Here is a 72089-nt window from a genome sequence, read left to right on the forward strand (position 1 = left end):
CATTCAAGACCTCCTTTGCAGTCAGAGAGAATATTCCCAACTTTCGAGACTTGGTATCTATACTGATCATTAGAAGAAAAGTCTCTAGGTGAGGACTCTTCTTCACAAAGTAAGAACACATCAGAATAGGCCTTCTACTCTAATTTAGGTAGAGGCAGAGATAGAGGTTGTGGTCAATGCCAAGGTGGTGGTGGGGCCGACAAGGAAACCAAAATTTTGGACAACAACAGTCCAATGATTCGCACGGCAAAAATCATACACGTGGAAAAGGCTAGTCTAGAGGCAAGGGGAGCCAGAGAAGCCGAGGTGGTTAGCAAAGAAATTAGAGTGCAAATAGCATAGAGTGTTATTATCGTAAAAAACAAGGGCACATGGCAAAGGACTGCTATAAAAATCAGAATAGCATTAAAAGTGAAAAGTTACAGCAAAGGCAACTATGCATCATCTAGTAAATAGGGTCACGATGACATAAGTGAGCAGTTGTTTGTGATGCAGCACATGCTCAGTTCCACCAAGGTATATGGTATATAGCGCCTCTAACCACATGACCAATCATGATGAGTGATTTAGAGACATGCAAAAAATGAAAGAAAGAGGTTATGTAGAAACAGGCGATGATACTGTGTATTCCATTGTGCATGTTGGTAAAGTGCCATTGTCTGTGCAGGATAGCAAAATGAAGTACTTGGTAGATGTACGTCTTGTTCCAAATTTTACTAAGAGCCCAGTTTCTGTTGGGGACAGATGGTTAAGCAGGGTCTGCAACAAGTGAGGTTTAATCCTCAAGGATGTTTTATTGAAGACTTCAAAAATCAGTGTCACTTGGTTGTAAAGGGTAACAGAAATGGCAAGATATTTACTATGGATGTGAACATGCCTCAGGTAAAGGTAGCCATGTTTGCGCATGGAACAGGTGTCATTGCAGATATTGACATATGGCACAAGCACATTGGTCATGCGAATATACAGCGCAGTTGAAGTTTATGCAGGCCCAAAATATTGTTGCAGGTTTGCCAAAGTTTAAGGTTGATGGTATGTATAAAGTATGTGAAGCAAGCCAGCTTGGTAAAAGTAGGCCAAACATGTTTTCCCACGTGAAAAGCATGTCAGTGCAAGGCCATTAGATGTTATACATTCAAATGTATAGGGACTGGCCACGACTACAACAATTGTTGTGGGTTGCAGATATTATGTTACATTCATTGACACCCACACTAGGAAAGTGTGGGTTTACTTCATGAAGGAGAAAAGTGAGGTGTTTGCTCACTTTCAGAGATTTAGAGCCTTGGTCAAGAAGGAAAAAGGCATGCAAATAAAATACCTGAGATCAGATGGTGGGGGAGAATATTTCTCCAATGATTTCAGTGATTTCTTGAGAAAGCAGGGAATCAAGAGACAGTTTACATATAGGTACAGTCCGCACAACAAAATGGTGTTGCAAAAAGAAAAAACATGCACATTGCAGAAGTGTTATGTGTCTTGATGGGCTAAAAAGAATAGGCCACATTATTTTTGGGCTAAAAAGAATAGGCCACATTATTTTTGGGTAGAAGTAGTAACAACCTGCTGTGTACATTATGAATAGGACACCTATTGCATCTGTCCACGGTATGACACCTGAATAGAAGTTTACAAGCATAAGACCGAATGTGTCTCACTTGAAAGTGTTTGGGTGTATTGCATATGTGCATGTTCCTAATGAAATAAGAAAAAAATTGGATCCAAAGGTAGAGAAATGCATCTCTATTGGTTATGCTATGGAGTAGAAAGGTTATAGATGTTATAACCCTAGCACTCGCAAGATGTGAGTAAGCTGATACTGCACCACATGTAGATTAGGAATAGGTGCTTACTGGACCTAGAGATTCCTCTAGCAATGGCTCCAATGTTAGTCCATGGTCATGCAAGATGAGGACAGATGTAGGTACACATGTATCATGCAAAGGGAAGGAAATGGTAGATCAACCTTTTGTGCATGATCTGTCAGCATGTCACTCATATGTAGATGGTGACTCTAGTAGCTCAGAGCAGAGCCTTGATGAGAAGCTTGGCATTCCGTCTGTGGTTACTCTTGGTATAAGGAGAACCAGGGTTGTTTTTAAGGACAGCTAGCAGTAATCCAGGTACACACAGGTCTACGAGAGTTAGGTACCTTCGTAACAAGTTAAGATATGATGGATATATAGCCCATCATTATGCTTACATGGTTAAAGACATACAGGATTTGGAGCCCACTTGTTTTGAGCAAGCACTTGGAAATAAGAAATAGAAAGATGCCATGAATGACGAGATGGTAGCATTGGATGCAAATGCAACATGGGAGTTATTTCCTTTGCCTAAGGAAAAGAAGGTGATCGAATGTACGTGGGTGTATAAATTCAAGCATAATGATGATGATTCAGTGAGTAGGTATAAGGCAAGATTGGTTGCCAAGGGCTATGCGTAGACTTATGGCATTGACTATGAGGAGATATTCAACCCGGCAACCGTGAGACCTATCATTGGTATGGCTATAGAATTATGGCATTGACTATGAGGAGACATTCAGCCCGATTGCAAGAATGGCAACTGTGAGAGTTGTCATTGCTATGGCCGTAGCAAAGTGTTGTTCTTTATGGATGTAAAGAATGCCTTCTTGCATGGTGATTTTCAAGATGAAGTATACATAATGCAGCCACCAGGTTATGAGAGTGATGCACACCCAGATTTTGTGTGCAAGTTACGCAAAGTCTTGTATGGCTTAAAGTAGGCACCCAAAGCATGGGGAGTATCTTGTTACCATTGGACTTCAGATATCCGATGCAGATTTTTCACTTTATGTGAAAAAGACAGATAGAGGGATCATGCTATTAGTCATCTATGTGGATGACTTGATTATCACTGGTGATAGTGATGCTGACATACATAATGTCAGGGCGCTTTTGAAGCAAAAGTTTGAGATGAAGGATTTGGGTGAGTTGTGGTATTTCTTGGGCATAGAGGTGGTGAGATCATCTCATGGCATTTTGTTATTTGCAGAGGCATTATGCCTTGGACATGTTGTCTAAGTATGGTATGATAGGCTGTAAACCTATTTCAGTGCCATTGGAGCAAAACACAAAGCTTTCCGCCGCAGATATAGGTGAGCTTTTGGAGGATCCCAGTACATACAGGCGCATAGTGGGTAGCTTGATCCACATGACCATTACTAGGCTAGACTTGAGCTACGTTGTTAGATTTGTGAGTCAGTTTATGCAAGCCCTTAGGAAGCCACACTTGGATGCGGCTAGACGGGTTCTCAGGTACATAAAGTCCATAGTTAATTATGGAGTTTTCTATGAGGCTAGTATAGAGATACAGCTACATGGGTACACAGATGCTGATTGGGCTGGTAGTTTTGTAGACAGAAGATCTATCAGTGGTTTTATATTCTCATTTGGGAATGTTGCTGTGAGTTGGAGCAATAAGAAGCAGCCAACAGTTGCCTTGTCGAGTACATAGGCAAAGTACATGGATGCTACTACTATGGTAGCTTGTGAGGTAGCTTGGTTTAAGAAGCTACTTGGTGATATGGGTGAGTCTGTGGATAGGGCACTTGTCATTTATTTGTGACAACATGAGTAGCATACAGTTAGCCAAACAATAACCCAGTATACCATGCTACATTGAGGTGCACTATCACTTTGTGAGGGAGAAGGTTCTAGAAGGTGACATAGATCTGGTATATGCCAACACAGAGGATTAGGTGGCTGACATCTTCACGAAGGCATTGGGCATAGAGTGTAATGTGTGGAGTTGAGCTCGAGGGAGAGTGTTGATATATCGAGCTCAACCAGTGCTACGGGCGGACATTGATGACCCACCTGGGTGATAGCTTTTGCACTTATGCCACTGGCATAGTTGGTGAGATTATGATTGATATGCCACCAATGGATGGCAAGTTGTGTGGTAGCCACTTTGGAGTACTAGAGTTATGGCATAGTTATAGCACCAACTCATATAGTTGGGTTCACACTATGGACAGCGACCATTTGTATGTTATTGTAGGAGATTACTTTCCTTTTATGTATGTACTCTTATCTTTTAGTTATATGGTTGTAGAGAAAAAAAAAAGATAGAGAAAAATTCAACCATCCACCTCTCTCTTATGACTTGCTCTCTCTCTCTCTCTCTCGTGTGTGTGTGTGTGTGTGTGTGTGTGTGTGTGTGTGTGTGTGTGTGTGCTTGCAAGGAACTCAAGCTTTCTCTCTCCCCCGCATTCTCTTTAGTCATGGCATGTCAAATTTCATCTTTAATGGTGGTAAAGGGCTCTCATAAACACCTGATGGAGCTTATGGGTTCTCCTTTATACATGAGCAATGGAGTTAACACTTGTGGCAAGGCAGTTTGTACTTGTGTGGTGGATCGCTCTAGGGAAATCAATGGGGTTGGGACTTGGATAGCCAACAATGGTTTTGAAACATTTTGTGATGTAGAAGCTTCACCATCCAATCACCATGTCTCATGTGATAGGGTTTCTCTTTGGGATCCATACTTGTTTGGGAGTTGGTGGTGAAGGTTCTTTTACAATAGTTTTCTCTGTAACTCGTCATATCTGGTCGTCCTTTTGACATGCAAGGGTTTGTCTTATGGGAGCAAAATAATCGGGAGTTCCTTACACAATGGACGCCAAAGTGGAGGGGGTTTCCTTAGATTTTGTGGATGTTGAAGCTCCCTTCTCATTACAACAAGCAATAATAGTGAGAGGTGGCACGGGTTTACGAGTAGAATGTTCAACCGTGGCTTTACCCACCACAGAGACACATCCTGCCGACTAGTCAATCATACATCTAGTAGCCTTCTTCATTCATCTACAACCAAGTATTACCAATTCAGGTAGTGTTTTGATAGGCATAACTAGGAAGTCTCCCATCAGGTACAGTATATCTATTTGAAGTAGCCCAAGAACCTTGGTATTTCTACCATGGATACCTTTCACTTTTAATAAGGTATCCTACAAGGTGAGGTTTTCCCAACTGGTTCGATGCATTGAAGGAAATTAGATTATGATTAGCCCCCATATCAAGTAATGCATTATAAAATCATTTTACCACCATAAGGGCTAGGCAATTAAATGAATGCTTGTAGAGGTGCTATGTGTTCCTATGTATCTCCTTCAACTTCTCCCACGAATGCTTGTGTGGATCCCAGAACAGCTTCTCATCATTGCTTTTATTTAGCCTCTTTTTCTACTTTCTTTTCCATAACAGGTGTGTTTTGAGCCATGAGTCTCGTTATTGCATTCATAGATGGGTTAGGATTTGTCAGAATTGATCTCTAAGTTTGACAACCCACCCCAATCCTGTTGAGAGGTGTGATGGTAGGACCATTCTACTGATTTGCAACCACCACTTTCATTGGGGAATTTTTGATTCAATGATCTATGCCACAATGATTACAGGTTGTAGGTGGCATGCTAGAAGATGCAACTTGGGTGATTGGTTGGTTTCTGATGGTACATTCAAAGACACAGTGTGGTCCCTGACAATGATAGCATTAAAGAGGCATTCTCTTGATAGTAAAGTTGTTGATGTCTCGACCTCTTCCTATTGCGGCTAGCCAGTATATTGGTTTGACTCTGCCTCTTGCATCAACTACATAGTAGTCCGAATAAAGCTTTATGGAGTCCTCAGCGACATGTGAGACACTGTCGAAGTCAACCTCATCTTCTGGACACTCAAAAGGTTACTTGAAAGCTATTTGATTCAATGGTGTGATCCTCAAGGGTGGAGGTTGAGGTCCCAAATCTGGTGGAGGTAAAAACGACACATTTTGTGCATTATAAATCCCCCTTGTAATAGGTTGTGGTGTCATTATCTCAACATTGGAAAAAATTACAAAACTCACTAAAAATGCAAAAATTATAGAAATTAAAAAAAAAAGATGGCAAAATTTGAAAAAACATGTAAGAATTACAAAACATGTAGAAATTACAGAAATTAAGCATAAATTTCTTAAGATTTCAACAATAATGCAACGAAATGGACAAATTTTCATAATTTTGTTTCTACCATTCTTTAAAAAACAGAAAACGAAAATCAACCATATGCACACACGCATTCAAAATGCATTGTAGTTATGTAGTGGGGCTATTCCCCGACAAGGGCGCCACTTGTGGAAGGCCCTTGCACCATATAAAGAGTGTAGGAACAAACCAATGTCGTGGGACTTTGCCCAACCAAACTCACGAGCATAAAACAGCTCAACCAAGAAGCCAATATCCCATGACCTAGCTCACAATCGCATGGGCAAGACGTGTCACTCACCTCGTGAATACTTGTGCTCAGGATTTATGTTTTCGCGCAGCCGCAGTCCAAAGCTCCGCTCCGCCACCACTGTCGCACTTCAAAGGAAGCTCGACCTCACTCTCTCACATGCAAGCACGCAAGCACACATAAGAGCTCACAAGTAAGCAATAGCATAAGATAGTAGATAGAAAGGAAGAGCACTATATTGAATAAGCATAAAAGAATGAGTCATGAGAATTACATTTTAGGTTTTGTGGTTGACCTCTAGGGTTCACACTCTTGGGCAGCCAAAGTTAAAAGTCTAGTCCTCGAGCGTATTTGGCCACTCTAGGTAGTGTAAACACCTATTCTAAAGCTAGCATTCTCCACCTAAAATCTCGTGGTGCGCCTTTAACACGACAAGCACACACGTAAAATATATAAAACATAGTTTTCAAGGGAATTCCGCACATTTCAACACTTGTGGCCCAAAGGTGGTGAAAATGATGTGGTGGCCAGCATCGACACACGCCATAGAGGTCTCCAACAAGGGTTAACAATGACTACTTCATTTGTGCTTGAAAAGTTCAAAGGGGAGTCCTTCCACACATGGCAAGTTAAATCAAATTTATATTAATGAAGGATGGGCTATGGATGTTAAAAAGCATAACACTTGAGGAGTATGGCCCCTTGGTGGCTACCTTGAAGAATCTCCCAGATCCAACCATTACAGGAGTGGAATCAGCACTCATAGAAGAGGAGCAGTAGATTTGAGGGAAGACAGCTCAAGCTACGTCAAGTGAGAAGAAAGCACTCTTCTCAAGAGGACCAGGACCGAAGACTAGAGAAGGACCAAGGACAAAGATAACTTGTCATCATTGTGGCAAAATTGATCACATAGCAAAGGATTGCTCACATAAAAAGAGAGCCGAAGAAACCAATGTAACGTCAAGACAGTGATGAGGCCTCCCAGAATGGAGACAACACTGATCATCTCTCCCATATGACAGGAGGAGCATGGCTTCTAACCCCTAGTTGTAGCCCCACTCTCCTGGTGTGTAAAGTGTTAAGACAAAGCCAACATTGAGCTCTTAGAGCAACCTAGACGGACCGTTCCAACCATATGAGTATACAGTGTAGGTCAAGTCAACACATGTTAGGTGTTAGAGCAATGTGTGAGATTGCAACATGTGTAGAGCAAGGGGAGGAGCATGCACATTGGAAAAGGAGTACTCTAAGGGTACATTGGCAAAGATTGATTTGTATGTTCATTTGTATGTAGTGTGAGCGTTATGGACACATGGTTGGTACTAGGACGCACACATCTTGTGAGTTGGGAGCTCCATGAGAACTATAAAAGGATGTACTTGTATCAACTCTAATGCAATGAGATTATGGTATTGTAAATCTTAAACCTTGATTATTGATTAGCATTAAGATTAATCTCTTTTACTATTGATTATTGTAAATCTTAAACCTTGATTATTGATTAGTATTAAGATTAATCTCTTTTACTATTGCTATCTCTCTACAATGAAGGCCATCGTCATCTTCAATTTAGCCATCTGATTTCTCAACATCTTGCTCCTCTTGTGATATCTTGCTCTTATCTCACACATCTGTCTGCAACGGAATGTCCAGATTGAGCCCGCTCAGAGACTACTCAGTGGATTGAAGCCTTTGATGCCATTGAGAAAAGGCATGCGATCATCCAAGTGTCGCAAGAAGTTGTAAGTTGTAAGGAGGCGACGGTTGATAAGAGAGTTTTTACAAAAGCATTTAATTTTCCAACTCGCACCTCTTTTAGCAAGGATTGTTGGCAATAGGAGCCTACAATGAGTGAATAATGTAAATCATTAGTGAACAAGCCTCGCCTATGTACTCTCCATAATTTTCTGAAGAGAGTTCACCTTACCTAGAACCATAGCTTTCAAACTGCTTGGTAACATTTAATTGAACATTTTCTTTCATGATCTTCATCCATCAATGATTTCCTGTTTGTGGGTGTGTTTTGCAGTTACAATAACTAACTCCACGAAGATATAGCCCTTGAGGATGTACCCCTTGGTTCCAGTAGAGTATCGACTGTTGAATGCCTGCAAATTTATGGAACGTGCTGGTTTATGAGAGAATCTCTCTTATGCGGGCACTCCAATTAATGAGCATGTATGTATGTAGTGTCCATGGTTTGGTACATGGTATTCCTATTGCTCTGGATAGACATAGTTGGGATTATCCTAGTAGGTAGGCACAAGTGGATACATTCTATAAGCAACCTCACTGCTTTATTAGCTAGCAGTCCTCATGAATGAAAATTTTGGGTTTGGATTCAGAGACAAACAAGAGAGGCATCATCTCCATAGGAATCACTCTGCAGTTCGTGATCGAGCCCTCAAGCAACTTTGCTCCTTCTTGCAAACACAGGTTTTCTACTCATGTGGGAAAATTGGTGGGATCTCTCTGCATTTCAAATTTTAAAAAAAAAACATATTTTTCATAGTATTCAAATGTATATCTAGAAACGTAAAATAAAATACTTTGAAGTAAATAAATGCAATTATTTAGTAAACTTTTTAGCTTAGTTTTTTAGTAACTAAGCTTAACTCTATAAATGTGTGTGTGTGTGTGTGTGTGTTTATTTATTTATTTAGAAAAGTCTTGAATCTAATTGGGAATCTAAATGGCATATCTATGTAATAGGAAATGGTTAGTTTTTTTTTGTAAAGAACTAATGTGGGTCTAGCTTACAGGCAAACCGACTATAAAATATTGTCATTAGAACGTGGTGACAACTCACCTGCATAAATTAAACAAGAAAAGAGATTTCTCCTTAAAGCTAATGCTCACCGCATAAGTTCCATATCGCACACTCATTATCCTCCACTTTCATCACTGAAAGTGCCCTATTAAACAGGAACATGGCGTGTTTGCCTAAAATTATAGTTATAAGGGGAGACTTGTGCCACCTCCTTCCATACCTTATGTATGGTCTTTTTCTTCTTCTTCTTTTCTCAATCTCTCTCTCACATGCACATAATAAGGATAAGAACAATCAAAGCAATTTACTTCACCAATGACTTATGTTAGTTAACATGTTCATGTGCAAGCAATGTATGAGAGGATTCTTATTTATTCAACAATCGAAGCATCTACCTGATTTTCAATAATTCCTCTCCAAATTTTGACAAGTATACTTTTGATACCATTTTTGCTATTACTTTGTTGCTGAGCAATGGCAATCACATTCTTCTTAGTTCTGTCTCATTTCAATATATCATCTATATTTCTTTGTGGCAATATATCGAGAGCAAATCATTGACCACAAAAGGTCGAAAACCAATCATCTACTTCAAAGACAATGAAGCTTTTAGAAATGATCAAGGTTAGTAAGATAAATTGTCAACAAGTTACAAAAAGTCGCCAAAGTTTATACTAACTAAGAAACCATAATCACAACCAAGATAATTGGCTAATTGTTGGAAGGGGAAATCGGCTCCACCCACTTGAGTGGGCCCCAGGTGTGTACGAAAAAAAAAACCATCCGAGCATTCTCATTAAATATATATGAATTAAACAAAATGGAATTATGTGGCGAATTTGTGTAGGTCTAAACCTTGTTGTAGCAAGCAATCGAGCTTGAGGCAAAACATGAGTGTATGGTAAGCGTGGACATAGCAATTATTAAGGTGCAATTAATGTATAGACGCTAATTTTTATACATGTATGTGTATGTATATATATATAGAGAGAGAGAGAGAGCACACTTCTCCCAAGTTAAATACTTCCATAATAGTTCCCACTTTTTTGGGAATTTAATTATTACCATGAAGGTCTCATGTATAAAAAACCATGTTTCAAATGACCCCATATAAATTAAATCAAGTTTTTAAAAAAAAACTAGCTATGAGGGAATTTAATTATTACCATGAAGGTCTCATGTATAAAAAACCATGTTTCAAATGACCCCATATAAATTAAATCAAGTTTTTTAAAAAAAACTAGCTCATATCCACTAATCCTCTGTGACCAAGACATGCAGTCAACTCAGGAGTGGCTTTGAACTCAAAAAAAGAATAACAAGAAGAAACACCCTTCAATGCTTTTTATATTGTGCCCAATAGAGGTTGTTCCTTAAATCCCTTTGATGGATCATACTTTCATTTTTTAACCTTTCATATTCATGAAACTCCTCTTCATCCTGCTTTGATTGTTAGGAGACATATAATCGACTCTATTCGTGTCCTCCACAAATCCCATGAAAAGGTCAAGTTGTGAGTCACCCATTTCCATCATTCATATTATTATTGCCAAAAGGAAACATCATAACATTTAGGTGTGTATAGCAATGCATCCTTGAAGTCCCGATGGCATTTCTCCTTAGTGATAGAAGTATCCAGGGAAACGATTTCTTGTTGAAATGTGTACGTGCCCACAAAATCATAGTGAACGGGTATGTGGTCCACTGGATAAAGAGAACATATTCAAAAGGCTTGACTAAAGACCTCACATCCCCCACCCCCAGCCACCTCTCATGTATAGATACATATCTATACACCCGCATGTGCAGAAGGTATATAGTCGAGTCGCATACTATGACACCTGAAATGAGCACTACAGGTTCCCACATCCATGATTCCATGGATGGTTCAACTTTCTCGCCCCATGTTGATGGACGCAGTGCTCATATAAGGGTATTGCCTGCTGTTATTGAAACATCTCTTTCTACACAATCTTAGCTAGAACTGATGGTCATCAGCCTTAACCATGGCTAGTCAATGATTGTGTAGTATACATTGTCCAACTTTACAGGGGGACGCTGTTGAACTGAGTTATTGCATAACCCAGCACATCAGACTATTAAGATGTAATTTTTTTTTATCTCAAGATTGTACCTTCTAGCTTCAACACATCAGAATGCCACAATCATCACTCACCTGCTTGCATTTTGTCCTTGTACCCAAATGGTAGGTTTATCAATGAGCTGAGGCTTCTTCCATTGATGCTGCCACATTTGGAAATGCTTATGGGTTGGCCACAAGCCAGTTTACGTTGATGACTTGCACAAGAAATACAAGTTAACTGAGAACTTTGTGGTGTGATGCACTAACAGATGCTATGAAAGGTAAGAATGTGTGAAAACCAAATAATGCCGAAACCACTTATACCTGTACCCAACGGCTGCTTCGGGCCTTTTCAGGGAATGGGACATTGAAAACTTGCATGTCTCCACTGTAGATGAACCACAGAGAATTCCCTCACTCCAAGACCCAGCCTGGAAGATGGAAAATATCCATAAAGATAATCCCAAAGAAATCCTTGAGGCAAAGCCAACTGTGATCTCAGCCCTCCTCGTATTTCTTTAGACCAATAGAACATATAAATTACCCTTCAAATACAGGACCCCAAAGGTGATTTTAGCTATGGATGCCTTCTAAAATGTTGTTTTCACATGTGTCCTCCAGTTTTGAGTCAGTTCAGCTCAATGTTTATCTACAAGTGAGAGGATCTATAAAGGGGAGAAATTTATCTTCTTTTTTAATCCATGAAAGTGATTTCAGAAGAGTCACATACTGTACGGAAAGCAAGAGGAACAAAATTGGCATTTTTGGGGTGTATTTACTTCATAAATATAATGAGATACATCTTCAATATAAACTTGAGAGCTGTCCAGGCAGCAGTGGCCAAACTACTTTCTTTGCCAGTTACAAGGAAATTCATGGTGTACACTAGCTCCACAGAGGCCAAAATGTTCAAAATTACGAGACATCAATACCCGCCATTCAAAAGCTCTCAAGTTTATTTGCTCAGTATCTCTGATGCAAACCGCCTGGATACATCCATAGCCTCCTCAACTCCGGCTGCATTACTCCCCTGCAATTTGTATCAACAAAAAAAAATAAAATCTAACAAAGTATATAAAAGACTTTTTTGAATGGAAGGACACCAGTATCTTGATAAAAATTACCTGTCCCTGAGCAAGACCACCTTTTCCACCACCGCCTTTCCCATTGATAGGTTCCAAAGCTTTTCGTAGCCAATCCATAAGCACAAGTCCTCTTTTTGCCACCCCGTCAGGAACTCCGGCATACACTAGAACTTTATTGGTATCCTGATCCACACTGAACATCATCACTGCCAAGTCCTGAAAAATGCAACAGCAGGGAGGCCGGAAAGATCTCAGTGATTCTCTCTCTCTCTCTCTCTCTCTCTCTCTCTCTCTCTCTCTCTCTCTCTAAGGTGTGAACTGTATTGAGGGCTGGAAGAAAATCGGGCTCTTTCGGAAGGCTTCCCACCCACCTGGACAGCCCATATCATCACACCCATCCATAAAGCCAGAGATCCCATGGACCCCAACAACTATAGGACTATTAAGATTGGCCACACACTGGCCAAACTTTATGGGTCAGTGCTTGAACTTGAGCTCAACACACTAGCAGAGAGACATGGGCACAGAGCATCAGGGCAGGCAGGCTTCCGCAGGTCATTCTCTACTTTGGATCACATCTTCACCATCCGAGCCATCATAGAGGAGGGTACCAATTGATTTACTGTTGCTTTATTGATTTCCGCAAAGCATTTGATACAGTGCTCTGAGCCAGACTACTGCGAAGACTCCAGGATTTGGGGGTACCATCAGACATGATTTGGGAGATCATGGCATTATATGAGTCGGTCATAGGGCGGGTGAGATGCGCGGGTGAGATATCAGAGGAGATCTCTAGTACCATTGGAGTGAAGCAAGGAAGCCCACTCTCTTTAGCCCCTACATCGACGAGATTTCGGCCTTCATTGATAGAGGAGGGGGAGGAAGCGTATCACTAGAAGGCATCCTTGTTTCCATACTACTTTATGCTAATGACATTGTGCTTATTGCAGATTCTCTAGAGGCTCTCCAAAGGCATCTTGACAAGTTACAGGACTTTCTCGTGCAGAGCGGGATCTCACAGTAAACCTTGGGAAAACCAAGGTTATGGTCTTCAACACATCCCCTCTTTTCACATCTCGACTGAGTTTCACCTACATGGGCAGCCCATGTGGAGATTGTACTCCTGTGTACTTGGGAGTCACTTTTACAGGACCGGTCTTCTCGATGAACCATGCTGCAAAGGCTAGACTGATGCGAGGGTATGTTTCTCTTACTCTCATGGAGAGAAAGTGCTTCCAGGCCCACTTCCAGAAGCCGAGGACCAAGATGTGGCTATTTGACACCTTGGCCACTCCAGCATTGATGTATGGAGCACCCTTCTGGGCACCTGATCTTACAGCAACCAAATGGCCGAGGATAGAAGGTCGTGATGCTCTCCCACGTAAACCATCGATCCCACATGATAATATCCTGGCAGAGTTTGCTGCAGCACCAATGGTAGTAGAGGCACTCTTCCATACAGTAACATACATTCACAGGATCAGTGCCATGCCCCCCCTCTAGAGACTCCCGAGGCTAGCCCTACAGTCCTCCCAGCAGCTAGCAGCAGATGGGCACAAGCCACTCTCACACAAACGGCAGTACTACATGGATACTTTCATGAGGCTTACAAAGGATGGTTTCGTGCTGAGGGCCAAATATCTTGACATATACATGTCACATGCCATGCAGATTGCAGTGGACCAGTTGCGGGTGTCATCACACTCCCTAAGGATAGAGACACGGAGAGCCATGCAGATACCTCGTGAGGAGAGGAGAGGCTATGCACTATGTGCCCGCTGGAGGTCAAGTTAGAGGAGCAATTCATATGCAAATGCACCATATATTATGAGATTCGAGGGAGGTTCCACCATCTCTTCAGAGAGGGGTTTGGACCCTTATCTAAGATCCTGGATTACCCATATCAACGGTGCCTGGGACTACTAGAGCTTCACCGCCATAGAGACTCACTTGATTAGGGAGTCGAGACCCCATGGGAGACACCCACCCCAGCCCCAGGCGACCGTCACTCAGTTCTTCTGACCACAAGATGGCATACCCACAGCCTCATCGAGCCACACATTCTTGAGTGCCCAACCTCCCACCAGACCCCACTCTAGCATGACTCTAGACCGGCCCACGGCACTACAACGAGCCCGACGCCCCAGACTCCCTGGACCTCGCCAGCAACACAGACATCAGCCCCAGCTTGAGGAGATCTTGGAGAGGCATAGAGCCACCTTCCCATGCCCAGCTGATCTGCAAAGCCTTCTACAGGCTAAACCCATGCTCGATATCCTTGACGGCCCCCTCCCTCTACCGGGGGGTTAGCTTGTATGATGATGGTCCCACTTTGTATCATATGGCTCGGATTTGGCATTCTCAGCTCATAGCTCTAGTCTTTGTTTTCTTTTGTACCATGATGAGATTACATGGACACAAATGTATTATTTTTGGTCTCATAGACCCAGTGGGTCTTTTGAAGACGTCTAATATAACTCTCTCTCTCTCTCTCTCTCTCTCATGGTATCATTGTTTTACTCATGGTCCCATAGACCCTTGGGGTCTTTTTCAGATGTTAATATTGTTTTCTTTCTTTGTTTCTCATTTCACCCTATGCGGGATATTTTAGGGTGATATGAGAGCTGGACACTTTTTGTTTTGGGATCAGATCTGACATTTCAACTCTTATTACTTTCTTTGATATTTATTTTTAGTACCCATGATGATGTATTTCATGGACATGATGTAACCTTTTTGGTCTAATATGTCATTTTGGCCTTTTGTAGACATTAATACAACTTTCTTTCTTTCTTTCTCAAACATGCACATGCATCTCCATCCATCCATCCACACACACACACACAGTAAGTAGATGTATTAATATCGATCGCGTGTGCGCGCGGTTGTGTGCATTGGGAAAGGGGTGGGGGGGGGCACGTGTGCGCATACACATATATAATTAATGAGCGCATACAACGGTCAGAATTCTACTCTCCCACATGAAATCACCTTCTGTTTCTCTAAAACTTTAGTTATTGCTTCTCGAATAGCATTTGTGTCCAGGCCAACATCAATCCTTAAAACGCAGAAAGTATCCCCATTTAGAGCAGATCTTTCTGCAGTTTCAGTGGCAAGTTTAATAGCTGCTTGTAGGTTAGACTCTGCTGCAGCCTTCTGAGCCTTCTTAATCCGATCCTGTTTTGACAAGGCAATGGAGCATTGAAGTGGACATGAGTCACTGCTAACCAAGGCTTTATCAGAGGAAACTGCTACCAGGTTGATATCCAAGAAAAATTTAGCATAAAGAGATGCCATGTTCTATACCTGCAGTAGTGCAAGCTGGCCCCTGAACTGCGTTTTCCTAACTGCCGGGATGACAGCAGCATCTACAAGACTTTTCAATGATGCTACTTCCTGTAAATAAGGCAAATTATCTGGTCAAAACACAATTCCAAAAAAAATACTGCTGCTCATCATAGTTCTCTCATACCGCATTACCTTCTCAAGTGAAACACCTTCAAGCTTTGATGCAGCTGCAATCCGCTCCGCACATGCATCAGCTTCACATATCGCTTCATCTGCTTTGTCAGTCGTAAAGGCAGTAATACGGCGTATTCCCTTTGCGATTCCCTCCTCCGCGATCAATGCAAAAGCCTTGGCTTCTTTTGTGTTTGAGAGATGGGTACCTAAGCATAGAGAGCCGCCAAAAATTACTCTCACCCCACAAACTTCAATAAGATTCCATTCCATAGAGCACAACTAAGCTTTGGTACCATAACCATAAGAATTCACAAGTTTTTTCCTTAATAATAATGAGACCGTCTACGCTTACCTCCACAGAACTCTGTAGAGAGAGAGGCCCACATGGGGTTTTCTGGATCCTCAAGCAAATCCTCAACTGGCCGTCCAACGGTGATTACTCTAACTGGGTCAGGATAAACCTGTCCTAATCACCAAAAATGAGGCCCATGTGTACGACCAGACTCTGTTTGTGCTATCTTTGAGCTCAAAATACAATAAAAACAGGCAAAATGAAAATTGTCGGTAATACTAACTAAAACAGCTCATTAGCTCCCAGGTAGTTCATGCAAAACAAGCTCACACAAACCAACACAGAGAAGTGGCCAGCACCCCCACCTCCCAACCATAGGTCCATCCAGAGCACCCCTGAGACCAAACATCAAGCAGTGCTTCTTGCCCAAACTCCAGCGTCCGATACTACCGAAACCCAGTGTATGACTTAAACATGACCTAGGCCTTGCTGGGGTCACGATCACTAGGGAATCCTCCCTGTGAGGGATGCCACTTATGAGCTTATAGCTCAATCATATAGGCTTGGGTTATAGATTATAAAAGCACACCTATTGATAAATAAGTCCTCTCACACTAGCCTGTACCGTAAGTAACCCACAAGTCATTCATAACATTTAGTGTCCCTATCTAGGGCCACCCATACGTACAACTCTGACCTCAAATATATCGCCATCCCCATTATGCTCGTTGGGGCCATAACATGCACACATCAGAAACCATTCAGCATTGTGTTTGGGGATGTATAGATGGCTCAAGAGGATGGCATAAATTGTGTTGCTTACAGTTCATATCGGGAGAGGACCATACTTTATTATCCTAAAAGCAATTGCGTGGCTCACTACCCTATATGCTATTTGCGGAATGGCCATACCACCTTGGTAGAGATTTTCAATTCTCCCTTCAAAGCACCTCACTTAGCTGACTCAGGTTGGGAGATTATTGCGAGCTTGACAGTTCCGCATATTTGGAGGGCTACATGCATAGGGCACTGTGTAATACTACCCACACCCTCTCCTCTATGTTGAACAGTATCCAAGGCAGGTCGAGGTCAGTAGAGATCAGACGAAATGCTTTTATGAGTATCTCAGGCAACATCAATTCCGTATATTTTGTTATGACTAATAGATGTTACCTCGCCAAAGACAGCACGCAGGCCCATGATCCGCTTGGCTTCGACCAAGCTTGCCTCTTTTGCATATACGGGTAGCTCGTCCTTGATCTGCTGGACCACTATGGATTCGATTTTCTGGAGGTCCTTTGGATCAATCGGCTTTCCTGCATCATAATGTTTGTAAAATGTAAGTGTACTCATAGAGCTCAAGTATGCTCCATACAGCTGATGGTGACAACACAGCTGATAAAACCCCAATTAACACCGGGAAATAAAACTTTATGTACACATTGGCATGCAGGTTCACATTCATGCTAGTACATGCATGTACCATGAGAGAAGTCGAATCGCAATTTATCATCAGCTACCAACGAACCCTTTTGATCGACATGGTCTCCCAGCACAGCCTACAAAGTCCAAGCTTTCCGTCAAATGCCTCCAAATAAGTGAAGTGACTTTTATTGCATGCACAGAAAAATCCTTCATAAAAAGCAGCAGACCTTCAGAGCATAGTTGAGCAAATGTGTGCATGTGTGGTTTGGCGCGATATGAGCACGGCGCTCATAGTCAACCTTTCCAACAATTTTCTCACCGACAGATACCTTGCAGCCGGAGTCCTTGAAAGAACCCACATGAAGCACATATCCACCATATACTTGAACAGTTCTCACCTCAAATGTCCCACTGCTACCTTCTAAAGTTCCTGTATCATATATCTGCAAGAAGATTAACCACCATAAGTTTTATAAGGATGGAATGAACATACTAATAAAAAGGCTTATTTGATAAAGTACCTGGCCTCCCTGCTCTGCATAGAAGCTTGTACTTTCAAGCACAATCCCGACATCTTCAGTTGTCACACTACTTTCCACAAAGCCTGAATCTGTGAAGATAGCCTTAACAACACTCGGGTGACCCTGTTAAACAAATATATATATATAAGCTCGTCCACTTAACATTAGCTAGTCTAAGTATGTACTTTTGTATGTGTATATATATGTATATATGTACGTCCGTGCATGCGTATAGATGTAAATCATGTGCGTGTGTCCATGGACATGCGTGAACGTGTGTCCATGCATACATACGTGCATGTACGTGTAGGAGATACACACATTTGTAGTGGAATTGTATGTAGGAGCTAGGAGGTGATAGTGCTAGGCACACTAGGCCTTCTAGCATTCTTTTTTTCCTTTACTTTTTCTTTTTTGTTCCCCGGAAAAAGATCAGGCTGAAATACAAACACATAGCCTCTAAAAGAGGACAAAACACAGGGGAGGATAGTCCCCTCCATGGCTGGCCACTCTCAGAGGGAACTACCTCATATAAGGGGAAGAACGGGGCGGGAGGGCAGGGCGGAGGGGGGGGGGGGGGGGGCGCGCTGGTGGAGGGGTGTGAAGAGGCCATCATCGGTGGCCTGTAGTGCCAAGTGGGGTCTCCAACAATGTCCAAGAAGAAGGGACCCTGCTGCCATATGCGTAGGAGGGCCTCTCGACGTTTCCGCATGAGGTCCGAACCTCCCTATAACTCCCCCCACCGGCTGCGGAGGATATGAATGATATCTGTCTATATGGCACAGATGGAGTCCACTTGGGGGGGGGGGGGTGCCCTCAATGGTCTCGTTGCATCGTGCCTGCCAAATGTGCTATGCCACTATGCTGCTGATGATCTCCCATCTCTGACAAGTGCCAGGGACCAGACCTCTACTAGAGAGTCGCGGGTGGGGATAGCCTGAGGGCCTGGCCATCAGTTGTCCCCTCACACACGGACCAAGCACATAGAGGTGCATTATCATTATGTGCAGGAGAGGTTCATGCATGTGATATTAGCCTCATATCCATCACAAGACAACCTGGCAGATCTCTTCACCAAGGCGCTTCCTCGTAAGTTTAAAGCTTTTCGCAAAGCTTTGGGCTTGATTCCTTTTGGGGATTGATCTACTCTGTACATATGCATTTCAATAGTGCTAGGCACACTAGACCTTATAGCATTTAGTTTGAATGGGTTTTTTAAACCTTACAGTCACTTGCACTTTTATAGGGACACATGGCACATTATGCTTGAACCCTTTGGGCCTTTGATTTAGGGGCTTTTACTTTAGCTAATGAAACTCCTCACTGACACTTACGTGAGGTTTCCACTGCCAACTCTCCTTCTCTCTGTGTACTCGTCAAGTTCTGCTCTACCTGTGTGTGTGGGGTAGCTACCAGCAGCAAGCATCAAAGCTCTAAAGCCCTAACAGTAAGTATATACGTATGTATGTATCTTATACTAGCTAGTTCACTCAACATAGCTCATTTGATAGTGCTAAACTAAGGCACTACTTGATATATACTCAAAAAAGGATAGTGATAGGTTAGTTCATCTAGCACGTTTCCACAAAAATGCTTAGATAAGGCACAAGAAGAAGCAATATACTGTGAATCAAGAGGATAGAAACTGAACCTTGTGCCATACATATTTGAACTTGTCTTCTGTTGGTAGGACATGCAACTTTTGTAACTCAGCCGTTGCTTCCGCTTCCATTACCAATGCTTTTTCTCCAGCCTGCAAGATTTCCACGAGATCAAACAGAGATAAGCCACTTCACCAGTAAGGCGCAAAGAATTCATAACTCCATAAGTTTTCTAACTTTGCTATGCTTGTTTTATTGATTGCTAGGCAAAAGGAAAGCATCAGTTCAGCTTGTACACAACACTTAGAAATCTTTTTGTTGAAAAAAAAAGACGATGTTACCCTTAAGCCATTGGCTGCTTAAGATAGAACGCAGAGTCATAGCTGTAGATATTTGATACCTCCAGCTCCAATGCATAGGTAAAGACCTCAAATAGCTTGTACAAGGGTCAAAGCTAATGTGTACCCCCCATTTTATTTCAAGAATCATTAACATGGAGTGTGAATTAAAGCCCTTGAAGAGTGCTTAAGGTAAGGTAGAACCTTACCTTGTAGGTAGCTTGATTTTTTTCCTAATTTAGATATAGAGGAACCAAGCTAGATGTCAAGAGTCTTTCTCTTCTCATCCTTCCAGGCCACAAGGTGTGCATGCTTGGAAGGTGGAGAGAGAGAGAGAGAGAGAGAGAGAGAGATTTGTAATATTAACTTCTACAAAAGATCCAAAGGGTCTATAAAATCAAAAGATGTGTTACAATAGTTATATACCTAGATGAATCCAAGAACATGCCCAAATTCACCTTTTAGGAATGTGCATGTTATATACTCATGGTAGTCAACCCACAAGACTATATAATTATCAACTCCATTATGCATAGTATGGACTAGATACTACGACATCCCCACTAACGTCATCAGTGTCCAATAGTGGGTGTAGAACTCTGTATCAAGATATGCTCTCACACACGCACTCTTGACACGCGCGCACACACACACACACACACACACACACACACACACAAGACAATATATTCACACAAAGCCCTTCGTACTGAGTTTCTATCAAACCTCCGGAGTTCCATGAAGTAACTAAGTTAGGGAACAAACTAGCCACACAATGGTAATTATGTGAGAGTACAAGATAATCATGTAAATACAAGGTGATCCTCTGTGTCTCTGTGTGTGTGTGTGTGAGAGAGAGAGAGGATAGAGAGAGATTTTATTGATGTCTACCAGACCCAAACAGCAGGCATTTGAACTGACCTTTCCCCTGGCAGTTCTTGCCCTCTCTCTCGCCTCCTCCATGGCCTGGTTGAAACCGTTCACATCCACTACCAAGCCAATTTCCTCAGCCATCAGCTGCAGTGATAATACACCCCCCCAAAAAAAAAAAAAAAAAAAACTTGAGTGAAGAAAACCCAGAAAATTGAGTACATTTAGGCCATTCAACTCATTTTAGAGTTAGCAGATTAATCAACCTGCAATTTCCTACTCAAAAAAACTGCACACAAGAAATTGAGCATATCCACCAGCAAGATTTAGAATGAAAGCTACCATACCTGAGTCAAATCCATCGGAAAACCATACGTATCCCACAACACAAATGCATCCTGCAACCATAAGCATGCCCATGAGCAACCAGACGTCTAGATCCATTTCCATTTTAGTTCATAAAGAGAGATGTGAAACAAAAAAATCACCTTAACACACGCCAGCAATTTCTGCCCCTGTATTATATTACTCTCCCATTTTCAAAACCACAACCAAGTTTTTTAATTAAAGCCGCTAATATGCACACAGGCTGGCTATATTAGTACGGATCGAATCCTAGCTGTCCATCTCAAATGCATTCTAACAAGGAAAATCACCCTGACACGTTTTGACCAATCAATTAGCCGAAATCCAACGCCTCCCACTTCATCCAATCGAATCATGGGAATTTTGTGGCCTCTACGCGCCAGCGAAAACTGACTGACCGTTTGTTTTTCAAATGTATGATGGGCAAGAGTGGCAGCCTGCTCTCCATTTTCCAATTCGGAGTGCGCCCAGCTCACCACCTCATCCATTCCAATGATGATGTTCTTGTTCGATGTCCACAGTACCTTTTACCACTACACAAGCAAGTGTATTGCATAGATCACATGGATAGGTTTTGAGCAGTCATCCGTACAGTATCTGAACCATGACTGACACACTCCAACTTGTGATAACATCTAACCAACACAGATGAAAGAAGCAAGGCAATCAATACCAGCAGATAATAGCTGCAATTCTGGTAGAGTAGAACTTGTTGCACTTCATGGCTGAGTGTTGTGTTGGAAAAGTGTCATGACCCTGTGAAAATGGGTGCAGCATAAGTGTGAGCATGGTGGTCGGTGAGCAAGATAAAAATTTAACTGTTCATACTTGGGTGCCCGGACAAATGGTAGCATGTGTGGACATCCCCAAGTGTGAAGGGGGACCAAGGGATTTAATAAACTTAAAAGGGCCTTAGGATTTTTATGGAGAGAAGGGCCTATCCATTTTTGGAAGTACATGCCTCTCTCCCTTTTTTCTCTCTCTTGCTTTTAGAAAGAGCAAGGCGGCAGGCAGCGTGGACTGAAGGCGTGAGAGCTTTTCTGAAAACACACGGGCAGCGCTGATTGCAGGCGTGGGAGAAAAAGCATACACACAGACAAGCTGCAGGACTGCGTGGGAGTTCTTCTCTTGCTTTTGGAGAGGGTTGCAGGCGGGCAGAGCTGTTGTATGTGCAGGCGCATCTGATTTCAGGTCTTGTTCTAGCTCTTGGAGAGGGAAAGTATTGGCTGCTGTGTTGCGCATCAGAACAGAAACACAGGTCCCCTCTCTATTCCCTCTCTTTGGCTTTTTGGAGGACAAGCTGGCTGCTGTGCTGCAGAGAACATAGGCGGCTGCAGATTCTTTCTCTCTCTCTCTCTCTCCTTTGCTTTTGGCAAGAAGATGGTTATCAGTTGGGAAGTGTGAGTTGTGAGAAGGGAACACAAGGCTGGACAGCAGGTTCTCTCACAAGTTTTCTCCCTCTTCCAGCTACAAGACAAGAGGACAAGACAGTTTGGGGCTTTTCCTCAAGTCTTTTCTTCATTGTGGAAACCGACATCAAGACTGTAAGTTTGTGAGCAAGTCGGACTGCAGGTGATGTCTTTTGAAGTCTCTCTTTTCACTGGCTCAAGACTGCTCTAGAGTGGTTCTCTCTAGCCCTTTGTGAGAGGAAGGGTTTGGCAGTTCAGAGGGTGGAAACAGGACGAGTTTGTGGGTTGTTTTGGACGAGTTTGTGGACTGGTTTTCATGGCTGAGATTATGGTTATGTGCATGGTTCAGTCAGATGCTTATTCAAAGCCTCATGGATGTACAGACTTAGCAAATTAGAGGTGATACAGTGTGGTGTTCTTGGGACACAAGGCTGTGTAACTTCTATGCTAAGAGGTACTGAGGATTGGCAAATTGGACTTGCAGACATAAAAGCCATGGATGGCCATGTTGTAATCATCTAGATATTTCCATTGAAATTGAATAAAGAAGTACCGAAAGGGGGCGCCAAGCTTTGGGGCCACTAGGTGTCTTTCTCTGTTTTTTATTTTGGAGCACTCTAGCTCCTGTTTATTTGATTAATTATCTGGACTACAATTGGATTGGGTGACTCCTAGTCTACCGCACTTTGGTTTCTACCAGAGGCCGGTTTCAAAAAGCATTTTCTCAATGCTCCACCTTCATGTTGTTTCTATGGCATGGTCACCATGAAACTCGTTTCGGTGGCTTTGAAACTCGTTTCACGTTTCAATGTTGAAACATTTCATGTGCATATTGAAACCATATCGTTTCATGTGGGAAAAAAGGTGGTGATTTTGTGTACTTTTTATCTTTATAATTTCTCTCTTTCCTTCTTTCATCCTATTTGTTCTTTTCTCTTCTCTTTTGTATGTCTTATTTATTTACTGATGATAAATATGCTAGTATCATCTTAAAACTATTGGCCAGTACCTTCACAGTTTATGTATATTATCATTTCGGTCCAACGTTTCACTGTCCACCTACCTGGTGTTGAAACGTTTTGTTCCAAAATAAATCGTTTTAGCATCGTTTCGTTTCAATAGTGAAACGTTTCACGGTGACCTTGTTCTACGGCTAAAGAATGTACTCTATTTTGTAAGGCCTCCTTTATGAGGAGTAGCCGTTGTGGTGAGCACCTGGGCACCTAGCAATTCCTAGTTTAGACACTGGATGGTGGCCAAGTGTGGCCACATGGTTAGGAGATGGCTTATGTAGACTTGGCACTCTGCCAAGTAGGATGCATGCTTGTGTGGACAAAATCACCACATTAGTGAGTGTTGGACTGTGGACAGTAAACCAAGGACAAGTTGCTAGGCCAATTTGAGGGTCCACACGGTCTACGATTGATGTGGAAGCTGCGCAAAGTCCCTTTGGAATCATGTTGTAGTCTAATATGGTCATCGTCGGATGATATGGTCGGTTTCATTTTGGACCAAGTCATGGGTTGGCCGACGTGGCCCACCTCCGTCTTGGGCACTATATATAGACTAGTTTGGCAACCTTAGATTATCATCGAGTCCACTGTGTCCAAGCACTCTCGTAAGCAAGACATCCTCCGTCCAAAGTCTGTCTAGATCGTATCAAAGCTCCTTACCCAAAGCACACGGATGGACAAACAACCATCAGTTTGTAATCAAAGTTTGCAAGCAGTAATATTGTTTATTCTCCACTTCTTTTTGCAATTGGGGGCTTTGTATTGTGTTGATCCTACTTGCATTATTGTGTTTCAAGCCATGGATTCAAGTACCATTTCTTTTGTTTCTAGCAATAGTGATGCTAAGAAATTGTCCGATGTTCTTTATATGCCAAACATCAAGAGGAATCTGTTGTCTATTGTAGTCATAGCTAACTGTGACTTAAAGGTTCTCTTCGATAAGGCTGGTGCAATCATCACCAATGCCAACGGCAATGCTGCTGGGAGAGGAATCCGACGCAACAACTCGTATATGAGCTGCCCGCTTTTACAGCCCGAGCCGATGTTGGGACAAGCAAGCTATGGCATGAGAGATTTGTGCACCTAAGCTTTGTAGTCTTAAAAGAGATGCAAAGGTCTGGGATTGTGGCACATCTACCAACATTTTTAGAGATGTCAGATGTGTGTGAAGCTTGTACGATGGGCAAGCAGCATCGATATGCATTTCCACAAGAAAGCAAGAATCATACAAGGGCTCCTCTAGAGCTTGCACACGCAAATCTTTGTGGTAAAATGCCAACCACTTCATTGGGTAGTTCTTTCTACTTCTTGTTATTGATCAATGACTTTAGTAGGAAGATGTGGGTGTATTTTCTTTGGGATAAGGCTGAAGTTTGTACATGCAGATCTTGTTAAATAATAGTGATTAATGTGGAAATAAACAAGTGCTAGGTTGTTTGAGTAAAGTAGCACTGAATGTAGACCTTAAATAAAGAGGTTCCAATGTGTGTGAACAACCACTAGTATGTATAAGTCTCTTCTGTGGAAACACACTCTTAAAAGGCATATGTGGTGGCATCATATTTGGAATATGTGGTGGCATCATACCGTGGAATCATATTTAGCATATGTGGTGGCATCATATCTAGCATATGCTTTAGAATATGTAATGAGTCTCTCCTATAAAAAGGACCTCCTATAATGAATTCATGCTTTCCACTACATCTTGTACTTCCTCAATCCCTTCAATATTATGGTGATTATCTTGTTGATTATCATCTCTCTCCCTCTTCTCCCCACTAGCATGTGGTTGCACTCTAGACACTTGTCAACATTTGGTATCAGAGCTAGTGTTGCTGCAGCCCATGGAGTTTCGCCCACACACCCTGCCACCGTCTCAGAGCCTGTTGCTGTCGTGCGCCGCCGCTCCAGAGCCATCTCTTAATTGCCAAGGGGATATGGGAGATTGTCACGAGTCAAGAGACTCATCCTGCTGCACCAACTCCTGGCACCTAGACATCAAGGGCGACTCAAACTGTGGCACAAGTTGTGTCAGGTATTACAGCACCGCCTCCTCGACCAACTGAAGACCAAAGACGGTGATGCTCAAGCAATGGCCATGATTGCTCTTTCAGTCAAGCGCTCAATTGTACCTCACATCCAATCCTGCAGCTCTGCAAGGGCTTCTTGGGTGGTCCTCAAGACCATGTTCCAGTCCCGTAATGAAGCACGAGTCATGTATCTGATGCAGGAGCCAGATGACTTGACTATGAACGAAGGTGATTCCACTGCAGATCATCTTACCAAGGTAACAAACCTAAAAGAACAGCTGATGAATATAGATAAGGTAGTTGATAACAGAAAATTGGTCACCACCATTCTTAACTCCTTACCTAAGTCCTATCAAAGTTTCCATACTTCTCTGAATCTCTCTATGAGAGGAGGAGGCAATCCTATATCCTTCGAGGAGTTGGTTGGATTATTTTTCAAAGAGAAGCAAACAAGGAAGAACAAATCCAGGGGTGATGCAAGCAAAGGAGACCAAGCCTACTTCTCCAGGGACAAAGGCAAAATGAACTTGTCACAGGGTGACACCAAGAAGAAGAAAGGAAAGTATCACTACTACCACAAGCCACAGCACTACATCAAAGAGTGTCAAAAGAGGCTTGCAAAGCTGAAAACTGATGAAGACTTTGTAAACTCTGCTTCCTCTACCTCCGCAAAACGACAAGCAACAGCAGCAAGAAGATAAAGTAAACCTAGTCCATGATGACTAGGCTTTCTAGCCATATTATCACTATGAGGGGGAATGATAAATAATAGTGATTAATGTGGGAATAAACAAGTGCTAGGTGGTTCAGTAAACTAGCACTGAATGTAGACCTTAAATAAAGTGGTTCCAATGTGTGTAAACCACCACTAGTATGTATAAGTCTCTTGTGTGGAAACGGCCTCTTAAAAGGTATATGTGGTGGCATCATATTGTGGAATCATATTTAGCATATGTGGTGGCATCACATCTAGCATATGCTTTAGAATATGTAATGAGGTCTCTCCTATAAAAAGAACCTCCTTCTTTAATGAATTCATGCTTTCCACTACATCTTGTACTTCTTCAATCCCTTTAATATTGTGCTGATTATCTTGTTGATTATCATCTCTCTCCCTCTTCTCCCCACTAGTGTGGTTGCACTATAGACACTTGTCAACAGATCTTTGTGGTAAAATGCCCACCACTTTATTGGGTGGTTCTTCCTACTTCTTGTTAGTGATCAATGATTATTTTAGGAAGATATGGGGGTATTTTCTTTGGAATAAGGCTAAAGCTTTTGGAAAATTCAAAATATGGCATAGCTTGGTAGAGAATGAGACAAGAACGAGGCTGAAGAAGTTTCAAACAAATCGAGGAGGAGAATAAACATAAAGTGAGTTTAATGCCTACTTCAAGGATCACAGGATCAAGAGGGATTTGATAGTTGCTCATACTCCGCAACAAAATGGTGTCGCAGAGCGCAAGAATCACACGCGGAGTAAACTCAAAGACAAAAAATTATAGAATTCCTTTTGGGCCGAGGCAATTACCACTCTGTGCATATATATATATATATACCTAGATGAATCCAGGAACATGCCCAAATTCACCTTTTAGGAACGTGCCTGTTATATTCTTAACAAGAGTTAACACAAAGGCAATGAAGGATATGACACCTCAAGAACCTTATTCAGATGCATATTTTAGGATATTTCGTTGTGATTGTTTTGTGCATGTTCCAAACTCATCCAAAACCAAGTGGGTTCCAAGAGCAGGAAGTGTATTTTCTTGGGGTACAATATGGAGTCAAAGGGTTACCGATTGTACGACCTAGAGACAAAGAAGATAATCATTGGCCGTGATGTGGTATTCGAGGAACAAACTCATCAGGTGGAGGAGAAGGCTCCATCCACACTATCCTAAGTCCTTCAACGAAGAAGTAGCCCAACACACACAACTACCAATGATAGTACCAACTCCACAAGTGGTGGATTCATCACATGATGAAGAAGAGAAGCCTGCAACGCCACAAAAGGGGCCAATCCTAAATGGGTGAAGCATCTTTCGGATTCGAAATCTTTGTTGACAATCTAGGAGAAAGCCAGCGTGCAAGAGAAGAAGCTCGCCTTGAAGAAAACTTGCAGGCTGAGATCGTGAAGGAGAATGGGAGAGGAACGCGCACACTCATGCGCTAGAAAAAAAAACAAGCCACCGTTTTTTTTTAAGAAAAGCAAGCAAGGGCATTTTTTAAGAGGGCCAAGGCTTTAAAAAGCCAAGGGAGGCCTATTTTATTAAAAACACATGTGAGCCTAGATTTTTTAAGCTTAAAACAAGGGACATCTTTTTCTCCCTATAAAACTACACCCTCCCCACACTATTTCTTGTACTTGCACGTGCAGGGAATTACACCAACTTGGTGTGCCCAATATTTTCCTCTGTAACGTGAAGGTTAACCTCGACACATGAGCCTACTCATCTTTTCTTTAACCTTTCACTTCTTTCTAGGCCATAACCAGTCACCTTTCTATTCTCCAAGTTAGCATGCACATTTAGTGTGCAACAAAGATATATGGAGTCAGTGGGCAATAATTCCATGAAGTCATCCGATAGTGACGACGTGGAGTCACTCGGCGATGACGACTTTGAGCAAGTACGCTGGCTAGGATTTTATCCGCCACCGGCAGTAAGGCTGGAAGATAATTAAGGTTGCACTATCCTACATTGACAGATGTTATCCTACAGGAGGATGACAGCTTGCACGATAGGATTCTATCAATCGTGTTCTGGTGAACACGGTCCTAATGAATTTTATCAGTGGTGTTCTGGTTTGAGCACGGTCCTGATGTGTCCATTCTCTGAGGTTATCCATGATGAAAGTGCTCACATACCTGATAGTTCTACAATTTTCTGACAGGTAAGTATCTACTGTGTCTCTTAGGTACGACAAATTACCCAATCTTGATGCGGATAGATAATAGGATGTGACTAGCTACAACAATTATCTCTATGATTTCAGGTTGTCCGATTCTATGCGAAATAGATTGAGGAGTTGTTTGTGTTCCTCATAACCTTGATTTGATTCTGATCGTCTTTGTTTTACCGAGATAGTCCTGTAGGAACAGTGGCTTGTGATTAGGTTGGTTCTTGTACATGTAACTATGTAGAAAAGATTATACGTGTGTGAACCTGACTTCGGAGTCACTTGTCTGTCTGATGTGGCTAGACTTTCCCCGATTCATTTCCAAAAGTGGGAATGTATAAGAAGTGTTACGTACCTGATGCTAACCACAGGGTACACAGTCGGCCAAGTCTTGGGTTAAGAGACCCTAAAAATTAGTGCAGCGGGCTGATTGGGCTAGGGTGTTAATTAGTGTTATCTCATAGGTTATAGCTATTTATAGATCAATAGTGGCTATATAAGTGGAATGAGCCTATTGACTAGACAATTTTATTCTATCGTGCTGTCGGATGACAGAGGCATGTGCCTAGGCTTGAGACACTGTCCACTCCGAGCCTAAGCCTTTGTGCTCGGGGTTGATCTGCCGATGCAGACCTATAGTTGAGTGGTGAGTGAGCCTACACAACCCCTAAATTGGAAACTAATCATGTTTGTCCAGTGTTTAGGAAATCTATGTGGGTAACAACGTGCCACTTGAGAGTAATTGACAGGTATCAAGCAGCAGCACAGAGGCGCCCGCCATAGCAGCAGATGCGTGGCGGGCAGCAACAGGCAGACCAGGTGGTGACATGCGGCAGTTGAGGTGGACAGGTGCAGTCCGCCAAGTGTGGACAGCAGTCGTGGACATTTTTACAGGTCGACAACCCCTTATGCTCGCTGATTGGAGCATCTGGAAATATATAAGCAGGGGTTGATTATTCATTTCCCCAACTCATTTCTAGTAAGCAATGAAAGCCTCTAGAGTGTCTTCTCTACACTACAGCTGACTTGAGGATGATCTACAGCAGTGTTTGGACTGAGATCACAGATATACATTTTCAGTATCATTTTGTACTTGGAGAGTACTCTTGTATTTCATTTTCTTGTAGATAAATATACTGTATTTTAAGTAGCTGTGTGTTGTGCATGTGTCTCTATTCCACTGTTATCTCTTCTAATTTATTCACTTGCGCATTTGACACAAGTCTACCACAAAACTGCTGGCCCAAATCTGAATTGGTAGGTTTAAATAAGAACCATGACCCCGCACCAAGGTGCCACCATCAAACAGTATTGAAAACATCAAGAAAACACGTAAACACGTTTTCCGGGTTCATTTCTTTTAGACAGCTAGCTTGTAGCAGTAATGAAACAAATAAAATACCTGTCCACTTAACCTGCCATCAATTACATCCCCAGCAGCCTTTTTGAACTTCTCTATACCCTAGAGTAAAGAGATACATGTAAGTTGTGATCCAAACAGATGTTACATTTCCATGTGTTTGACAGAAGAATGCCACCTTCAGTAGGGTTCGTCCAAAGCTTGTTTCTTCTTCGGCAATGATGTCCTTTATTTTTGGTTCATTCTTCTTTAGCTCAGGGAAAGTAGTACCCATCATTTGCACCACGACATGCACAAGCCTAATCCCAAATAATCAGAATGTTAATATTCGGTATCATTAGATACCTTGCAATACACAGCCAAAACACCAGTACTTTCAAACCCAGTCAATGTACTCTGCAAAAAATGAGAGAAAGAACAAACATGCATGCAGTCCTGACAAAGAACACCGAAGCTGAGCTTACCCACTGAAAAAACCTTCTTGTGCCTTCAGGACTTCCCTACCATACCGCACAGCTCGCCTCAAAATGCGCCGCAACACATACTCACGGCCCTCGTTACCTAGAATACAGATGCATGATAAGCTCAAGAAATGAAGAAGAGTGACTAATGCAAAATTCTCTTTGATAATAGAACCTGGTCGAGAACCATCTGCGATGGCAAAACTGAGCGTCCGAATATGATCTGCAACCACTCTGTAAGCCATATCTACCTTGTCTTCATCCTCAGAACCAACCTTTCCTGAATAACTTCTCGCACCAGTTGACTGCATCATCCAAAACTCTTAAGAGGAAAAGAAATAACGTCTACAAAACAACCAGAACCCCACTAATTCCCTAGGGAGCGTAGCCTAGTGGTGAGGGATGAGGGCTGCATATATAGCTACATATTTGCATGTATATGTATACATATTCTGCATATATGTATATGTGCATGCACATGCACGTGCATGTGCACGTGTGTGTGTGTGTATGTGTGTGTGTGTGAGAGAGAGAGAGAGAGATGATGTAGGTAGGTAGGTAGGTAGGTGGATAGGTCAATCGGTTAGGTACGGGGGGTAGGTGTGTGTCCACGTGTATACATGCCTATATATGGATGCCCACACCCATTGTGGGTGTGGGTGTGGGTGTGGGAATGTGTATGAATATGTATGTGTGTGTGTGTGTGTTGGGGGGGGGGGGGGGGGGGGCGGGGGGCGCTGGGGTTAATGCCAATAAACTAAGGCTATCAAACAAAAGTGAAAAAATGAGCAAGGAGATATCCACCTTCTGTATTGCACCAAAGATAGGGGTGAAGACATCAGTATCATAATTGCTCATTTTCTGCTGAAGAATAGATGTCAAACGCTCAAAGCCCATCCCGGTATCAACATGCTTGGCGGGCAGAACCTTAAGTGAGCCATCCGGCTCTCTATTGAACTGTTATTAAAAAAAAAGCTTCGTAAGCCCTTTCCATGGCGGTCAATGCTATCCAACAAAGAATCACTAAAAGAAAAACGTCAATTATAAAATTCAAAATAAAAAATAAAAAAATAATGCCAAACAAGGACTCCTTATTGTTGCCACGTTTTGTAGCAACCGGGAGATCCAAACCTACATCCAAAGCCCTATACAACAGCTACCAACATTGAACACTCCGGAGAGGGGAGAACAAGAGGGAGAGAAGAAACACATGGAGATGTAAGGAAATAGGAGAGTATATGATTAAAAATTGGGAGATGGTGAGGAGAAGGAATTAAAGAGAAGCTAATACTACCCTGGAGGGGAAACACCAAGTGTTATTGGGGAAACAGGGGAAACAGCATAGGGAAATGTTTTCCCTTGCTTTTTCCCACCATTTCCCCACTTGGGAAACGTTTCCCCAACGGAAGCGCGCTTCAGGCTGCAAGCAAAGAAGGAACACTGTGTTTTGTGCCTGTAGAGGATGTAGTTTGGCCTGTTTCCTGTAACTATGGCATCGAAAAAAAAAAGGCATCTTTCATGGATAAGAAACCTGTCAAACATTTCTGAAACCTCTCGAAACCTCCAAAAACCCCATATTTTTTAAGTCAAATTTTTCCCTTTTTTTCCCCTTTTTCTTTGCCGACATCATACACCTTTTTGCCTACCTCATGCACCTTTTTGCCTTGTTTCAACACCCCTCTCTGCAACCCATTTCAAGGTCTTTTCAGCCTGTTTCAAACCCATATCAGCCCATGACCCACCATAACCAATTTCCTATTTCCTCCTTCCTCACATATCCTCTTTCCATGGTCATTTTCTCTTCCTTCCTCTTCTCCAACTTCAATTTGGGGATTTACTTTGCTTTTGAAATCACCAAATTGAAGTGACATTTGAAAGTTTCCAAGATCCATAATGGTGGATTTTGCAATTTCATATCAATTTCAGTGAAATTGATGTGATATTGCAAAATCCCCAAATCCAATATAGAGATTTTCGAAATGTCAATTCAATTTCTAAAATCTCTAACTGTTTTTGAAAATTAATTAATATTTCGATTAATCAGAATGTATCCCTTTTTTTGCCTAGGACAAATTGTTTCTACACAAAACAAGACAAACCTTGAAATGTTTCTTGTGACTGGCTACAAGACTGTTAAAGAAACACAAACCCCAGAAATCAGCAATCAATACCTTCTGGAACTAAGAACACACACAGCAAGGCCTTCAGATCTCTTTTTCCCCATGAGTAGATCCCTCTATAGTCACAAGGTATGAATCATGATACCCGAAGACAGCTTGGTCTTCCAACCCAAAGGCATTACAACCTGTGGTCGCAAAGCGGCCAGAATACCTAAGGGGGCTGCTGGGGCTTGAACTTGGGACCTCCACTTCCCAAGTCACACATCTTAACCATCGGGCTACTGCACGCCCGTTGGCGAGGCCTTCATATCCCTGGGTCACCTTGCCCTCAGTCTACTGCCATACATGTCCCATACCACATACAACATCACTTCGGTTCAGCAATCCAGGACCATCTCATAGGCTAGGTCTATGTCACACACCAAACACTAATGCATAACACACTTTATGGGTCACACTAGTTCATTTGTATAGGGTCTTGGGCCCTATTAATAGCCCCAACTCACTTAAGGGATTATTAGCCCACTCTCCATAGCCTTGACTGCAAATCCATTGCTACTCCTGATAAAGATGTTACACTTTTGATCAGCAGGACCAAAAAACATATCAAATAAGGACCTTGTGAATCAAGGCAACATGGATTAAGGCAGAATGCAGACGGCAGGTACAGCAGCTCACATTGGACTGGTTGATGTGCTTCAGAAACCAATGATAAGATGGCACAACCTGCAAGCCTGGTCAGAGGCAACAACCTGATGGACTTCTCAAGGGTCAACTCATCTTGTGGAGATAAAGGAGTGATCAATCTTAGCGGAAGAAAATGTGTCATTTCAAGCCTGCAAGCAATCTGACAGTCCACCAGAGTCTGTAGCAATCCTAGCCACCCTCTTTACTCAATGTTGGTCGAGATCTATGGCCCTAAAGGCATACATAATAACCATGATGCCAACTTCAGGGCTCAGTCAACTTCAACCTGGAAACAAAGGAATATTAGGTATAAAAGCATCAACACCTTTAAAACAAAACAAGAAGTAAGACAGGCTTCTACCTGAATAAACACAAGGTTCCAGATCTCAATGCATGTTGGATCATCATTGTTCACAAGTACTGCTGCATCCCGGTTCCCGATTCTGTCAAAGTGAATTTCAGTACATGGGCCACATGGACCAGTATCACCCATTTCCCAGAAATTGTCCTGTAAAAGCATGCCTCAATCAATTAAGCATCCTAAATCACTGCATTACGTATTGCACCATAGTCAGTTCACACAAACGACACAATGGCATGTAGCAGTAAAACAAGAGAGAGGTTCTAATCATGCATGGCTTTGTTTTCTTAGAAAACTAGCACAAATAAAGCTTCTCACTACACATTTAAATGATTCAATTACTATGCTAAAATAAAGGCTGCAAGAAAAAGATCAAAAGGCTCATCCACTGTGACACACCGGACAGCAAATAGCAGCCGACAAGCAAAGTCAAACAGCGCAAATGATGACGTGGCAGTTCGGTACAGGTGGCTGACAGCAGTAATGCTGGCCAACTAGGAACATTGGTGCATGTATATACGTGAGTATCCAAATCGTCATATTCATCTGCTTTCCTCTCAGCGTTGGACTACTCTTGTGTGTGTTGTATGTGTGATTCTGCCACACTCCTTTCTATCTCTGGAAAACCCTAGCACATAGGTGCAAGTGTTCTACAGTTGGTATCACACAAACCCTTACCCCATCATGCAAGGCTGAAATCCCTCACCCGGTCCTTGATCACTAGATGTTTGTCGTAGATTCACAACTCATTGATTTGCTTCTCAGGATGAAGGCATCCATGGACGCGCAGGCGGCTAAAATGGAGGCTTTATCTACTCATCTTGATAGGATGGAGTCGGCACCTCGAGCACCTAGTATTCCGGATCTGGAATCTACAAGGGTTCGGGCTTCAGAGCAAGTGTTGGACGATTCCGAGAACAAGGGGGGGAACTTTCCGGAGGAGGATTTTTCACTCCTTTGGATCCAAGCAAGGATGCACGGGATGAGCTTCGCTGCAGTTATCATCATTCTACACCTGCACGAAGTCGACAAAAAAGATGTCATTCGCATCACCGACGGTCTCCTTCATGGAGTCCCTCACCACTGGATTCTCCGGAGAGTTCCCGCTCGCCTTCACCGGCTCGACATCGGGAGCCTACCAGTTTGTTGAGTTCTTCCCCCATGCCTCCTGAGGAACGAGCTCAATTAATAAAGCTTCTAAAGCCTCCCAAGTTCAACGGAAAGATGGAGAGATGGCGTCCTTAGAGCTGCCCATGTCAAATAGGACAATGAACTGCTGTCCCTTTGAGGTGCCATAAGCACAAATGAGAGCTTTCTTCTACCCTTCAACATCACCCCCTGCTTATCATCAAATACCACTAGGGGTACTAGATTCAAAGAGGATAATAGTTGTACAGCATTCATGTTTGAAGATGGAGGGGGAGATGTAGCTTCAACGACAGCCACTGTAGAGGAGGATGCTTTGGTTGCTTTATTCAGCTTTCAATGGGCATAGCTGGTTCCGTCCAACTTGTCATCTTTGTTCGTAAGGGGGGAGCCATATCCACAACAAAAAAGTACACAAATCTCAGCACTCCAAGACTCCTCTCAAGCACTTTCCAACGAAGTGAGGCACTAGGACCAATCAGCCTCCTCTGAAATCTGAGGGAAGGGAAGCTGAGGAAGAAGTAGAGATGTCGGGGCCGCTTGTCAGTATGCACCACATGCGAAGAGAACACCTTCCACTGCAGTCCACGCTGTAAAAACAGAGAAAACAGCTCTTTCACCACGATCAAACACTGAAAAACAGCACCAAGAAGCTTGCCAATGACGTTCGGTATGAAGCAGCAGCAGTAGGGCAGCTCGGGGAGTGAAAACGCAAATGAAGAAGAGCACTGGGAGCAGAAAATGCAGCTATGTTTAGAAAACGCAGCCACTGTTTGGATCTACAGAAAATGTAGCAGTGGAAGGAGAAGAAATAGTCGCCTTCAGGAGCCAGAAACACAGCCAGCAGATGAAGAAAACACAGCAAGGTTGCATCAGTACGTACGTACATACCTTATTATAAGGTACGTTTTAGTACAGTACGGTACTATACCATACTATTTGGATCCGTACGTGGCAAAACCCGCCCCCCACGAGGGACCTTTGCCCCAAGATCCTCCCATAGTTATCGATTTTTCACCACCCGTAGGCCCCGCCTGTAGCCGCTTATTTATCCACCCATAGGCGATGCCACCAAGGAAGCACCAAGGGAGCGTTTCGAGCCCAAGACCTCTTGGTCCTAGGCAAACACCTTCACCACTTGAGCTATCACCTCATTGGCAAGTACGTGGCAGTTTTTTTTTTTTACCCTAGGCTGGCCGCCGTCACCGATTTTAGCCGACTTATGCAAAGTGCAAACATAGACATTCCTCTCATTGATGTAGACATTGCAGCGAGAGATGATGAGGATGCGGTGCCAACCGCTGCGGTCACCACCATTGCAGAGCTAACGCTGAGAGTATGATAGCGAAGGAAACATGTTGACCGATGGAGCTCTCATTTTGGTAATTGTGTTGTTGTTGAATGTTCAAAAATGAATTGTTTTTTCATTCATTTTTCTGTATATATATGTACACTATATAGTATATTTTTTATGTTTTTATGGACCTGACGTATTTGACGTACCTCAAAATCTCAACCCATACTTGAATGTGTACCTTACCTTACCGTACTTTCCACCGTGAAACACAATCGCCTTGTAGAATGCAGACAGGTACCTAAGCGATTGATACCATGTTGGAGTATGCACAAGCGAAAGCGTAGACAAAACAAGAGAGAGAAGTAGCAAAGGAGAGAGAGAGCTTGTGGACCAGATCACCTTTTATAACAGCATGAAGCTTTACAATGGCAATAGCCAACAAGAAGTGTTGCCCTTGTGCTTGGATTGGATTACATGAAGTGAACAATGGGAGGCCCCCTTTTATAGTGCAGTGTGGGAGCTAGCCGACTGCTCATAGAGCTGGCCGACAGCTCAATGACCTACTAAAATAGGAGATATAGGTAAAAGTCCATAAAATAGACATTGCCCAAAATACAGTGAGATGCACAAATCTAACACAGATGAGGTATATATATATATACCATGCCCAAGAAAACAAGATGTTAACCTTGGTTTAGTTAACTTGATCTCGAGATTAGGGAGTTCTAGGATTAGAGATGCAAGCTCATTCTAGAGGTTAAGGCTCGAATATTGATAACCCCATAAGTTATGGCTATTTATACCTATAGGATCCACTATATAAGTGGAGGGTTAATTGAGGACTGTTGTGTATTGTGGTCAATACTTGGGCCATGAGTAAAAACTACTACTCCTAGTTCGTAGCATGATGCAACAAGCTTCCTGATGGTCTTAGGAGGCCGGCTGTGACCGCTCCCTACAGGAGGTCTCCAAATCGGAAGACAATATACACATATTTAGAACACTTAATCTAGCTGATATTAATCAATGGAACAACATAAGCAACACAAATATTGAAAATACTGGAAAACACAAATGACACCAACACTGGGACCGGAAAGGGCCGGCCCCCCTCTCAATACTTATTGTATTTCTTGGAGTATTTATATTTGTACAAGTGTCACGGGCCTATAAGGCCAGATTTCTCCACTAGGGAGTGAAAACAACCAAACAAATATGGTGAGAAAGTGTTGGTCGGAGTAGCCTCAAATCACAGGCTCATTCCCACCTTCACTGGGTGCACACTTGCCTTTCACTGGTCTTCCGAGACCGTGCACAAACGGGCACGCCCGTACTAACGCAGACAACAGTGTTACACCGCGAAGGGAACGTATCCCGGTTCTCCCAATAAAGCTTTGTACCTGGTTTTTCCTCATACCCTCTTGATCTTCATTGGCTCCTCTATAAGTGAGGGCACGATCAGGGCAATCATGGGAAAAACCACTTCCCAAATATCTTCTAAAGTGTAAGCAACTGGAGAAGAAACTTGCCTACACAAAGCTTAAAATAACAGCATTTAACTTTAATTGTTATTTAAATTTGAGATAAAATATTGAAATAAATACCTGGCATGGATTTTAATTCATATCTCAGCAATGAAGACCATTTCCCTTTGTATCATACTCCAAATGGAAGCATTCAGCTGCTTTAAACAGAGCAACCAGCCGATACACAGGGCAGGTACAGCAGGTACACGTGGGCTGCAATAATCTACAGGTACAACAAGTACACGTGGGCTGCAGCAATCTACAAGTACAGCTGGGCAGCAAGTACAGCTGGGCGTGGAGCAGACAGGTACAGCACAGGTGCAGCAGGGACAGCAAGTGCAGCCAGTACTGTAGGCGGGTAAAGCAGCCAGTTCAGCCGGCAGCAGATAGGCGAGTACAAAACAGGCGTGGAGGAGGCGTGAAGGGGCAGGTACAGCAGGCGTGGAGGAGGGGGCGGATAGCAGCCGTGAAGATAGCAAGTTTTAACACCAACCCACACGTGGGAATTTCCATGCAAGGATTTTATTTAAAGGTTATTAAAACCTTAATTCAACTTATTTCTTTGGGTCCCCCCTCATAAGCAAATGTCCACCCCTCTTTTTAAAATGGGTGTGAACACAATACCTTATAAATATTAAGGTTCACTCTAGATTATGGATTTTATCATTTTAAAAGGCCAAAATGAAAAATACTTACCACCTATTCACACGCCACACCACCGAGTCAGCAAACAGCACTCCACGGTACACTGGGGACGTCCCCGTCCAGTGTACTGGCACGGCATAACAGGCAAACACACGCAAACAAGTCATGCAAAAACAAATTTATGCATGCAGTCATAAATGCATGTGCACAAATAATGGACAAAATCTCCCTTTCATGAAACTTGTACAAGAGGTTCCTGTCGGGCACAAAACTGGCGCGACAGATATAAATAAATATGTCCTGGTCTTCCTATGGAGTGGCAGTCCCATAGGTAAGACACCATCCTGGCCATACACGAGTGGCACCAACAGGCTCCCGTCCATACAGCACGAAACAAGTCACACGGGTGGCACGAAACTAGTTCCCGTCCATGTGACACAGCATTGGTCACACACGGGTGGCACGAAACTGGTTCCCATCCATGTGACACCATAAGACAGGCCCCTTCACATGGGACACTAGCCTGGCCCCATGTGAACATGGCACAAATCTGGTTGCTCTATGGAGTGACAATCCCATAGAAGTGGCTCCAAGAATGGAGATGGACCAAATGGTGACATCCCCCCGGGCTTCTAAACAATTGACCTCAATTGAAAAGCCTCAAGATAAGCCTACAAAAGCTGAGGGTAGTCAACAAAATAATCCTCATCTACCCACTTTGCATCAATTGGCAAATAATTTTTAAATTTCACAAGGTATCTCCTAGAAAGCTTCCCATGAGGTAAGCATTGTGAATCTTCCAATGGCTGGGTAAAGCAAGCCCAAAGGACACTTCATTGATCTTGTCAATCACTTTGAAGGGCCATAATATCGAGTAGAAGGCTTTGGATATGATTCCTCTCGTCCTGGCCTCTTCCGAAGCCTAGCTTTCTCAAATTTCAGCAATACCCAATCACCTTCCTTGACTTGCATGTCCCTTCTATGCTTGTCAGCAGCCCTTTTATGCTTATCTTGTGACCTTGCAATCGCTGTCCGCACCTGAGCAAAGGCTACATCCAAGTCACGCACATACTCATCAGCAGCAAAAATCTCATCCTTTGTACAAAGGATGGGTGGCAAGATCACTCTGCCATAAATAATCTCAAACGGGGCCTCTCCCGTGGAGGCATGAATTGTGTTGTTGTAAGCAAACTCTACAAGTGGAAGATATTCTCCCATGGAGTCTTTTGATCTGCCACATAACACTCAACAAATCCAACACGACTGACTTTGCAGCTTCACTTTGGCCATCCGTTTAGGGGTGATAAGCTGATGAAAACTCAAGTTTAGTGCCCATGTTATCAAATAAAGCCCTCCAAAAGAGGCTCGTAGTCCTGGGATCTCTATTCCCAACAATGGACTTAGGCATACCATGATGCTTGAAGATGTTAGCAAGAAAAAGCTTCACCACATGATCAATAATAATGGTTTTCTTAACAGGCAAGAAGTGAGCTTGCTTGCTAAACCTATCCATAATGGTCCAAATAGCATCATTCCCATGCTGGGATCTAGGCAAATCCATAATGAAGTCCATAGTAATGCTTTCCCATGGATGTGAGGGAATAGGCAATGGCTGCAGCAAACCTAGAGGCTTTTGCCTATCAAATTTCACCTTTTGGCAAGTAAGACATGCACGTACATACGCCTCAATGTCTTTATGCATGCTTGGCCAAAAGAAATCTCTCTCAATCATGCGTGTAGTAGACATGATACCTCTATGACCAGCATAAGGTGGAGCATGACATTCCTCCATAACCTTTGGACTGATATCCTTCACCACACATAAGCAGTTATCCTTCATAAGATAACCCTCTTTGATTACATAAGAGGCATGTGAGTGACCAACCATCAAATCAATCCATATATGGCAAAAATCAGCATCCAAACGATACAAATCTCGTATAATAGATAAATCCCCATGAGAGGCCACTGATACTGCAGCCACATAAGGCCTCCTGGACAATGCATCTAACACTACATTCTTCTTTCCCGGAGTATGTATATCTGCTTCTCCGAAAGCTTTGTTTAAGATAGAAAATATCTCAAGCTTTGATGATCTATCTTGACTACAAATTCAGCCCCAAGAAGATAATGTTTCCATATCTTTAAGGCATGAATTACAGCCAAGAGCTCTTTCTCATAGATGTCCATATGAAGCTCGGCATCATGCAATCGACGGCTCTCATATGCAACTGCACGACCTTCTTGATTTAGGACAGTCCCTATACAATTCCCACATGCATCACATTCCACCATGAATGGCTTTTGCAAATCGAGAACAATCAAGACGGGTCCATATATGATAGCATTCTTGAGTTGCAAAAAGGCATCCTGGTCCTTAGGTGTCCATTTAAAAGTGGCTTTCTTCTTCGTGAGATCATGTAGAGGCGTGCCAATCATAGCAATAGGCTTTATGAAGCGCCTGTAATATGAACATAACCCCAGAAAACTACATACTTGATGTATATTTTGCAATTCTGGCCAATTCCGAATGGTTTCAATCTTGGCAGGATCCATTCTTACACCACCCTTGGACACAATGTGGCCCAAATAGTGTCTCTCTGAAAGAAAGAACTCACTTTTCTTGACATTAATGAAGAGTTTATGCTTCCGCAACTCTTCAAACACTGTGGCCAAATGCGTTCTATGCTCTTGCTCATTCTTGGAGAAAACCAAGATGTCATCGAAGAATACACCTATGAATTTTCGATAAAGTCGGAATATCCTATCCAACATACGATTGAATGTGGCTGGGGCATTGGTGAGACCAAAAGGCATCACCAAAAACTCATACAATCCAAAAGCTGTCCTGAAAGCAGTTTTGTGGACACCCGCTGGCACCACTCGTATCTGGTGATAACCACTCTTCAAATCAATACGGCTGAAACAAGCCGAGCCTTCAAGCTTATCCAGAATGTCATCAATGCGCGGGATTGGAAATCTATTCTTGATGGTGAGCTTATTTAGAGCTCTATAATCCACACATGCGGAATGATCCATCTTTCTTTTGAACAAGAAGCACGGGAGAGCAAAAAGCTGAGGAACATGGCTGAACCAAACCTTTCTCCAAAAGCTCATTAACCTGCTTCATAATCTCTTCTTGCTGTGCGACACACACTATATATGGGTTTGTTAGGTAGAGAACTACTTGGCACAAGATCAATACGATGATCCTCAGACCTTTGAGGAGGTAGTTCACCTGGCAATGCATCAAAAAAAAAACCTTTGTATGCATGAAGAAAATTCAGCCTATCCTGAGTCAAAACATCCACATTTTCATGACTCAGTTCAATGTTATCACAAACAAAAACCAAGTACGCAGACCCTTTGTGGGGCTCAAGCCTATGATGCCATGGCTTACCAAGCAATACATCACATTCATTAAGTGGGGCAACCAAGAAATGCTCATGATCAAGACAACCCTGAATATGTATGCGCAACTTCCCAATAAGTGGGGTAACCTGCACCTCTTTACCAACCAAGGCAGCTTCTGCTTCAATTTGAGGCCCCATGTGACCACTCCCTCTACAGGAGACCTACAGGAGACCTACAGATCGGAAGACCGCTTCTTTACCAATGTGACCTCTCTCTACAGGAGGCCTTCAGATCGGAAGACAATATACACATTTAGAACACTTAATCTAATTGATATTAATCAATGGAACAACATAAGCAACACAAATACTGAAAATACTGAAAAATACAAATGACACCAGCACTGGGACCGGAAGGGGCCGCCCCCCCCCCCCCTCAATGCTTATTGTATTTCTTGGAGTATTTATATTTGTGCAAGTACCACAGGCCTAAAAGGCTAAATTTCTCCACTAGGAAGTGAAAACAACCAAACAGATCTGGTTCAAGTCGATAAATAAAGTGTTGGTCGGAGTAGCCTCAAATCACAGGCTCATTTCACCTTCACTGGGTGCACACTTACCTTTCACTGGTCTTTCGGGACCGTGCACAAACGGGCACGCTCGTACTAACACAAGCACCAATGTTACACCGCAGAGGGAACATATCCCGGTTCTCCCAATAAAGCTTTGTACCTGGTTTTTCCTCTCTTTTCCATCATGTTGCGTGCTTCCCTGCACATCGAGAACTGCATGCACATTTGCCTTGGGTTGCTTGTCCTCATGCTTTTGTTTGCGGTTGGGACATTGTCTAAACATATGCTCTTTACTGCCACAAGAAAAGCATTTCCCCTCCTTTGCATATTGCTCCCTTTGCTCGAGAGTCAAGCCAAATTTGTTCTTCTTTGGCCCATGATCCTTGGATGAGGTATTTGCTTTACCTCCCTTCTGGACATCCCAAAAGCTAATCCAAATGGCCTTCAGCATGCATGAATCTGTTTCCTCCTGTGCCACGAGGAGTGGATGCATGGCGATAGGTGACCGATACTTCTTCTTTATGCAAATATGATCTCAACCTTTGAGAGGCTGGGTCTCCATGATGCAAACGGGGTGGATTCTTGAACATAAGTTGTCCATCCTCTCCCTCTTTAAGGTCACCCTTTCGGATAAGATAAGAGAGTACCAACTCCCTTGGCTTCTTGTCCACTTCTCGAGCCTTAGACTCAAAAGTCATGTGCACCATAGCATCAGCTTTCTTGGCTTCTATAACACTTTGTACATGGAGATCCTCATGCAAGAATTTCAACTCTTGCTCTTTTGCCTGCAAGAGCCTCTTCATGTGCTCCAACTCAGCCCTCAATGCATTGGGCTCTTCCTCATGCATGGATTCTTTACCACGTGATGACTGTCCCATGTATGCACTGTCATAGACTCTCTCAAGAGGCTTATGCCTTCCATGCAATGCATCGGAATCCCGTGAAGCACTTGATTGGCCCCTCGAATTCGGCACTTCCAATGGGTTGCCCTGGCTATCCATTGAGTCAAGTATTCGTACTTGCTTCCAATCTCGAAACTCCGTCTCCTCTTGAGAAAGAGAGACTTCCGGGCTCTGATACCAATGTGACCGCTCCCTACAGGAGCTCCGCCTCCAGATCGGAAGACAATATACACATATTTAGAACACTTAATCTAATTGATATTAATCAATGGAACAACATAAGCAACACAAATACTGAAAATCCTAAAAAATACAAATGACACTAGCACTCGGGCCGGAAAGGACCGGCCCCCCCCTCAATACTTATTGTATTTTTTGGAGTATTTATATTTGTACAAGTGTCACAGACTTGTAAGGCCAGATTTCTCCACTAGGGAGTGAAAACAACCAAACAGATCTAGTTCAAGTCGATGAAGAAAGTGTTGGTCGGAGTAGAGCCTCAAATCACAGGTTCATTCCCACCTTCACTGGGTACACACTTACCTTTCACTGGTCTTCCGAGACCGTGCACAAACGGGCACACCCGTACTAACGCAGGCAACAGTGTTACACCACGGAGGGAACGTATCCCAATTCTCCCAATAAAGCTTTGTACCTGGTTTTTCCTCATACCCTCTTGACCTTCACTGACTCCTCTATAGGTGAGGACGCGGTCAAGCCAATCATGGGAGAAACCACTTTCCAAATATCTTCTAGAGTGTATGCAACAGGAGAAGAAACTTGCCTACACAAAGCTTGAAATAACAGCATTTAACTTTAATTGTTATCTGAATTTGAGATAAAATATTAAAATAAATAACTGACATGGATTTTAATTCATATCTCAACAATGAAGACCATTTTCCTTTGTATCATACTCCAAATAGAAGCATTCAGCTGCTGTAAACAGAGCAACCAGCCGATACACAAGGTAGGTACAACAGGTACACGTGGGCAGCCAGCAATCTGCAAGTACACCAGGTACACGTGGGCAATAGCAATCTACAAGCACAGCAGGTACACGTGGGCTGCAACAATCTGCAGGTACAACTGGGCAGCAAGTACAGCAAGCGTGGAGCAGACAGGTACAACACAAGTACAGCAGGGACAACAGGTGCAGCCAGTTCAGCCGACAGCAGATAGACGAGTACAAAACAGGCATGGAGGAGGCGTGAAGGGACAGGTACAGCAGACATGGAGGAGGAGACGGGTAGCAACCGTGAAGATGGCAAGTTTTACCACCAACCCACAAACCTTAATTCAACTTATTTCTTTGGGCCCCCCCTCATAAGCAAATGTCCACCCCCTATTTAAAATAGGTGTAAACACAATACCTTATAAATATTAAGGTTCACTCTAGTTTATGGATTTTATCATTTTAAAAGGCCAAAATGAACAATACTTACCACCTGTTCACACGCCACACCACCGAGTCAACAAACAGTACTCCACAGTACATTGGGGACGTCCCCGTCTAGTGTACTGACACGACATAACAGGCAAACACACGCAAACAAGTCATGCAAAAACAAATTTATGCATGCAGGCATAAATGCATGTGCACAAATAATAGACGAAATCTCCCTTTCATGAAACTTGTACAAGCAGTTCCTGTCAAGCACAAAACTGGCATGACAAATATAAATAAATATGTCCTAGTCTTCCTATGGAGTGACAGTCCCATGGGTAAGACACCATCCTGGCCATACACAGCTGGCACCAACAGGCTCCCGTCCATACAGTACGAAACAAGTCACACATGGGTGGCACGAAACTGGTTCCCATCCATGTGACGTAGCACTAGTCACACACGGGTGGCACTGATCTGGTTCCCGTCCATGTGACGCAGAACTAGTCACATGGGTGGCACTGATCTGGTTCCCGTCCATGTGACACCATAAGACTGGCCTTTTCACATGGGACACTAGCCTGGCCCATGTGAACATGGCACAAATCTGACCGCTCTATGGAGTAACAGTCCCATAGAAGTGGCTCCAAGAATGGAGATGAACCAAATGGTGACACCGGCCTTGGTGATATGGGATGCTAGGGTTGACTTGCATGGATCTGTGAGGTCGAGTTAAGACTAATCATGGATTTACCATGTGTTTAGGAGATCTTGTTTGGGGTTGGACCAGGTAGACCCCTTACACTCACCAACATAGGACACCCAATAAAAAGAAGAGAAAGAGAAGCCCAAACGCAAGGCAACAAGTTGAAGAAGCTGTGTATTTTCAGCCAAGGTGTTGGTGATGTAAACGCAAATCCTCATCAAGTCTAGTGGTGGTCGCCTACAACCAGAGGTTCTACCTCAAAGTCTTGAAGAGCCATCTACTCAAGGAAGGAGGGTACTCCCTGTGGGAAAACCCTAAATTCAGGTCAATCTCGGTTTGTACACTCTCCCTATTATCTTCTTTATCTCTCGTTCTCTCTTCCCAAATCTGCAAGTTAATGCACTCCTTAATCATCATTAAAAACTTCCGCTACCTCTCATGTAACATGTTGAATTCACAAGCATATGTGAAAGCATGCCAAGATATGCAAGAGGGAAGGAAGAAGGGAGGAATCATTCCAAAATAGTCTAGGTCTTCATATATATATATATACCTAAATGAATCCAAGAACATGCCCAAATTCACCTTATAAGAAAGTGCAATTTATAACCGCATGGTAGTCAATGGTCATCCACCAGACAATAAACCATCAACTCCATCATGCATAGTATGGACTAGATACTACGACATCCCCACTAACGTCATCAATGCCCAATAGTGGGTGTAGAACTTGGTATCAATATATGCTGCCCCCCCCCCCATGCACATTGCACACACACACATATAAGAGCATAAACTCATACAAAGGTCTGTGTACTGAGTTTTTGTCAGAGCTCCGGAATGCAGGGCAAACTCAACCATAATGAATCCTCGCACTAAGAGACCATAACAAATAGAAAGAATTTTTACAACCAAAAGGTAGTTGATAGGCCATATGCACCACTAAAGATAGAAAGAATTAACACAATATCAACTGTCCGCAACTTGGACGAAAACTTCACAATATGAAATTTGCATGTCCACTCATACAACATAAAGATATACCTAGATGAATCCAAGAACATGCACAAATTCACCTTATAAGAAAGTGCAATTTATAACCTCATGGTAGTCATCCACAAGACAATAAACCATCAACTCCATCATGCATAGTATGGACTAGATACTACCACATCCCCACTAACGTCATCAGTGCCCAATAGTGGGTGTAGAACTTGGTATCAATATATGCACCAAAAGGTAGTTGATAGGGCATATGCACCATTAAAGATAGAAAGAATTAACACAATATCAACTAGCCGCGACTTGGACGAAAACTTCGCAATGTGAAATTTGCATGTCCGCTAATACAACATAAAGATATACCTAGATGAATCCAGGAACATGCCCAAATTCACCTTATAAGAACATGCAATTTATAGTCTATGCTCCACCCTAGTAAGACTTAATGAAAAAAATATATTAAACCCCTCCTTGGGAGGAGAGAGAGAGAGAAAGAAAGTTGTATTAATGTCTACAAAAGGCCAAAATGACCTATGAGACCAAAAGGTTACATCATGTCCATGAAATATATCATCATGGGTACAATCAAGGAAAGTAATAAGAGCTGAAATGTCAGATCTAATCCCAAAACAAAAAGTGTCCATCTTGTGAATGAGAAAAGAAGATCGAGGGATTGAGTAAAAGAGAGTGCTAGTTAGATAATAAAAAGTCAAAATGAGTTTGAAACAATATCATAGTTGTACGGTGGGAAAAAAGAATAAAATAAAAGTATTCATCTCATAAGTATTTATTCATCACAGTGTCACATTGTCCTAAAAATGTTTTTCAAGAAGGTTCATCACATATTCATATTTTAATCTTGTCTCTGACAAAAATAGAAATCTCTTCCTTGTCAATTAATACCAATTCCACGAATCACCTATTTCCTGAAATCCCCTAGGTTTTATAAGCTTCATTATCACCATTGTCTCGACTATAGAGCCTCACAAAGGCCAAAAAAGCTTTGCTTACAAAAAAAAAAACTAAGCATAGAGCACACCTTGCAACCAAATGGCAAAACATGTCCTGCTGGTAACCGAGTGAGCCAAATATCCCTCGCTTCAGTGTCTGTGGGAATCCCAAGCATTTCATCCCCACCAAAGTAAGTAGCATACAGCCGATCTGCTGGCAGCTTGTAAACCTGCATGAAAAGCACATTGATCATGTCAGCAAAGCTACCTTATAAAGTATCAAATTAACTTGAAAATTTTAGGTCAAAACCTTTGGTAGGATTAACTACTTTGAATGTGCATTAAATTAAATCTGCCCCACTCCCTGCAAATTAAGTGATTGAAGCCACATTAGAGTCCCAAACAGAGTCTCGTATGGATCAGCAAAATCAATTGCCTCAAATTGCTCTTGACCACCAGGTCGCTACATCTAATGGTTGGCTTCACTGCAACTGAAGTTTCTGTTATTTACCAAAGTCTCCCAAGCTTAGTACAAAATGAGGGGAGAGGGCCCCTCATCCGGAATGGTATTGTTGATGATCAAAAAATCTTTTTCCCTATTTTTCACCAAGAAAAACACTCCTACGCTCACTTTGAGCCCCATAACTTGACCCATCCACACGTGTGTGTGCATGCGCGCACACGTGCAGGCAAGCAGGCGTTGTTCTAGCAGTGAGCACACATCTGGCAGTCACTTGCCCCTGCTGCTATGGCTACTCAAGGTGCTGCGTCTTGTACCTTCTCACGTGAAACCAATCCCCACCTACCCATGCTCATTGCTCAATCTGTAAGGTCCCCTGTTGGCCAATCCCTAACCCTAGAAAACCAAACCTCATGCAAAAACATGAAGAAGAAGATGAAGATGAAAATGAAGAGAGTTTTCCCAGAGATAAAAAGAATGACCCTAGCATGACGTTCTTTGTTTATCCACCCACCATTATACAGACTAAAGATTCCAGGCGTCCAGTGTGAACCTTACTAGCCACACACCATACTTGCTCGCCCCTTGTGTCCGCCTGGTACCATTGGATCTTTTAGGCCTACAGCCGTCACCCAAGAACCTAATCAGCTATTGAAAAGCGTGATATCACACTTATTACCTAAGAGGTGATGTGTCATTGTATGCCCCCAATGGGTCCCACACTTTACCCGTATGTCCGACGCTTTACCAGCATCTAATTGTTAGTATCATAACATTCTCTCACCCTTTTGGGAATCATCCTCCTCGATGACAAACTCTCAAGAACCAATGTCACAAAACAAAAGGGAACTGGCCAACTGCCACATGGCACCTGCTCTGGTCAGTTTGTTGCCCAACTGCTGCCTGACTCTTATATGCTCAAAGACTGCTCACACAAACATTGAATCCCAGCAATATAAAACTGTTCAAAGAAGAAATAACGTTGAGCTTTCAGAAATCCTCATGATACTCTAGATATGCAAGGCTCTGAGGTTTCTTATGTCAACAACTTATCCATCAATGCATAGAAAACAATTCCATGTCATTAAAGAAAATCCACCTTAGCTTAGCATTCACAATCATAATGAAAATAAAACAAAGAAAGGTGCCTTGTGCTTTTTGCACCTTCCATATAGCTACACAGCAGCTTCATGGTAAGGAAAAGGAGCAATTTAAAATGTGTTCCCTCAAGCCATTGACTCTCCCACCACCTGAAATCTCTCTTCTGCTGTACTTAGCTGTGCATGCCAAAGCGTCCTGACATAAGATCACTCATTTTCCACCTCCAATTATCTTCTGTCAAATTCCAAGCCCAAAATAGATTGGCAGTTCACCCTTGCCACTTCCAGAGTGTTTTCTTTGTATACACATGTCCTGCCTCAAATGATTACTCTCCCAGAACTTGTACAAAGGCTCCTGTTTCTTTGCTGCGCACTTACTCTAAATGCACCTGTTGAACATAGACAGGCTTACAGACTTACAGTTTTCCTTCACTGAACAACTTCCTTGCATTCCATCTATCTGCACAACCCTTGCCTTAGCTCATTGCCACCTCCCCTCTTCTTCCGCTTGCACAGAGCTCCCAAACATAAGCTGGATGCCCGCACACAACACCCCCCCCCTTCTCTAGCTCAACCGGTTCTCTACCTGCCCTTCGCTTCACCTCTGCGCTCTTTCCCACAAACCTCCACTCCAATGTAACTCGCCTTGCTTATATTAATCCAGCTCCCTGTCAGCATCAACACACCACACCTTGGTGCCCTTTTCTTCTGTGTAAACAGTCCGGCTTCAGCTCTCCTTTTTCACCTACTCAGGCTCCTTTTTCTGTAGCTCCCCACTCCCACCCCCCCCCCCCAAAAAAAAAAATGCCGAGACTCCCCTCTAGGCTTCAACTCCTTGCCCTCTCCATCCAGCACTCTCTCTTCGAACCCCCCTTCGTGCAGCTGTGTGTCTACTCCTTCACATGGCCAACCATGCCCTTCTCAGAATTTCTGCCACCTTTACGCCCATGATTGCCTTTAATAAATACTTTTCTAAAACAACAATCCAATATACTCCATGCAACCTTAACTTCATCTATGTTTTCCTTTCACACCACGGCAACATCAAGAGCAAAGTCCAGTCACATTCACACCAACCAAAAAACATAATTCATCTAAACAATTCATCCACTAAATGTTGCACTTTCCCCAAAAAAAAAACTGTCACGATGTTTAAACAAAAAAAGAAAAATAAAATATTTGCCGATTATCTTGTGAATCAATTCACGTAAGGGGTGCAGAGCCATGTACCATGAGGTAGTATCACATACCCTTTTCGCTATAACAGGATAAACAGTGATGTGAGAATGTGCTTCTAACAACGTGTGAAAGCAAGAAGGTAAGACTCACCTCCACTAGCAGCTCCCATGCCCATTCAATTGCCTCCTGCTTGAAATAGTCGCCGAAGGACCAATTGCCCAACATCTCAAAAAAGGTATGATGGTACGTGTCTTTGCCAACATCATCCAGATCATTGTGCTTCCCACCAGCACGAATGCACTTCTGGGTGTCACAAGCCCGTTTCAATTGCCCTAACTGGCTCCTCGGATCAACAGTTCCCAAAAAAATAGCTTTGAACTGATTCATACCTGCAAAAAAGAAAGAGAGGTGGTTTCGTTGGCACTTAAAAGCACGAATACAACCTTGATCAAAAAAATGAAGCAGTTTCTTGAATGTGAAATAATGAAAAAGCAAAAATCTTGTTATGTTGATTGATGTCTTTGGCATGGAATTCTATTGATACCAGATCTGGAGTGCAAGGATATCTAGTGAAGTAAGCCACCAAATCACATAAGGCCTTGGCCACATGACTTGATGACATGATGGAGGTATCATAAAGTCTACATTTCAACACGTTAGTAGCCTATTGTAAAAGTTGGATGGTTCATGGTCCAATCTCTTAAGGTTCCAACGCATAGATCATCCAAACCTTATGTATCTACACCCCAGCTCCCAACACAATGGAGAGTTGAAGGTATTGAGGGAGCCCATGTAAAGCATTAAAAAAGACAGATTCAGAAAAGAACAACATAACCGATGAATGGCTATGTTCGGTGAGCCTGTTACATAGAAAGGGTATGTGCCCATCCTCTGCAGCCCATGTTGCAGAAAAGCAAGCGAGCGAGCCGATTTTCTGCAGCCCATGATGGAGAAGGACGATTGGGCGAGCCCATTTATGCGAAAAGGGGGAGATGAGAGTTACCAGCGTTAGCGAAGAGCAGAGTGGGATCGTCCAGTGGGACCACGGGGCTCGAGTCCACCACAGTGTGGCCTTTCGAGGCGTAGAAGGAGGTGAACGTCTCTCTCACGCGATTTGCAGGCCACACAGGCTCAGGCTCAGGCTCTAAAGGTGCCACCCCCTTGGCCTGAGAGGCGTTGTCCATCATTCCAGGCATGCTTGCTCGCTTGCTCGCTCGCTCGCTCCGCTCCGGAAACTCACAGCAAAGTCGCAAGTAAGTTGCCCACCTTGACTTCTTTACCAAACCCAGCAGTAATTAGCATTGTGATCTCCTTACGGAGGTTACACACTTTTCCTGGAATTGAGGATGGGCAGGGACATGGACGCCGTCCATAGTCTGTAAAGACCATTGAAACCCAAGGTGTAACATGCACGGTGAGATGAAGACACCATGCCATAGTTTTGTTTTGGAAATGCTAACCCTGCCCATTTTGGCACAATTGGCAATTAAGAGGCACATTTTACTAACACGAAGATTCTCCTTACATGGGCCGATAAACTGTTGCGTGGGAAAGGCCCATTTTGGCACAATTAGCAATCCAAGAGGCATAGTTTACTAACAAGAAGATTCTCCTTGCACAAGGAACCAATAAATTGTTGTGTGAGAAAGCCATGTAATATGCATCCACACAAGGTTCTGCAATACAATGTACATACCTAATTTATACTTTTTAAATGGAGGTTTGGGTATCTTTTTTACTCACAATTCATAGGCGCCCAAGCCCACTTTTCTCTTCCATTGCATTCCCCTTTTGTAATTTATACAACCTTCCCTTAATTGAATTGTTTGGGGGTGGAGGCATGCCAAAAAAAAAAAAGTATAATGGTTGGTGACATATAAGCTTTCAAGCATCTTCAAAAGCTTAATGGGCAAGATCCAATTGTCTTTACGATAAAGATGAGAAGCATAAGGAGCATATTATATTAGATAATATTCTCGTATATTTTACAAGTGTTATAAGAGTGTATGAGTTATTCACCACACATGTTATTTTTAAAATACCATTACAAGCCATTATGGTAGAGTGAATACATACATATATGCATATATACTTATATTCCTACATACATACATACATACATACATACATACATATATATATATATATACTCTTCTATTTTTATTTCTATTTTTCGATATTCCTTATTACGTTTACGTATAATCCTACGCTTTTCCATGAGATAGTCAGTGGTCCAAGTATAACCCTAGGCATACTCTCAAGCTCCCTTACTAGTTTTGGATTGGTTCTGGAATGCTCTCAAGCACAGTTACTAGTTTGTACTCCACCACTTGCTTTAAAACTATTTCTAGCTTAGCATGTACTTTCCTCTAACGAGCTCTTGAGCCTATTTTATTTGTGATTTTTCCATTTGAGGGTTGGGATATTCTTTAATTCCTTGGGGAGGCCATAACATTCTATTGGCACCTTCCCTAGTATTGTAATTTAAACCATTTATCCAAGAAAGAACTTTAGCTAAGAATGGTTTTTTTTCCTTTTTTGGTTTAACCTATATAAAATCGCTTGCAATGAATTAAGCTAGATTGTCAATGGCAACAAGCAAAGTTTATGTGTTTGTTATAAACAAAGTTTATGTATTTTTTTTCTTTTTGGTTTACCCTATATAAAATCACTTGCAATGAATTAAGCGAGCATTGTCAATGGCAACAAAGGGGTTGTAGACCTAGCACCCCTCATGTATAAGTGAGGGTCAAAATCTCACTCATGTTAATTTTATAGAAAAGGTGGTGGGACTCTTTGTGAAAAAGGAACTTGAGTAGGTATTAACTTAGGAATTATTCGCTTGCCTCACTAATTGATAGGAAAAGAACTTGACTAAGATATTAACTTAGGAATTATTCGCTTGCCTCACTAATTTACTTGGTAGAATAAAAGGTATCCATTATATTGTTATTATAATGTTGTTTTTATCTCATTTGTTACATATTTGTCTCACCCCTACACATCTAAAAATATATATACAACATTGTGGCCAAGAGGTGGCGTACCTTATAAAATTAGAATTTTTTTTATTTCCCTAACAAAAAATGATAAATGTTGTGAAGTGGCATTAGCATGTTTGTGTCATAATGGTAGACTACCATGTATCAATTCCCACCTCCTATGCAATAGCTATCCTTCTTAAGGTCTCACTACCCCTCAAGCGCCCCTCAAGCAAAGTCACCTCCCTCCATATGCATCCCTTGTCATAGATCCACCACTAGTCTTCTTTTGCTCCTACTTTCTGCATGATATGTCTTTATAAATCCAACATATAGAAAGTTCTATTTTAAAAATGGAGCGTTTGACTGCAAGAATCACCTCCTCCTTCTTGTCTAGTTTATGTAATTTTATGGAGAATCCCCATACTCCTACCACAATCTTATAAGCTACTATTTCTAAAAAGTAAAAAATGAAGGTGACCCCCATGGCACTAATCACTAATCATGTTACTTACAAATGCTTTACCCTTGTCAACCAAGTAAAAAGCATCTTGAGGGGTCTCTTACTTGTGCATAGTAATCTTCTAGTATGCCCTTATAATGTGAATATTAGTAGCTACATTTAAGGTATGCTAGCAACGTTCAGTGGCTCCTTATGCATTGCCTTATCATTATATCTTGGATTTACTACAATAACATCAAGCTATGAGCATGCCTAGAGTACCATCTTAGGTATTCTATAATAGCCTCAAGATAAGTGCATTCGTAAAGTACTATCTTTCTATTAGTGAACACACAAGCCTAAACATGATGCAATGCATCTCTAACCACCCAGTATATTCATAGTCACACTAAACTACCAATATCTCCATATTTCTCTGCCTTTGCACATAACTTTTCCAATATCCTTTGATTCTCAGCTCTCTATGGCCATAATTATGACACTTCCCCATGCTTCAAGGAAACTAGACAGGCTTGGTGTGTTAAGTGAGAGGAAAAAGCATATTTGAGAGAGAGAGAGAGAGAGAGAGAGAGAGAGAGAGAGAGAGAAGAGAACTTGAAAATTGTGAAGGGAAAGTTCTTGCATTGAAATCAATAATAAAACTGCGAGTTATATGATGTCTCAAACAAGTTCATGTATGAAATTCAAAGGTGGAGTTTAGCCCCCAAATTCTATGGTTTGCATAAAATGTATGGTGCGTATAGCTTGATATCCACTCAAGTAGTCTATGCACATGTAGAGACTCTCAATCACTCTTTATTCATATATAAATACCCTCCCCCCCCCTCCCCCCCCCCCTAATGGAGAAATTTATGAATTTTTTTATTGGAGAAAGGGAGGTTCATTTTATTGTTTTCAATGTCTAGTACTTGTTAGAAGCAAGTACGATCAATTTCTATCACATTTTCCACTTCTAGCGTATGTAGTCTATGCCAAATTGAGAGTTGAAGCCACCTACAAAAGAGCTAGAAAAACTCATGGGCTTCTAGGGAGCTATGCAGGTCCTCATCATACCCAAAGCACATACTCTAAACATTAAAGCTAGGCCTAGAGGTACTTTCATTATTTATATCTCATTTTTATGCATTTTTCTTGTTTTTGGTTGGCTAGTTATTTTGAGTTTTATATTCTCTATGAAAATGATTGTAGAATAACCTTAGAAATGTAAAATTTCACCTTAGACTATGAATTAACATAAGTTGTGTAATAGTTTAGCTTAAATTGACCCCTCTATTATTATTAGAGCTTATAAATATTATAGGTTAAGAATAGGATTATTTTTTGAATATGGAATATTCATTGCACGTGCCCTAAACTAGAGAATTAATTGGCCTTAAAATTCACCTTAGCTTAGGATAAATAAATAGAAACATGTCTAAATTAGTTATGCATAGTTGGTCTAATTATTAAACCCTGGATTGCACATAAACTTGTAGGATGATGATAATTATGGATGAAATAATTATGGGTAGATTACCACTAATTATGGATTAGTATTTAAACCTTAGGTTAATTTATCAATATAACCTTTACACTAAGGGGTAAATATAACCTTTACACTAAGGGATAAATTAGTATATTTAGATCATTTCTGCATTTAAATTTAGAAGATTTACCCTTAGGTATGATAAGTTATCTTAAATTTTGACTCTGATTAAGGTTAAATTGAGATGTGCACCCAAATGAGCACATAAATATGCATACTAAGCATGCACACAAAGGTGCACATAAATTATATACATAAATGTGTAAAATGACCCATTCATATAGGATATAATTTTTGCTAAGTAATTTAACAAAGGATTAGTTAAAAAAATCAAGTGAATAAACGACTAAAGTTTTTGGAGTAAGATTAAGGCCTACTCTTATGTCAAATAAATAAATGGATTAATTTATATTAAATAAATTATGTGCACATGAGCAACCGACTCACATGCGCATACATGTAGTAATAATAGTGATTCTTTTTACATGCAAAGCTTAGGAAATATATGATATTTTTTAGAGAGAGAAAGTTGAGAAACTCTCCTTCTAAATCACAATTTGTGTATATTTTTATAGTGGATCTTAGGACACGCAAACCCTATCCTAAGACTTATGATAAAATTTGAGCTTAAAGAGATTTTGTGAATCTTTACCTTAAAATTAGTATTAACTATAATTTCTCTCTCTAGAAATTGAGAGAAGAAGTTATAGGACATGTGTATAGCTTGAATTAGGTTTAGCCCTTGGAATTGAGCAAAAGGGTTAAGAGTGGTTTAATTAAAGGAAGTGATCCTTATGATGACCCTTAGCAAGAAATTAAAAGTAGTATTTAGAAGCATTGTTGTAAGTTGTTTGCCCTTAGAGAAGTAGTATTTAGAAGTATAGTTGTAAGCGAGAAATTAGAAGTAGTATTTAGAAGCATTGTTGCAAGTTTTTTGCCCTTAGAGAAGGTTAAATTAAGATACTCTCTAGATCATAAGTGATCTTTAATTAAGACTCTCATTTTTTGTGATCAAGGGCCCTATAGATATTTAGAATGGATGGGCTTATTTCCTTAGAAATCTTTAATTGATAAAGACCATTAGAGACCTTACACTAGAAATCTATGATTAAATAAAGGATTAGAAAAACTGGGATGAATCCCAAGGTTGAATCAACCTATGAATTCGAGAAGACCTCCCAGGCTTACATAACTAGAGGAATTTTCATTCGAAGTTTGGACTTGAGGGCAGAGATGTCGTGTCGAACTTGGTCTACACAGTCTCGATTGTATGTGTGTTGCATTGTTTACCTCAATCATGTATTTACATTATTTGGACATTGTATTCATTTGGGATATATTTTTGTGGAAGCATGTGAAGGTACCACACAGGTTAATGATGTTCCGTGTGGATGTCCTCCAAGATTTGTGTTACATGAAAATGATTGTCCGAGACCTTGACCCATCCTGGCATGATTAGTGCGAGGGATAGGAAGCAGCTCCAGTAGGGTAGTGCCTAGCAACTTGGACATGGTCTCGTTGGTCATACGTGGCATCTGACGTCAATTCCTATAGTGTTCATGCTTCTAGAAGAGGTGACAACTAGAAAAAGTGGCTCCTTTGGATGATTCAAATGTGAGACATATGAGATGGCTCCTCCGGTCTCAGCCTATTGTTGGTCTGCGAAGAGTGTTTGGGCTTAATGGTGTGTATCTTCCCTATATGAGGATCATGGTCGTACTCCAAGGAGAGCTATGGCATTTTGTAATGATGTATTGAACAATTAAAAGTATTGCTTCTCAAACTCGCGTTATTTATTTAGATTTTTTGTACCCAGGATAATTCTCAAACTCGCGTTATTTATTTGGATTTTTTTATTTAACAATTAAAAGTATTTCTTCTATTCTTACTGGAAATATTTTTTTAATAGTGGAATGTGTGTGTGAACTCTGTATTCAATTGTGTGCGTGTGTGTGACGAGAAAGGGAATATGGATGTGTGAGTTCACACTGGCTCCATAGGCTCCACAAGCCTAGTGGTAGTGTGGAAGGCTAGATCCATGGGATTGGATGGGGCTAGGCTGAGCTTATAGAACCATTCTAAGTTGTAAAGGATCAAATGTTGGAAAGTGGGTGGCAAGGTGGACTTGAGATTACATCGGGTGCTTTCTAAACTGAGATCCAACTTGTTTCAACAAATAAATACTCGGGGGAAAACATGGATTAGGATTTAGTAGATTATGGTAGTATTGTTGCCTTCATAAGGCCATCATTCTGAGCCTTGAGGAGCTGCCAATGGATCCTACTTATGAGAATTATGAAGGAAATACTTACTTGGAGGAGTCATGTTTAATTCCTTATGTAAGGATTATTCTAGTTCAATTATACGCGAAAGCTACTAGATAGTCGAGCGTCAAGATATAAATACATGAGGCCCTGAGTGGGATGCTCTACCCTTAGATTAGTCTTTCACTTTAGTTTTACAGAGTTGTTATTGAGGGGTAGAGATCTTGAAAATCAATGCTCGGTGTATGTGTGCCTATGTCAACCAAACTAGAAAAGAACACACATTAACTTCAAACATAATAGAATTGACAAAAACCTAAATCAAGTTGCCATGATTTGATATGCGATTTTGATCACTGGCATAATTCTTGCTCCCCTTTTCAACATTCACCATTGCTTTAATGACTTGATGTTAATTGTGAGTCACTAGGAATAGTAATCAGGAGTTTCCTTAAAGTGCTAAAAAAGTAAGTTAAAAAAAATGTTAGCTACATGTAGCTCCTTGCTAGTAGCCATATTAATTGAATTAGAAATGCACCATATAACAAACATAGTCGTGTGTGTGTGTGTGTGTGTGTGTGTGTGTGTGTGTGTGTGTGTGTGTGTGTGTGTGTGTGTTTTAGTGAGTGAGTGAGAGAGAGAGAGAGAGAGACTTAATAGTGTTAATCACAAGAACATGGAAAGCAAGGGTTTTTACTTTTCTTAATATTTATTCATAGCATGTGGAACAAAGAGGGGCCAAAGAAATAATGCTAGAGTCCACTTGTGAATATCCAACATTTTTTATCCACATGACTCGTTTTGGAGTACAATAACAAGGAATTATATATTTTATTAAAGATGAGTTTTTGTGTAGGTTCCTTGGATATTTAAATCAATAGAATGCCCTTGCATATTTGATATAAATCCCCTTATTTACATTTAAAAAATGTGCTTATGTATCAATTATGTATTCCGATTCAACTTGCCTTGGCAATTCAATTAGTGTGCTACACTTCTCTATGATTTCAAAACCGTAGTGTGCTACACTTCTCTATGATTTCAAAACCTTAGGGAACAAAATATTGAATGTTAACTCTTAGTACATCAATGAAACATAACACAATGGAGTCTTGAATATCATGATAACAAACCATATTGGCATTAATAAAATAAAATGTTGAAGGAGCACACATAAATAAAAAAACCATATGCATTTTTATATCATTAGAAGAATGTGTTACATCTTTGGATTAGTTTTCAAGTAGACACATATGAACATCTTGTATTCAATGGAGAGAAGTTGCACTTTTATAAACCCAGCGCAGCACATTATTATTAGGCTATTGAACAAGGTAATCCTCCTTAAAGAGTCGCTAAATCATTAGTGTGATGTGAAAGAAAAACTAGAATCATCTCATCCCCCTCCTCAGTTGCATGATGGATTTCTTTAGCCTTCTCTTTAGATGTTCAATATGTCAGAGTTCATCATCAATGTTGGATTCCTTTATCCTTCTCTTTAGATGTTTCAATAGGTTGGATTCCCTCATCAATGTTGCTAACAACTATATGATTTTCCTTTGAGCTTTTAGCCATGTTATTGAGTAGCCACACTTTGGAATAGCCTAACTGTAACAACTTAGATGTATAAGTCATTGAAGATGGTATAATTTATCTTATCTCTAGCTCAACAAGGTCAAAAGTCCTCGTGTAATTCCATAAGACATGATTTCTGCATGAGTCTAATACAATGGTGAGACTTTGAGATGCCCCATGTTAGCACTTTTTTTATATAAGAGAAGCACCTATACAATTTTAAGTGTATCAGTTAAAGAACACGTATGCACAATCAAAGTGATTGGTTAGTGAGAGGCCGCTACAAAGAGGTTAGCAACCTTGTCTATAACTTTTATTGGCATCTTTATGGGAACTGCTATTTATGCCAACATATGTGCTACTATAATCATCATAGAGGCGTTGTTGAAAACACTATAATTTTTCCCACAAAATATCAAAACAAAAAAATTAAAAGGAGTTTAATATAAAATGAGGCAGTGTGTCATACAAAGTCTTATATACAAAGCATGTCTCATACAAAGTATCGTAAAACAAAGCTACAAAATCTCGTATACAAAGCTAGTGTGCAATTTTTTATAAAATATATAAAACGAGGCAACCTGTCTCATACAAAGCTTAATGTGCAATTAAAGCATTATTTTGACAAAATATATACCACATGATGTCAAGTATGTTTAGTAATACTGCCACCCCAAGATCAAAGTCATCATAGTCACTACAGTTTAGTTGTAACAACTGATTGATCTTGATCTTGTTTCCCCACTACACAGGATAAGATGAATATACATAGAGTTTTCTTTTAGATATATAATAGAGAGCATAAACTAGAGCTAGATTTAGTTGTCTTATTGTCATTAGAGAGCACCGAGCTTACCATTGTACTTGAGAGCGTATTCCTCTAGTAAAATCGATCTAATAATGAGCAATAAGAGTGCATCAGCTTCAGTCGAGCTTTCTATTAAGAAGTCTAATCACTTTGTACCTCTAATTCATGCTCTTATGATGTGTTAAGTGCTGTCTTTGTGAATAATATGTCTTGTTTTGCATAATTCAATGGGTTATGCTCTTGCATGCTATGCATCAACAAACGTGATTAGTTTTGAACTATTAGAGTGCCTTGTTATGTTGTGTAACATGCCATCTTCAATAATAATATATGTCCATTTAATAAATGAAATTATGGTCCTTTTATGGTGTAAAAATAAAGATTTTAATAATTAAGCTATTTCTACTTGGAATCTTAAAATTCCGAGTCCAAATTTGAAATCTACGTGCGATTTTACCCTATTATAGGATTGTTCAGCACCTCAAAACGGACACCGAAATAAGCCTCTATGTAAACTTTTAGTTAAATTACGGTAAACTTCCAACCTTAATAAATGCTTGTCCGGGTGTTCGATTGACAAATGGAATATACCCTTGCGACTAACAAAACACCCCGGACAATTTCACTCAAAAACATTTTGGCAGCCGCTGTCGGATGCATTGGCATGCATATCAAGATCGGTGCCTTAAAAAAGGGATCCCTGCCCCAAAAATATGCCTCCTTGGGAAACATGCATCAAAGGACCTTACCCTGGACCATACACATACCACGACGCCCACACACGGACCAAAAATCGACCGCCCTAGCATATGGTCTCCACTCGCCCATGTGACCATTGCCTTGGAAGCTACATGCGTACCCCACCTTTGGCCCGCTTACACGCACCACTCTTTCTACAGGCCCATGCAACCACAGACTAGTGTACTTTCATCGTACACCTTCCACCTCTCTTTTCTCTCTCCTAACATGTACCTGTACCATACCCTATATCAGGTCCCCCAGCCCCAGCACCCCCCTTTATGCCCAACAACCACCTTTGCGCGTGGAGGCTCTCCCTGACAACTCTCTGCAAACCAAGCTCTGTCCACCAGCAGCCCTCTCCAAAAGCTCTCTCCAACCAAGCTCTCACAGCCAACATCCCTCTTGTCTTGTGGAGGGGGTGTCCTACATTGCCCCCCCCCCCCCGGTGATGTGAATAGACTTAAGGGGAGAACCCTTCTCCTCCCCCCATCCCTCTTGTCTTGTGGAGGGGGTGTCCTACACTGGTCCCCCAACCCCCTCGTGGTGTGAATAGACTTAAGGGGAGAACCCTTCTCCTCCCTCCAGCCCTCTCGTTTCTAGCCAGCCCTTGCTCTCAACTTAAGGACACTCTTCTTTTGCCCCCCCCCCCTCCATATAAAGGGACTTAAGAAAGCACACTTTTGCTCTAAGAGGTGATTTCTACGGGTGAGTCTTTTGCTCATAAACTAAGCAAATGGACTCCAAATTGCAATCTGTTTGGAGGGTTGCGTTTGTGATTGTGCGACCTACGAGAGAGTGGACAATATGGCTCCTCCTCGAAGATGCCAAAATGTTACCTTGGATAGTGTACATGACGACATAAGAGGAAATGTTTCGCAACTCTTTCCTTGGGAGTCCCTCATGGAGAAAATGGCCAAGTTAGCTTAAAAAGCAATAAAAAAGATGTTTTGGATTAATACTTGATGTTAGCATTAATTTAGAAAGATAAAGGATGCTATATTTTTCCCTTGTTTTGAAAATATCAAATTTCAGTAGAATTGTTGCTTTCTTGAAAAGATAATGTGGTTTCTCCTATCTTATGAGATTAGGTGTTGCCCAAGATAGGTCGATCACTTTATGAATGATTCAATTTTTAGAACTATTTAGGAGACCACGCTCCTTGCAAGATAGAGCTAGGTCTTCCCTAGTAGTCGTATCCCCGTATCTCTACACGGTCGAGGTGTTGATGACTAGGAAATTATTTTAAAGGCTTAGTAGACTATCTTAAGGATTTCCCTTAATAGGTTGGGAACCTTACAATTGGTATCAGAGCAAAGTTTTAGTTCCTAGGATTTTTTATTTAGGGTTGTTTTGAAGTATATGTTTTACTTTAATTAGATATTACTTGATAAAATACCTTACTAGTATAACTTGATTTCGTGAATGAATGATTGTAGAGGAGGAAGACACTTAGTCTAGATTCCTAGTCTTCCAATGCATCTTTGAGACAACTTGTCATTCCTCGAATTTTGAATTCCGCGATACAATGCAAATACTCAAGAAGTTGTCCCTTCTTCATCCTTCCCTCATCCCTCTTATATCCAAAGGAGGTGGGGTAGAGACCACTTGGAATCGTGGGCCGAGGTACTTCATTATCTGAGTAGACTAAATTGGTAATCTCACCATCGATTTGAAGCAAGTTGATTGGATCGAGAAGTTGAAGATGGTCCGCTATGGACCAATCCATGCTTGCATGGTTTCGCCTCACTAGGAACACTAAGCTCTGGTGGAAGCAATGGTGCCGCGATAAGGAAGTTACCGAACACTCTGAAACCTGGGATGACATCAAACAAGCTGGGAAGGAGCGGTATCTTCCTCCATCTCATGAGTCTATCAAGATGAATGAGTTCTTTAGCCTCAAGCAAACTCTGGAGGAGTACTACTCTAAGTTCATTACTCTTTGAAAATATGCCCTACCCATGACTACCTCCCAGCAAGTAGCTCGCTTTTTCCAAGTCTTGAATGAAGCTTTGGATTTCTACCTCAAAGAAGTAATGAGGCCAAGTACATTGCAAGATGCTCTCATGTCAGCCAAAGCTCTTTTTGTGAAGGAGCTAAAGTTTGGCAAAGTTAGGCCCCAGAAGAGATCTCACCTTGAATCAAACCCCAGAAGAGATCTCACCTTGAATCAAACCCCAGGGACCACTCTTACAAGAAGCCCTAACCAAATGCTCCCAACTATAGTCAAGGTTGGCCAACCAACCTCTTTGTTCCCCACACATATACTACTTCAACTAGAGGGGCCCTTGTGTGTTTCCATTACAATGAGCCCAGACACTTTAAAGCTGATTTTCCCAAGCTTACTACATCCTTTTCTCAAAGTGGTCGAGCAAATCAAGGCCATGGAACCCCCATTCGCCAAGGTGTAAGAGGTGGTGGACGTGGCAAAGGTCGCGGGGCAGTTCCCTGTGCCTATGCTATAAATGAAGAACAAACTTTGGAAATGGCTGATGAAGAGCATGCCACCATCCATGTGGCGGTAGAGCATTAAGGTTCTAACGAGAAATTTGGTGTTATTCAAATCCCAGCTGCTCATCATGGTAAGCCATTCCAGCTTTTGATTGATCGTGGTAGTCAATACCCATTCATTTCTTTCTCCAAGGTGTTTACAGAAATTGAACATGGATCAAAAACCAACTAGGAAAATGGTTATAGAGATAGCTAATGGGAAGGAAGTATTATCTCACCACTCTATAGAAAACCTTGATTTTGAATTGGGTAGTGAACAAACTCATGTGGCTAGTTTACAGTCCTACCATTAGGCATTTATGATGGGATCTTGGTTAGTCGCAAACAATGCTAGTATTCGCTCTATAACCAGGGGAGTATCACTTTTAAAAATGAGCACGGCCAAGTAGTACTAGTTCAGGGGAAGACGGGTAAACCCAACTCTAGGGTAGTCAAAGCAAAACACCCGTTCTTTTCTAAAAGAAGGACGACACTCTTCATCTTTGCATAGATTATCGGGGGCTAAATCAAGTCACTGTTAAGAACAAGTACCCTATCCCTTGCATCAACAAGTTTCTTGACAAGCTTCATGGGGCCAAGGTTTTCTCTAAGATAGATTTAAGGTCTAGCTACTATTAGATTAGAGTCAAGGACGCTAATATATCCAAGACAGCTTTCAATATTTGTTATGGCCACTATGAGTTTATTGTGATGTCATTTGGGTTAACCAATGCTCCTGCAACTTTCAACCGCCTAATTCAAGATATATTCCGTCCCTACTTGGATGAATTTGTTCTTGTCTTTTTTGATGACATTCTAGTCTACTCTAAGTCGGTGGAAGAGCATGAGGAGCATGTGCATAGAGTTCTGCAATTGTTGCGCATAGACATAAACTCTATGCTAAGAAGAGTAAATGTACCTTCTTTACTCACCAGATTGAATATCTTGGATTCATTATCTCCCAAGATGGTATCTCAATAAATCCTATCAAGGTCAAAGATATAGTGGAATGGCCACCCCCTAATTTAGTCTGCACAGTTTGTCGAATTTCGGGAATCACATGATGGTACAGGATTTTCATCAAAGATTACTCCTTGTGGTAGCTGCACACTTGACCAATATTCTTAAGAAGGATAGCAAAATAGTGTGGTTTCCAATCCATCAAGTCAGCTTTGATCAGCTCAAAGCCATCATTACCTCAACACCAATCCCGAAACTTCCCGATTTCACCAAGGAATTTGAGGTGGTTACTGATGCCAGTAGTCTAGTACTTGGTGGTGTCTTAGCCCAAGAAGCAGGACTGCTGGTGGCTTATACTTCTTGCAAGCTGAAGCAATATGAGACCAACTATGCCACCACCCATGATTTGAAACTCTTATCAGGTGTTCATTGCCTTAAGTTATAGAGACATTACCTCTTGGGATGCAAGTTCCAGCTTGTAACTGACCACAAGAGTCTAAAGTGGATCTTCACCCATCCTAACCTCAATATGAGGCAGAGAAGATAGGTTGAAATACGACAAGCATATGACTTTGACATCAAATTCTACCCTTGAAAGGATAATGTGGTAGTAGACACACTTACCCGCAACTCTTTCTTGAGTGCAATTTCTATGCCAAATAATCTCATACTGGTCAAGGTGAAAGAAGTCTCATTGCATGATCCTGACTACCAAAGGATGGTGAACTTAGTCGAAGAAAGGGGAACTTTAGAGAAAGAGAAAAATCTAATCAAGGGTTACTTCACCCATGATGGGTGCCTCTACTTCAATCACAGGCTATGTATTTCTAAGGGCCCTTCCTTAAAGAAGCTAATCCTCCATGAAGCTCATAATAGCCCCACCGTAGGGCACCTAGGCTATGCAAAGACCTTGGATGCTCTAAGGAGGAGCTATCATTAGGTAGGCTTGAAAAACAATGTCCTTAGATACTTGACGCAATGTCTCTCATGTCAAAGGATCAAAGATGAAAGAGTCAAGATGCTTCAACCCTTGGATATTCCTCAAATGAAGTGGTAATGCGTTAGTATGGATTTTGTCCAAGTCTCCCCACTGTGCAAGGAGGATATGATTCCATTTTTGTAGTGGTGGACTTGCTCACCAAAGTAACTCATCTTATACCGGTAAAGAAAACCTTCAAAGCTTCTGATGTTGCTCGATTATTCATCAAGGAGGTCTTCAAGCTTCATGGTTTACCGAAAAGGATAGTCAAGATCAGGACTCTAACTTCACTTCAAAGTTCTGGAAGTCCTTATTTTAGGCCTTGGGTACTCAACTTTGCTTTAGTATAGCTTACCATCTAGATACTGATTTCCAGACTGAGAGAGTGAACCAAGTAATTGAGGACATTCTCAGATTATATTGCGGGCGAGAGCCAAGAAGGTGGATTTTATACCTTTCTCTAGTAAAATTTGCCTATAATACATCTCCTCACCACAGCATAGGGATGTCACCATTTAAGGCACTCTATGGGAAGAAATTCTTATCTCCTCTAAATTTCTCTAATCCAACCTTAAGAGTCAAAGCCTCCAAAAAAATGCTCGAGGAGATGGAAGAGCAAACCAAGGCTATCCAGAAAGATGTTAAAGTTGCTCAAGATTGGCATAAACATTACGCCAACATAAGGAGGTCTGAAAGGATCTTCAAGGAAGTAGATAAAATTTTTCTGCGGGGGTACGACCCAAGCGTAGCTCTCCATCACTGGGAAATATAAGAAACTCAGCCAAAGATATTGTGGACCCTATACAGTCATCAAGTGTTTGGGCAGAAGTGACTATAAGCTATAGCTCCTAGCCCAAGTTAAGATTCACAATGTATTTCATGTAAGTTTGTTAAAGCCTTATGTACCCAATCTTGATCATATTCTTGATGATGAGCAAGCTGTAATCCCAACTCAATGATTCCTTGAACTGCAACCTAGTAGAATCATAGATTCTAGAGAAAGGTAGCTCCATAATTGAGCCCTTACAGAACATCTAGTGCAATGGAAAGACTACCCAGAAGCGGATGCAACTTAGGAAGATGAAACTACACTCTTAAGAGATTGCCCCGAATTCATGACGAGATGAGCACATCTCGATTTCCATAAGGGGGGAAGGATGTAATATGACCATCTTCAATAATAATATATGTCCATTTAGTAGACGAAATTGTGGTCCTTTTTATAGTGTAAAAATCAATATTTTAATAATTGAGCTATTTCTACTTGAAATCTTAAAATTAGGAGTCCAAATTTGAAATCTACGTGAGATTTTATCCTAACATAAGATTTTACAGCACTAAAAATAGACACCAGACTAAGCCTCTACATAAATTTTTAGTTAAATTACGGTAAACTTCTGACCTTAATAAATGCCTATCCGGGTGTCCGATTGACGAACAAAATGCACCCCTACGACCAAGAAAACACCTTGGACAATTTCATGACAAAAATATTCAGCTTCTGTCGGCGGACACGTCAGCACACACATGGAGGTTGGTGCCCGAAAAAGGGGTCCCCATCCCAAAAACATGCCTCCTTGGGAAACGTGTATCAAAGGACCTTACCCTAGACCATGTTGAAATATACAAGTGAAAAGGGTGTGTACGGGAACAAGCCCTTGGCAAGAGGCTGTAAAAGAAAATCTGTAAATGTGAGAGAACCTGTGAAAAGGTAAGAAGTATCTACTAGGAGAGAATAAAGGGTAGCATGAGGAGATTTAGGAGGTGTGGAGATATTCTGGGAGAGGTGGAGAGAATCAAGCAAAAGAGGTGGAGTGAATCAAGGAGAAATTAGTGGGATTAGATGCTTGGATGAAAACTCTATAAATTGAGGCATTGGCCTATTGAGAATTCAATGGTTTTTGATTATCCATGCCTACATTAAGCTATTAGTTAATTGCTCACTAATCACATCTTAATTATCATCTAATCTCTTTGTTAATGATGTTGATTCTAGCATTTAATCCACCATGTCTCATCACATTGCTGCAAATTTAACATGGTATCATAGCCTAGCCTAGAATCCATCAAATTTATGAGCCCATTATCTTGCTAATTAGGATTAGTAGATGATTAAGAAATAATCAAAATTTTTTAGTTGTTTTCAACAAGCTCTTTGCACCCCCATCTAGTGGAGGGGCTTGATCTCCCTCCAGGAGCAACATTAGGGCAAGTGCTTCTAGGCAAGCATAGCCAGGCTCCCCATAGTCAGCCCATCATATCGGCACGTTAAACCGCCAAGCGAAGCTCACAAAAATCGCGATTTAGCAAGCGCCATTTTTCTGAGGAAAAAATGAAATATCTTCTTCTCCAGATCAAATTGCTCTAATTCCTCTTGGCCCTGGGGGTTTTCAAGGGTGCTCTACAAGCTGGTGAAGACAGATTTTGATTTGATCAAATCTACAATGAGATCCAAGCTCTTCATTAAATCTGCAGAGGTGACTTTGGTAAAACAGAGATAAAGCATTCAATGTTTGGTCAAATCTTGTGTTTCTTGCTTAATCCTCTACTAGACTAATTTTTATTGATGGCCTTGAAAAGATTTGAGCTCATTTGGACTATAAGGCCTTAGATCTGGACTCCCCGCATACTCTGTTTTCTACACACAAAATAGAGGATTAATTTATGATTAATCAGCACTAATCACTATATTTTGATACAATTGAGGGTTCAAATTATAAGTATCTGATACAGATCCCTATAACTTCAGATTACAATTCGGAGATGGTTTGATACTCCAACCATTCCATACAGATTTGTTACCTTTGGTTTAATGTAATTTCTGGTAAAATTATGTTGATAAATCTGTTATAATAATCACCTAAACACCAGATTGAGTTGTAAAAGGGTAGACACTGCCCTTGAATCTTGAAATTGGATCAAGAGGTAAGACCCCCTTCACATTATCATGAGTACGGCACAAGAGATAGCCAAATTTAATGGGGAGCAGTTCTACACATGGCAGACAAAAACCATGTATCTGCTTATGAGGAAAAATCTATAGTGGGGGCTAGTTGAGGGAAGAGATGAATGCCTAGAGGTGAGAGGGGAAAATGAGTGGAAGAGCAGGAATGAGAAAGCATTAGGACTTATTGCACTCAGTTTAAATGATGAAATCATTCATCACATCACAGGGATACAGTGGGCAAAAGATGCATGGGATGAACTCAATAAATTATTTGGCACACAAGCAAAAAATTCAAAGATAAATCTGTTAATGCAATTCTACAAATTGGATATGAAGGAAAGTGAAACTTTAATCACACACTTGAACAAATATAAAAGCATAAAGCAACAACTGGTAGCCATTGGCAAAAAGGTAGAAGATGATGAGGCACTAGCAGTGCTTCTGAAGAGTGTGGACAAAGGTGAATATGAAAACATTGTAGCAACATTAAAGAATGTGCCTGAATTGAAGCTGCACGAGATAGAAGGAGCTCTACTAAAGCAAGAGACCAGAGGCAAAGAGAAGAAATGGATGGACTCAACAGCAGGAGAAGAAAAAGCATTCTTCACCCAAGGAGGATTCTCTGGAGGACGAGGATGAGGAAGAGGCAGAGTAGGAGGAAGGACCTTCACTTGCCACCACAACTGTGGAAAGCCAGGACACATGGCAAGAGACTGTTACAGCAAACCCAGTGGAGAAGGAACGACATTGGCAAACTTCATGGAGGCTCCTAAGGAAGTGGAGTCAGATCATCTTTTCCGAGAGAGAGAGAAAGAGAGAGAGAAACCCCACAACCCAATGTAACCTACCCCAACAGAGTAAAACCACCTCTGAGCCACCGATGATGTAGGCCATGTCGTAGATGTATGTGTGAGCACTTTAGTCAAGGTCACAGGCACTTGTAGTAGTCTTGGACACATAGAGAGAGTAGAGAGAGAGAGTGTGTGTCAAGGACTATGAGTTTAGGGACTTCAGGCAGTGGTCGCAGACTATGAGTTTAGGGACTTGAGGCAGTGGTCGCGGACTATGAGTTTAGGGACTTGAGGCAGTGGTCGCAGACTATCAAGTAAGAGGGAGAGTAGAGAGAGTAGAGAGAGAGAGTGTGTGTGTTAAGGACTATGAGTTTAGGGACTTGAGGCAGTGGTCGCGGACTATCAAGTAAGAGGGAAACTTGGTATAGGGTCCAGGTGTGCTAGGAGTATTCACTTGAGGGGAGGTGTTGAAATATACAAGTGAATAGGGGGTGTGCGGAAACAAGCCCTTGGCAAGAGGCTGTAAAAGAGAATTTGTAAATATGAGAGAACCTGTGAAAAGGTGAGAAGTATCTACAAGGAGAGAATAAAGGGTAGCATGAGGAGATTTAGGAGGTGTGGAGATATTCTGGGAGAGGTGGAGAGAATCAAGCAAAAGAGGTGGAGTGAATCAAGGAGAAATTAGTGGGATTAGATGCTTGGATGTAAACTCTATAAATTGAGGCATTGGCCTAATGAGAATTCGCTGGTTTTTGATTATCCATGCCTACATTAAGCTATCACTAATCACGTCTTAATTATCATCTAATCTCTTTGTTAATGATGTTGATTCTAGCATTTGATCCACCATAGCTCATCACATTGCTACAAATTTAACACACCGTACACATACCAAGGCGCCCACACGCGGACCAAAAAATGGCTGCCGTAGCGTATGGTCTCCACGACCCACGTGGACACCATGCGACCCACTGCCCTAGAAGGTACATGTATACGCCACCTTTGGCTCGCTTACATGCAGCACTCTTTCTTCAAGCCCATGCAACAACAGACTGGCATACTTTCGCCGTACACCGTCCTTTCCACCCCTCTTTGCTCTCTCCTTACCCGTACCCATACGAGATCCTATATAAGCCCCCAGCTCTAGCACCCCCCTCTATGCCTAGCCGGCCGTCTCTGTGCGTGGAGGATCTCCCCGATGACTCTCTGCAGCCAACCTCTTTCCAATAGGCCTCTCCAACCAAGCCCTCTAGCAGCCCTCTCTAGCCAAGCTCTCACAACCAACCCTCGCCTTGTGGAGGGGGTGTCTTACACTGCTCCCCCCTGTGGTGTGAATAGACTTAAGGAGAGAACCCTTCTCCTCCCCCCAGCCTTCTAGTTTCTATTTAGCTCGTTCTCTCAACTTAAGAACACTCTACTTCCCCCCCCCCCCTCCATATAAAGAGACTCAAGCAAGCACACTTTTGCTCTACGAGGTGGTTTCCACTACGGGTGAGTCTTTTGCTCATAAAGTGAGCAAACGGACTCCAAATTGCAATCCATCTAGAGCATTGAGTTCACGATTGTGCAAGCTACAAGAGAGTGGACATTATGGCTCCTCCTCAAAGATGCCAAAATGCTGCCTTGAGAAGCGTGCATGATAACACAAGAGGGAATGCTCCAAACGTGGCCCCAACTCTTTCCTTGGGAGTCCCTCATGGGGGAAATGGCCAGGTTAGCTTAAAAAGCATTAAAAAGAGGTTTTTGGATTAAGCCTTGATGCTAGCATTAATTAAGAAAGATAAAAGGACGTTATGTTTTTCCCTTGTTTTGAAAATATCAAATTTCTGAAAAGATAATGTGGTTTCTCGTATCTTATGAGATTAGGTTAAACTATTGTATTGCTATCTTGCTTAAATTAAAGTACATGTAAATCTTCTCCTTGCCTTGATGCTAACCCCGTTCTTATGCTTGTGTAGATGGGTGATGACGTTAGCGAGGCTCGGAGTCGGCCCAAGGTATCCCTCCTACCACTATTGTTGGGAAGTTAGAACTCACCAGTTTGGCTAGAGTTATGGATGCTGCCTAGTTTTGTGGGCCCTGGTGGCTAGTACGGTAAATAAGCCCACCCTAGTGCATAGATATCCCTCCGAGGAGCGACAGAGCCAGAGAGGGTTATAGTACGGCTTGAGTTCTCGCCGGCTACCAACAACGAGGTGTATGGTCCCGTAGGGATTGCCTAGTCTTCTATGGACACTAGAAGGCCGAATTCTAAATTATCGACAGAATAAAACATGAAACAAGAGAGCCTAGATCTGGCTATAGTTGGATTTGAACCTTTGTAAAAAAAATTTAATTAAGTCCTTTATTTTGTAGTATTATTGTATCATTATTTTAAGTTAAGTGGTTGTTTTAATGAACATCGTGTAAGATCCCTAATTAATGAACTTGTCTATATATGTCACAAAGTGTGGTAGGATTAATTAGAAAACAAAAATAACAGGTGAGTTGGGTGGAAAGTGGGAGGGTGGATCACCCCGACGACACTATCCTATGGACGGTGGACCTGATTAGTCGGGTAGCTTTCCAACAAATCTAATCAATTGCACTACACTAGGTAAATAGGTCCCTGGGAAATTCTATTCTAGAGGACTAGATCAGCGGCCGTGCCTCATATAGATGGGGGAAAAGGTGTTGTTTATAGGAATCAAGGATAGAGGTTGCCCAAGATAGGTCGTTCACTCTATGGGTGATTCGATTTTTAGGACTATTTAGGAGACTACGCTCCCCTTGCGAGATAGAGCTAGCCTTACCTAGTAGTCGTATCCTCGTATCTCTACATGGTCAAGGTGTTGATGACTAGGAAATTCTTTTAAAGGCTTGGTATACTATATCAAGGATTCCCCTTTTTAGGTTGGGGACCTTACATGTTGGTTAGTGACCAACAAGGAGCTAATGTTGAACTGAATGAGAATGCATGAAAATTGATGATGAGAAGAAAGAGAGTGACAAAAAGGTAGGTAAAGGTGATGATAGATTTGTTGTTCAAAGTGGCTCTACTAAAGAAACTACATTTACTTCTTCAAAAAAAGATCCAATCATAGAGCTAATTAAACAAGTTATGACTAATGCTACTTCCATCCAAACACAGACACAAAAAAAGATCCAATCATAGAGTTAATTAAATAGGTTGTGACTAAGGCTAAAGCTATTACCATATAAATAGAGACTTAACCCAAGGTCCAAGGTTGCCAAGGGAAAAGAAGAATATCCTAATCATAAAAATAAGACACGATTCAATTAGAAGAAGCACAAAACTTAGTCTGTTTGCCAAGAGAAGCTTGAAGCTAGATTGAAGAATAGCAAGGGCTCAGAGACAATATATTCAAATGTTCTAGTCTCGAAAGTCATTGGATATACCTAGTTGAATTCTTGAAGAGCAATCGAAAGAGGGTTGAGGACCTTACTTGATGTCAACAATGTTAGATGAAGGATGGCCAACAACTCCAGAAGAGGTGGACATGCCTCAATTGCTAGGTTAGTGAAAAGATTACTATGGACTAGTTTGTTAGCATTTCCATATCAAAAAATCAAAATTCCTATTGGAACATTGCTCCAAGAAAACACTAGTCTTTAGACAAATCTAAAAGACTAGATGGATGTCATTGAGAGGCTTAAAGGTAAAAAATTAGCCAATATTTCGATCAATGATGTGTGATACTAAAAGTAAAAGTTAAGTAAGGTGAAAGATAATACAATTATGACCATTTGTAAGCCATCAAAAGGAGTTCTTATGGGATTTATTATGCCCATGAGATAAGTTAGTTTAGTAGAGGAGAAGGGAAGCCCATGTTTTCCAAAGAATTTCTTATATTGTGTGTAGCACCATTATTGAAGTTTCAAGGCATTGAGAATGAATTTTAGGAATTTTGTCCAATTGAGGCCCCTAGAGAAGGCTTTCTTCAAAGCTTCACGA

General features: G+C 41.6%; 1 protein-coding gene across 2 annotated transcripts; it reads right to left on the bottom strand.

Moving 5' to 3' along the window:
* Positions 1-11832: 11832 nt before the first annotated feature.
* LOC147632197 (alanine--tRNA ligase-like) lies at positions 11833-51289 on the bottom strand. 2 transcript variants are annotated; one of them, XM_086808835.1, is made up of 22 exons: positions 50617-51289; positions 49764-50002; positions 46964-47104; positions 33389-33535; positions 31025-31177; positions 30396-30525; positions 30224-30320; positions 29938-30058; positions 29802-29861; positions 21028-21078; positions 20732-20827; positions 19523-19624; positions 17872-17994; positions 17578-17793; positions 17409-17484; positions 17099-17241; positions 15986-16094; positions 15652-15839; positions 15478-15567; positions 15163-15348; positions 12211-12387; positions 11833-12116 (listed from the first exon to the last, which is right to left on the bottom strand). In XM_086808835.1, the coding sequence occupies exons 1-22, from the start codon at positions 50807-50809 to the stop codon at positions 12042-12044; spliced, it is 2913 nt and encodes a 970-aa protein (XP_086664961.1). In that variant the 5' UTR covers positions 50810-51289; the 3' UTR covers positions 11833-12041. The 2 variants fall into 2 exon arrangements, with proteins under 2 accessions (XP_086664961.1, XP_086664962.1); XM_086808836.1 differs by lacking the exon at positions 29802-29861.
* Positions 51290-72089: the final 20800 nt, after the last annotated feature.

This window comes from Cibotium barometz, chromosome 14, assembly GCF_041138505.1.
Source record: "Cibotium barometz isolate CiBa-2024 chromosome 14, ASM4113850v1, whole genome shotgun sequence".
Taxonomy (NCBI): Eukaryota; Viridiplantae; Streptophyta; class Polypodiopsida; order Cyatheales; family Cibotiaceae; genus Cibotium; species Cibotium barometz.

Coding starts and splice junctions, on each gene's coding strand:
- LOC147632197 (XM_086808835.1), bottom strand. CDS start 50,809: ATGCCTGGAATGATGGACAACGCCTCTCAGGCCAAGGGGGTGGCACCT. Junction 19,625..20,731: donor CAAGAACTGCCAGGGGAAAG/GTCAGTTCAAAT, acceptor GAAATCTTGCAG/GCTGGAGAAAAAGCATTGGT. Junction 15,568..15,651: donor AAGGTGTTTCACTTGAGAAG/GTAATGCGGTAT, acceptor CCTTATTTACAG/GAAGTAGCATCATTGAAAAG.